Source organism: Spinacia oleracea, chromosome 6, assembly GCF_020520425.1.
Source record: "Spinacia oleracea cultivar Varoflay chromosome 6, BTI_SOV_V1, whole genome shotgun sequence".
Taxonomy (NCBI): domain Eukaryota; kingdom Viridiplantae; phylum Streptophyta; class Magnoliopsida; order Caryophyllales; family Amaranthaceae; genus Spinacia; species Spinacia oleracea.
In genome coordinates this window covers 91,159,588-91,231,676 of record NC_079492.1, presented here as the reverse complement: position 1 = coordinate 91,231,676, position 72,089 = coordinate 91,159,588, and the positions used below count along the sequence as shown (strand labels likewise).

General features: G+C 36.9%; 4 protein-coding genes across 12 annotated transcripts; 2 read left to right on the top strand and 2 right to left on the bottom strand.

Annotated features, from left to right (window-relative positions):
- Positions 1 to 13,231: 13,231 nt before the first annotated feature.
- LOC130463358 (uncharacterized) lies at positions 13,232 to 14,260 on the top strand. The gene has a single exon (XM_056832465.1). The coding sequence runs from the start codon at positions 13,232 to 13,234 to the stop codon at positions 14,258 to 14,260; it is 1,029 nt and encodes a 342-aa protein (XP_056688443.1).
- Positions 14,261 to 28,047: 13,787 nt separating this feature from the next.
- Positions 28,048 to 48,629, top strand: LOC110776525 (homeotic protein knotted-1). 2 transcript variants are annotated; one of them, XM_021981084.2, is made up of 5 exons: positions 28,048 to 28,926; positions 29,030 to 29,155; positions 29,327 to 29,462; positions 45,807 to 46,063; positions 48,078 to 48,629. In XM_021981084.2, exons 1-5 carry the CDS (start codon positions 28,453 to 28,455, stop codon positions 48,279 to 48,281), a joined length of 1,197 nt encoding a protein of 398 aa, XP_021836776.1. In that variant the 5' UTR covers positions 28,048 to 28,452; the 3' UTR covers positions 48,282 to 48,629. The 2 variants fall into 2 exon arrangements, with proteins under 2 accessions (XP_021836776.1, XP_021836777.1); XM_021981085.2 differs by having other exon boundaries at positions 28,049 to 28,926; positions 45,810 to 46,063.
- Positions 39,897 to 42,682, bottom strand: LOC130463934 (uncharacterized). The gene is made up of 2 exons (XM_056833229.1): positions 40,800 to 42,682; positions 39,897 to 40,512 (listed from the first exon to the last, which is right to left on the bottom strand). The coding sequence occupies exons 1-2, from the start codon at positions 41,929 to 41,931 to the stop codon at positions 40,478 to 40,480; spliced, it is 1,167 nt and encodes a 388-aa protein (XP_056689207.1). The 5' UTR covers positions 41,932 to 42,682; the 3' UTR covers positions 39,897 to 40,477.
- Positions 48,630 to 52,593: 3,964 nt separating the features above from the next.
- LOC130459090 (pumilio homolog 1) lies at positions 52,594 to 57,904 on the bottom strand. 8 transcript variants are annotated; one of them, XR_008923829.1, is made up of 8 exons: positions 57,520 to 57,894; positions 57,358 to 57,389; positions 56,537 to 56,685; positions 56,315 to 56,446; positions 55,472 to 55,616; positions 55,301 to 55,383; positions 53,313 to 53,420; positions 52,594 to 52,796 (listed from the first exon to the last, which is right to left on the bottom strand). XR_008923829.1 is itself a non-coding variant. In XM_056832877.1 (7 exons), exons 3-6 carry the CDS (start codon positions 56,361 to 56,363, stop codon positions 53,402 to 53,404), a joined length of 294 nt encoding a protein of 97 aa, XP_056688855.1. In that variant the 5' UTR covers positions 56,364 to 56,446; positions 57,358 to 57,389; positions 57,520 to 57,904; the 3' UTR covers positions 52,594 to 52,796; positions 53,313 to 53,401. The 8 variants fall into 8 exon arrangements, 3 of the variants coding, with proteins under 3 accessions (XP_056688855.1, XP_056688856.1, XP_056688857.1); XR_008923830.1 differs by having other exon boundaries at positions 55,472 to 55,612; positions 56,399 to 56,446; positions 57,520 to 57,892; XR_008923827.1 differs by having other exon boundaries at positions 56,399 to 56,446; positions 57,520 to 57,886.
- Between the last annotated feature and the right edge of the window lie 14,185 nt (positions 57,905 to 72,089).

Sequence of the window (72,089 nt, the reverse complement as noted above, 5' to 3'; positions counted from 1 at the left end):
CTTGCTGCCCACACGCGACTGCTCGCCTGGCACACGTCACGCCCTCCGCCCATCGCCCATTGAGTCGCACACGCCCAGCTCCCTTGCTTCGCGCACGCGCCTCTTGCTTGTTGCTCGTTGCATTCGTACCGCATGGGCGACGAGCTCCCTTGCTCGTCGTCACATGCTCGCACTATACAACACCCCTTAAGGGTAACACGTAGCTTCCTTTGCTTTGTGCGTGCATCATTTATGAGTGTTTTTCATAAACATTTAAAAATTTTAATTCAAAATTTTAGAGTTCCTTTTACATGCCAAATTGACACAAAAATCACTCGATTTGGTTGAGTAACGAATATTCTGCCGAAAAACTGCGTACATATAATTAAATAAACGCAATTTGCAATTAATTACGAAAACTAATCACCCCTTTAATTCCTTGCAAATTTGTGAAATTTAACCATGTTCATGCAATTTAGATTATGAAAATAATAAGAGGCTCGTGATACCACTGTTAGGTTATGATACATATAAATAAACATAAATCATGCGGAAAAACCATAAATTCAGGAAAAATATTATTAACACATAATCATTTAGCATAATTCAGATTCATACACTTTGTAGCGTGCCCTCCCTAGCTGCGCCCGAACCGAACAAGAACAAGTCTTTAGGACTCCAAGTGTCGTCCCTCCGTAGATAGTCCATAGCACGTCCGGATCCGCCTTAAGCTTGACCAACTAGAATCGCCCTTAAGGTAGTATGACTTTCGGCTATTATTGGGCAAGAGAGTGACTGATTTTTCTTGAAAATCTTTCCTTTGAATACATCAATTGTCTATCTAAATTGTGACCCTAGGCACCTATTTATAGAGTTATGGAAAAGGTCTTGTAATCCTAGTAGGATACGAATTAATTAACTTAGAATCCTAGTAGAACTCTAAATGAATTAATTTATCTTTTAGGATTAGGATTTAATCATATGTAGAATCCCGATAGCTTTAGGATTCACAAACACTCACGCACGCACGAGCCGCACGCCTATGCGCAAGCCTCGCGGCCCACGCACGGCGCACAGCCCCGCAGCCCATTATGCGCGCGCGCCAAGGCTTGGCTGGGCCTGGCCTTGCGTTGGGCCTGGTCGAGCTTGGCGTGTGTTTGTTGCGTGTTTTCTTGCTGGGCGATGGCCCGGCTTCGTGCTGGGCCTTCGTCTTGCAAGCCTCGTCCGATGCTAATTCGTACGACACGCTTCTGATTAAATTCTCGATTCCGGAATTCATTTCCGATACGAACAATATTTAATATTTCCGATTCCGGAATTAATTTCCGATTCGAACAAATATTTAATATTTCCGTTTTCGGAATTATTTTCCGATTTCGATAATATTTCCGATTCTGACAATATTTCCGTTTCCGGCAATATTTCCGATTCCGGCAATATTTCCATTTCCAATAATATTTTCCGATACGTACCATGTTTCCGTTTCCGGCAACATCTACGACTTGGATAATATTTATATTTCCGATACGATCCATATTTCCGTTTCCGGCAATATCATCGTTTCCGGAGTATTCACTTGCTTGCCTTTGACGATCTCAGCTCCCACTGAAACCAAGATCCGTCGATTCCGAATATCCATATTTAGAGTATTTAATGCCATTAAACACTTGATCCGTTTACGTACTATTTGTGTGACCCTACGGGTTCAGTCAAGAGTAAGCTGTGGATTAATATCATTAATTCCACTTGAACTGAAGCGGCCTCTAGCTAGGCATTCAGCTCACTTGATCTCACTGAATTATTAACTTGTTAATTAATACTGAACCGCATTTATTAGACTTAACATTAAATGCATACTTGGACCAAGGGCATTATTTCCTTCAGAAACAAGGTCAAGGGACCTAATTACTTTGTCACGGTGCACTTTTGAGGTGCACATGAGATCCCAGGTGGTGATTTCTGCTTTTGTCTTCTTTAACTGCCTCAGAAAGGGATCTTCGATACTCCCGGCTATGGTGTTGGGCCGGGCTTGATCGGTGTTTTGCCGAACCGGGATATCGCTCGTAGGTGGCGGGCTAATATCCGGTTGGTATACTCTTCCAGACCGGGTTAAGTTGTTGACCTCGGTTTCAGGAGGAGGGTAGGTGAAGGGTACTGCGTGCCAGTCTTCGGTGAAGGGTACTGCGTGCCAGTCTTCGGTGAAGTAGTTCTGTCTTCGGCTTGGAACAATTAGACGTCCTTGGTATTGTCGTCCCAAATGCCGCAGACGTCGTTATACTCGTAGTGTGCTGGTAATCGGGCCAGCGGTTCCCCTTGAGGTGTTATATAGCTTGAGGGGTCAATAGTTGTGCACTCTAGGTGATCGAATGTTATGCATCAGGCTCCCAGAGGGCTGGTGTTGTTGCTTGGTTTGTTCACGTTGGGCAGGGGAATGATGGTGTCTTCTATCATATCCTGTATCGTGTTTTTAAGGAACCAGCAATCTTTGATATCGTGGTCTCTGACCCTGTGGTATTTGCAGTAGGCAGAGTCAACCCAGTACTTATTTTTTATTGTAGGCTCTTGTGTTGGTTCTAATGGGACCAATTTTCCTTAAGCGCACAGTCAGTCGAATGCCACCTCCCAAAGTTCACCCTAGTGGGGCGAACTTTCGGCCCTTGAACTAGCGTTTGGTCCTTGGCGGACTTTTTTCGACGGCGTGGACCTCTTAGGCCTGATCGAGACTGCTCGCCTTTCTTGTAAGTGTTGTTCCGAGGCGCCTATTGCGGTTTTGCCGCAGCATTCTAGGTGCTTTTGAAGAGGTCATCTTCAATTTTGATACCCAAGTCGTAGATTCTCTTGAAGGAATCTAGACCGAGGTACCGAACATGCTATTTGTAAGCTTGGTTCAAATTGTCGATGAATTTTTGGACTAGCTCTGTTCGGTAGGCCTCTTTATTATCTGAGCAGCTTGCGCTCTGCCTCGACTAAAGTAAGTCGTGCATACTTCGTTCTTTTTCTGCGAGAGGACTTCTAGCTAGCGTATGGTTACTTGGAAGTCCATGTTCGACGAGTATTGTTTGACAAAGATGTTAGTAAAGTCCTCCCAAGTGGGGAAAGTCTTATGGTCCAGTTCATAGAACCACTATAGGGCAGTCGATTCCAAGGAAAAGGGGAAGGCCAGCAGATACATGGACCTATCCACGCCTTTCAGGTTCATCGCGCCCACAAAGCTCAAAAGGTGATTCCTGGGATTATCTGTCACATTGAACTTGGGCAAGTCGGATGAATTGAACTTGTCGGGTAATTTTCCAGCAAGAGGTTTAGGATCGACCGAGAAGAATTTGCTTCCCATGGTCTGTTGAAGGACCATTTTCTCGATTTTCCCAGCGTTATCCTGCTCATTTTGGGCCTGAGTAGCCATTAGTTTTTTATTTTCCATGCGGAGCTGTTCCATAGCAGTGCCCATTAGCTGGACCTGTGCGGCCAAATCTTCGAGTGACATGTTGCTAGTTGATGCAGAGGAGAACTGGGTTTGGAAGACTGGAGATCTTGGAAAAGGGGAACGACGGGTGGAGACATGCGTTACTATTTCGGCAATCGGGGTGACAGACTCAAGACGTGCTAATCTCTGATCTTCAGTTCGGCTCCAAGTAGAGGAACCAACCCTATGTTACAAGACAAGTATTTAGGATGACAGATTGGTTTACTATAGGATACAAACTTAATACTGACTCGGAATGGCTCAATTTCTTGGGTAAGGGTAGTTTTTTTTTACAAGAACTTAACTCAGGTGAACGTCAGATTATTTATTTTTTAGCTTGAGTGGTGTTATGCACTCATAAGTATCGTTGGTGAGCCAATGATTACTTTACCGATCGTTTTTTAAGTTAGGCCAAAGTACGCGAAAATTATCAAAGACGAAGCCAGCTGCGCTAGGATATTTCAACGCTAAGATTTGCAGCGCTGAAATTTTCTAGCGCTTGCCTGTGGAGCGCTGGAAAATTCCAGCGCTTGCAGGCATTTGTGCAGATTTTTCCTTTCAGTCAGTTTTACTCTGTGGCTTGAATTTTACCAAATTGGACCCTTAGTTAGAGCGTTCATGCGCTCAAACGTTCAGCATTCCAACGCAAGTGATAAATAATTTGCGCGTGCTGGCCTTTGGGTTAGATTGGTAAAAGCTAATGCGGATTTTTCATTTAATTTTGACTTCAGGGTACTTCAATTCCGTGGAAATACCTTCCGCGCAGTTTTGAATATGCATTCCGGAATGGGTATTTTCAGACAGACCTACGTAGTGCTTTTAGGCAAATGTGTATTTTGGTCTTTAGAATTGGTTGCACGATGTACTGGATTCCGAATTTTCGAGTTCTGCTACGAAATTCGAATGCAAGGAAAATTGTGTGTGCGCTGGGAAATTCCAGCGCGCGAAAGGGCAGCTTTGGAATTATCCGGCGGAGGCCTTGTCAGCGTAGCCAGGTTTATGACGAATTTTAGGGTAGCAACCACTGATTTCTTCTTCCTTCCCATCAATGGAGATGTCGTATGATAGAAGTAACCCTAAACGAACACCATGGCATAGAGAGAAGGAATTTTCTCTACTACTTAAAAAAGCCGAATAACCCCTTTTTTGCGTAATTTTTTATTCCATTTCTACCCCTCTCCTGTATTAAATACAATATCACATAAATAAACCCATTAGAGAACACTCCAGAGTCTAGAACCATGAGTCCAGGAGCATCTCTCACATAAACCTCCTCATTTTCTCCCTCACTTTCTTATCAAAAACGACAAAACCAACCATCATCAACCGAAGGAAAAACTCACAAAGGTAATTATACTTTCTTACCAACTCTAAATCCGTTATGTACTATGCTTATACCTTACATATTTAGAGTTTTGGATTCTTGTTTTGGCTTAATGTTCATTGTTTTCGATAAGTTGAGTAAACGGGGAATGGTATTTCGTACTTAATTTAATTCAGATTTTTACATGCATGTGTTTAAAATATTTATTTGAAATTGGTCTTAAATTGGGTTATTTTTTGGATTTAAATTGTGCTGAAGGCAAGGGTTTGAGTGACAATATCGATAGAATACTCCGAAAGTCAATGATTTGAAGATGTTGACGATGTTGTTCTTGTTAGGTTATGATACATATGACAATTCATAAATCATGCGGAAAAACCATAAAGCCAGGAAAGCATATTATTTACACATAATCATTTAGCATAGAATAGATGCATACATGTTGTAGCGTGCCTTCCCTAGCTGCGCCCGAACCGAACAAGAACAAGTCTTTAGGACTCCAAATGTCGTCCCTCCGTAGATAGTCCACAGTACGTCCGGATCCGCCTCAATTTAGACCAACTAGAATCGCCCTTAAGGTGCTTAGGAATTTCGGCTATGTGTTTGCAAGTGTATGGCTGATTTTTCTTTCAAAAACTTACCCTTTGAATACTTCAATCGTGCCCATAAATTGTGACCCTAGGCACCTATTTATAGGGGTATGGAAAAGGAATTGTAATCCTACTAGGATGTGGATTTGCTAGTTAGAATCTTATTAGGACTCTAAATAACAAAATCAATCTATTAGGATTAGGATTTAATCTTTGCACGAATTCTAATAGGATTAGGATTCCCGCACAAGCGTTGCACGAGCCGTGCACCCGCGCAAGCCTTGCGGCCCACGCCAGGCGCACAGCGCTCGGCCCACGCTGCTGTGCTCTCGCGCGCGCGCGCCCTTGGCTGGGCCTAGCCTTGCGCTGGGCCTGGTCGAGGCGTGCGTTGGTGCGTGCGGCTCGCTGGGCAATGGCCTGGCTTCGTGCTGGGCCTTCGTCTAGCGGGCCTCGTCCGATGCTAATTCGTACGATACGCTTCCGATTAAATTCCTGATTCCGAAATTCATTTCCGATACGAACAATATTTAATATTTCCGATTCCGGAATTAATTTCCGTTTCGAACAAATATTTAATATTTCCGTTTCCGGAATTATTTTCCGATTCCGATAATATTTCCGATTCTGACAATATTTCCGTTTCCGGCAATATTTTCGATTCTGGCAATATTTCCATTTCCGATAATATTTTCCGATACGTACCATGTTTCCATTTCCGGCAACATCTACGACTTGGATAATATTTATATTTCCGATACGATCCATATTTCCGTTTCCGGCAATATCATCGTTTCCGGAGTATTCATTTCTTGCTTGTGACGATCTCACCTCCCACTGAAACCAAGATCCGTAGATTCCGAATATCCATAGATAGAGTATTTAATGCCATTAAATACTTGATCTGTTTACGTACTATTTGTGTGACCCTACGGGTTCAGTCAAGAGTAAGCTGTGGATTAATATCATTAATTCCACTTGAACTGAAGCGGCCTCTAGCTAGGCATTCAGCTCACTTGATCTCACTGAATTATGAACTTGTTAATTAATACTGAACCGCATTTATTAGACTTAACATAGAATGCATACTTGGACCAAGGGCATTATTTCCTTCAGTCTCCCACTTGTCCTTAGGGACAAGTGTGCATTTCCTAATTCCTTTGTCGCTCGATGCTTGCTCTTGAACATAAGGTAAGAGTTGTCATCCTTATTATTTCCAGAGGTGTTTCTCGGATTCAGAGTTCAACTGATCAAATAAACAGATAATCATAGCCTATGATTCATCCGAGCACGGCCATGCATTTCACAGTTTCTAGCTCTCCGAGTGGCCTTGTACAACTTTTAAGCATCTCATCCCTATTTATGGGAGGACAATCCCTAATCTTGCGATCTTGAGATTAGACTTCGTTTGATAGGTGATTACCTGAGCGTTGCCTTTATAGCCTCCATTTACGGTGCGACGGTTGGTCAACGTCAAAGCAACCAGTTCTCAAATAAGTAATCTCAAATCACTCAGGTATTGAGGATTTAGTGTCTAATAATTTAATGAAATTTACATATGACAGATTTTCATCTCTTACAGTAAAGTTTCATAGGTCTGTCCGATACTAGTCTTCCCAAAGTAAGTATCTATGCAAATGATTATGACATTGCCATGTCCACATAGTTCAAGAAACAGAACTACTAGTCACCTTGCATTCTAGTCGTCTAACGTTTTCTATGCGTCCAATTTTATAGAAAACTCCAACTAGGGACCATTTTCAACCTTTGACATTCAAGTTCACTTGATAGACATTTCTTAGTCACAGGACTGGTCCTGACAGTCTATCTTGAATATATCGTCAAATTGAAGGGACTCATCATTTAATAAACCACAAATTAAATGGAAAAATGAATTCTATTCATTTATTGTGAAATGATTAACCAATAATGTTTTACAAAGATTTAAACTCTAAAACTTTAAAACATTAAACAAGGACATCAAAGCCATTCTCCAATATGCTTGATTCCCATAGCTGCAGTGTGCGAGTTGTGCTTCGCCTGCGGCAGAGGTTTAGTCAATGGATCTGATATGTTGTCATCAGTTCCAATCTTGCTTATCTCGACTTCTTTTCTTTCAACGAACTCTCGTAGAAGGTGAAATCTACGAAGTACATGCTTGACTCTCTGGTGGTGTCTAGGATCCTTTGCCTGTGCAATAGCTCCGTTATTATCACAATACAGGGCTATTGGTCCTTTAATGGAGGGGACTACACCAAGTTCGCCTATGAACTTCCTTATCCATATAGCTTCCTTTGCTGCTTCATGTGCAGCAATGTACTCCGCTTCAGTTGTAGAATCCGCAATGGTGCTTTGCTTAGCACTTTTCCAGCTTACTGCACCTCCGTTGAGGCAGAAGACAAACCTAGACTGTGATCTGAAATCATCTTTGTCGGTTTGGAAACTTGCGCCCGTATAGCCTTTAACAATTAATTCATCATCTCCACCATAGAACAGGAAGTCATCTTTGTGCCTTTTCAGGTACTTCAGAATATTCTTGGCAGCAGACCAATGTGCCTCTCCTGGGTCTGACTGGTCTCTGCTCGTAGCACTGAGTGCGTACGCAACATCCGGGCGTGTACATATCATAGCATACATTATTGAACCAATCAATGATGCATATGGAATCCCATTCATTCGTCTATGCTCATCAAGTGTTTTTGGGCACTGAGTCTTGCTTAGAGTTATTCCATGAGACATGGGTAGGTAGCCTCGCTTGGAGTCTGCCACCTTGAACCTATCAAGCACCTTATTGATATAAGTGTTTTGACTAAGTCCAATCATCTTTTTAGATCTATCTCTGTAAATCTTGATGCCCAATATGTACTGTGCTTCTCCTAGATCCTTCATCGAAAAACATTTCCCAAGCCAAATCTTGATAGAGTTCAACATAGGAATGTCATTTCCGATAAGTAATATGTCGTCGACATACAATACTGGGAAAGCAATTTTGCTCCCACTGACCTTCTTGTATACACAAGATTCGTCTGCGTTCTTGATGAAACCAAAGTCACTGACTGCTTCATCAAAACGTATATTCCAGCTCCTTGATGCCTGCTTCAATCCATAGATTGATTTCTTTAGCTTGCATACCTTTTTAGCATTCTTTGGATCCTCAAAACCTTCAGGCTGTGTCATGAACACAGTTTCTGTTAAAACGCCGTTTAAGAAAGCAGTTTTGACATCCATCTGCCATATTTCGTAATCGTAATATGCAGCAATTGCTAACATTATCCGAATAGACTTTAGCATTGCAACTGCTGAAAAGGTTTCATCGTAATCCACACCGTGGACTTGCCTGTAACCTTTTGCAACCAATCTAGCTTTGAAAACTTCAAGTTTTCCATCCTTGTCCTTTTTCAGTTTGAAAACCCATTTGCTTCCAATTACTTGGTAGCCATCTGGCAAATCGACCAAATCCCATACTTGGTTTTCAGACATGGAGTCTAATTCAGATTGCATGGCTTCTTGCCATTGCTTGGAGCTAGGGCTTGTCATAGCTTGTTTGTAAGTCACAGGTTCATCACTTTCAAGTAATAGAACGTCATAGCTCTCGTTTGTCAAAATACCTAAGTACCTTTCCGGTTGAGATCTATATCTTTGCGATCTACGCGGGGTAACATTTCTTGATTGACCATGATTCTCACCAGATACTTCTAAAGATCTCTGAGTTTCATCCTGAATGTCATCTTGAGCATTCTCTAGAGTTTGTTGTTCGACTCGAATTTCTTCGAAGTCTACTTTTCTCCCACTTGTCATTTTGGAAATGTGATCTTTCTCCAAAAAGACACCATCTCGAGCAACAAACACCTTGTTCTCAGATGTATTGTAGAAGTAATACCCCTTTGTTTCCTTTGGATAGCCCACAAGGATACATTTGTCAGATTTTGGATGAAGTTTGTCTGAAATTAATCGCTTGACGTATACTTCACATCCCCAAATCTTAAGAAAAGACACATTTGGAGGCTTTCCAAACCATAACTCATATGGAGTCTTTTCGACAGCTTTAGACGGAGCTCTATTTATAGTGAGTGCGGCTGTATTTAGTGCATGTCCCCAAAATTCTAATGGAAGTTCGGCCTGACCCATCATTCACCTGACAATGTCTAGCAAGGTTCTGTTCCTCCGTTCTGACACACCGTTCCATTGTGGTGTTCCAGGAGGAGTCAATTTTGATAGAATTCCACATTCTTTCAGATGGTCATCAAATTCATAGCTCAGATATTCACCGCCTCTATCAGACCGCAGTGCCTTAATCTTCTTGCCTAATTGATTCTCTACTTCACTCTGAAATTCCTTGAATTTGTCAAAGGATTCAGACTTATGCTTCATTAGGTAGACATAACCATATCTACTGAAGTTATCAGTGAAAGTGATAAAGTAGCTGAAACCACCTCTAGCATCTGTACTCATTGGTCCACATACATCTGTATGGATTAAACCCAATAGTTCATTTGCTCTTTCTCCAACTTTAGAGAAAGATTGCTTTGTCATTTTGCCAAGTAAACATGATTCGCATTTACCATAATCCTCTAAGTCAAATGGTTCTAGAATTCCTTCCTTTTGAAGTCTTTCTAAGCGTTTCAAGTTAATATGGCCTAATCGACAATGCCACAGATAGGTGAGATCTGAATCATCCTTTTTGGCCTTTTTGGTATTTATGTTATAAACTTGTTTGTCGTGATCTAATAAATAAAGTCCATTGACCAATCTAACAGATCCATAAAACATCTCTTTAAAATAAAACGAACAACTATTGTCTTTTATTAAAAAGAAAAATCCCTTAGCATCTAAGCAAGAAACTGAAATGATGTTTTTAGTAAGACTTGGAACATGGAAACACTCTTCCAGTTCCAAAACTAGCCCAGAGGGCAACGACAAATAATAAGTTCCTATAGCTAATGCAGCAATCCGTGCTCCATTTCCCACTCGTAGGTCGACTTCACCCTTGCTTAACTTTCTACTTCTTCTTAGTCCCTGTGGATTGGAACATAAGTGTGAGCCACAACTTGTATCTAATACCCAAGAAGTTGAATTAGCAAGTATACAGTCTATAACGAAAATACCTGAAGATGGAACGACTGTTCCGTTCTTCTGATCTTCCTTTAGCTTTGGACATTCTCTTTTGTAATGGCCCATTCCATTACAATAAAGACGGCTTGATGTGGACTTGTCCTGCTTTGATTTAGCATTGCCCTTGGACTTTCCACTTTTCTTGAACGGTCTCCCTCTAGCCTTGAGTAAATCTTTGGCTTCACAGTCCAGTATTATCTCAGCCTTTCTGACAAGGTGAACAAATTCTGCAACTGTTTCTTCTCTTGGTTCACTTAGGTATAGTTGCTTGAAGCGACCAAACCCACTGTGTAGTGAATTGAGCAAGATAGAGACTGCCATCCTTTCGCTTATTGGTGTTCCTAGTAGACTTAGGCGATCAAAATATGAACACATAAGATCCACATGGAACCTCAGTGGGACGCCTACCCTGTGTTTAGTGCGAAGGAGCTGAACATGTGTTTCTTGGACTTCCATCCTATAACACATGTTGGGAGAACTAACCTTTAGACCATACATTGATTCAATCAACTCATGGACGTTTAGGTCTCTGTCCTCCGTGCTTCCACGACAGATATCCCTCAGATTCTTGACGAGCGTAAAAGGTTCATAAGCTACAAACCTTCTAGCCCACTCATCAGGGATATTGTTCAGCATGAGACTCATAACCTTTTTGAGATCTGCATCCCAGGCGAAAAATCTTTCAGGGGTCATGTCTCTGGCATAGTAGCTTGGCATGGGATGTAATAGTACATACTCAAGTCCATTGAGTCTGACTATTTCAACTAGCTTTGCTTCCCATTCAAGAAAATTTGCTAGGTTCAGCTTGACCATAAGCTCAGAACCCATGATGATGTTTTGATTGTTGTTTGCCATAGTTAAAACTACAATTGAAAAGAATAAACAAATAAATAACCATTCACAGTTTCTCTTAATAAACTTAAATTCTAGCATACATGCATAATTCAATATTCATTAAGCATTTTATTCAAGTTATGTGTTCCGGCAGGTGTGAATAAAATGATTCCAAGATCCTAAAATCATTGAAGAATTAAGCACAGTTTGTCGACTTAATCCTAAAACATCTTAGGTAAGAAAAAAACCTTTTGCTAATAGTCTAGAAACTACTCTTGGTTGATAGGTACGTCTAAGAACTTATTATGTAAACCTATCGATTTTGCCACGACATAAAAGGACTCCTTACTTATATCGTTGAGTTTCACCAAAACTAACATGTACTCACAATTTATTTGTGTACCTTGCCCCTTTAGGACCAATAAGTAACACCTCGCTGAGCGAAAACTATTACTAGATTGATGTAAAGGATATCCAAGCAAGTGTATATTTTGGCATGGCACCTTTTAACTCAATTTTTAAGTTTGGAACTTAAGGCTCTTACTATGTTGGTTAGATTTTAAGTGAACTAAAATCCTTAATCATGCAACATAATCAAGCTTACTTTAAACTAATCTGATTCTCCAACAAAGAAACCTAACTCAATCAACTACCCAAGCGTACAGCTGAATTGTGCGTTTCTTCTAAGCCAAGTTTGCTCTCGGCGTAGGATAAGACCCTCTTCCTTATCATGCGCCGGCGCCATGGCTGGCAAATCAAAAGCTCGGAAGAACGGCAAGAAACCTTCTGGACCAGTCTCGGATTCACAAGCAAAGAAGACGAAATCAATGGATGAGATTCTTGGGGTAAGGGCATTGGAGATTGATTCGGATGATGATGGAACTCAATCAACTGATGATGCAAATACTTTGGTGGATGAGAATGTGGTATTATCACCTCGAACCTCCCTCAATCAACTGAAATCACGATCGGAATCTCACCGCACTTTCTTGTCGTGGCTATCAGTGATGAATTCAGGAAAACAGAGTCAGGTATCTCCCATTCCCACTTTCAATCCTATGTGCGATGACAAAATTGATGAAACTGATAATGTTGTGAGTATAGAACTAGATGATATTCAAGATGAAGTAGATTACTGGAATTCTGCTGTAATTTGTGCTGTCTTGGGTGCAAATCCCCCTCTCTCTGTTTTTGAGGGTTTCTGCAGGAGAATTTGGAAGGATTTAGGGGTGGATAAGGTTGTGATGATTGAACATGGTGTGTTTCTGGTTAGGTTACTCACTATGGAGAATCGAGACAAAATCTTAGCTGCTATTAAACCCTCTTTTGACAAAAAACCAGTAATCTGTAAACCTTGGCATAAAGATATTGTGGATTTCAAGGATGAAGTCAAGGTGGTACCTATTTGGGTGCATCTGAAACATCTTGACCTAAAATTTTGAGGGAACAGGAGCTTGGGTAAGATAGTTAGTTCTATTGGGGACTTCATTCAAGCTGATAAAGCAACAATCAATAGGGACAAATTGCAGTATGCTAGAGTTCAGATTGAGGTTGCTTTATCTCAGAATTTACCTGAGTGTGTTAAGTTTCATGATGAACATGGTACTCTGAGAACAATCAATGTGGGTTATGAATGGAAACCTACTGTTTGTGAACACTGTAAACTTCTGGGTCATCTTGCTAGTGACTGTAGGAAGAAAAAAGGGAAGAAAACTTGGGTGGCTAAGACAGTCCAAACAGTCCAAAACCAACCTGTTGCCAACATGGTTGTTAGCACTAGTGAGAGTGATGGGTTTGTAACAGCCAACAAAACTGCTCATATAAGGCAAGAGAGGCATAGTCCAGTGATTGTGGCTAACTCTTTTCAGATTTTCTAGGGCACTGGATGCCAAATGGGTGATGATAGTTCAGGTGATACATTGGTATTAGATGATGGAGGTGGAATCCCTCCTGATTCTAATGGATAGAATGGTATTCTGGAATGTCAGGGGGGTGAATAGGGGCACCAAACAAAAAGATGTAAAATCCTTTTTGAACTCAAATAGGTGCAGCCTTGTTTGTCTCCTTGAAACAAAGGTCAAAGCTCACAATCTGGGGGCTTTGTACCTTAATTTGTTTACTGGTTGGTCTTTCACCTCCAATAACATGTGTCACCCTGGTGGTAGGATTATTCTTGCTTGGAATCCATCTGAATTCCAGGTGAATCCCTATTTCAGTTCCAGTCAGTTAATTCAGTGTGCCATTAAACCAAAAAATGGTAGTCAGTTTGAATGTTCCTTTATATATGCTCATAATTCTCAACAAGATAGAGTTGCTCTTTGGAAAGATCTTTGCTCTATAGCTGGTTCAGTTAATGATGCTTGGATCTTGATGGGTGACTTTAACTGTGTTCTCAACACAGATGAGAGAGTGGGTAGTGCAGTTAGATTACATGAAATTCAGGATTTCCAGTCCTGTGTTAATACTTGTGGCTTGGTGGATGCTAAACTAAATGGTAATTTTTTCACCTGGAATAATAAACAACAAGGCAGTAGGAGAGTGTTCTCTAAACTGGATAGAGTTTTGATAAATCAGGCTTGGCTCACACACTATCCAAATACTGAGGTTTGTTTTAAAAATGAGGGTTACTTTGACCATTGCCCTGGCATTGTTTCTGTTTACCCTCATTTGGCAGCAGGGAAAAAGCCCTTCAAGTTCTTTCACATGTGGCAAGAAGCTCCTCAATACAAAGACATTGTGATGACTGCTTGGAATATGTCTGTTACTGGCACTCCCATGTATCAGGTGGTTCAGAAACTGAAAAATGTAAAAATTGCTTTGAAAAAGTTGAACAAGGAGGGGTTTGGTGATATTGAGGCCAAGGAAGCTAAAACAGCTCAGGCTCTGCAGGAGCTGCAAGATGAATTACACAAAAACCCTGCTGATGTTGAGATGGCTAATAAAGAAAAACAAGCACAATAGGAGTATTTGGCTGCTCATAAAGCTGTGCTGAGTTTTCTTGCTCACAAGGCCAAGTCAGTGTGGATAAAGGAGGGTGATGAGAACACTGCTGTATTTCATAGGTCTATTAGACAAAGACAAGTGCAGAATACAATTCTTTCTATTAAAGACATGCATGGTAACTGGACTTCTGCTCCTGGTCAAGTTCCTGTTGTATTTTTAGAATATTATAAATGGCTTTTGGGCACACAAGGGGATGCTAGAACCTCAGTTAAACAAGCAGTTGTGAACAAAGGGCCATTGGTGTCTGATGAGATGGCTAGTTTGCTCAATCATACCTTCACCAAGGATGAAATTAAAGCAGCAATGTGGGATATTGATGGCGTGAAGGCTCCTGGTCCTGATGGGTTTGGGAGTGCTTTCTTTAAAGGTATGTGGGGGGAAATTGGTGATGATGTAAGCAAGGCTATTCTGGATTTTCTGAACACAGGGAAATTACTGAAGGAGATTAATGCTACAAGTGTTACCCTCATCCCTAAAGGGAAATGTCCAGAGAGTGTTCAAGAGTTCAGACCTATTTCTTGTTGCAATACTTTGTACAAATGCATCTCTAAAGTGCTATACAATAGGTTGAGAAATGTTTTGCCTAACCTGATCTCTCAAAACCAAGGTGCCTTTGTGCATAGCAGATTTATTGCACAAAACATCATGGTTTGTCAAGATTTAGTGAAGGGGTATGAAAGGAGAGTCAACTCTGCAGGGTGTTTGATTAAGCTTGATCTTCATAAGGCCTATGATTCTGTTGAATGGGATTTCATTGAAGAAATGATGACTGCCCTTAAATTTCCTGTTCAGTTCACTCAATTGGTGATGCAGTGTGTGAGGTCTCCTAAATTCTCTTTGTCCATTAATGGCTCTTTGCATGGTTTCTTTGAAGGGAAAAGAGGGCTCAGGCAGGGTGATCCTCTTTCTCCCTTACTTTTTGTTCTGTGTATTGAATATCTATCCAGAATTCTGGTGTTGGTTGGTGAGAAGAAGGAGTTCAAATTTCATCCCAGATGTACTGAGATCAAACTGAATGACCTGTGTTTTGCAGATGACATCATTCTGTGTTGCAAGGGGGATTTTAACTCAGTACACATGTTGATGCAAGGCTTTCATCTGTTTTCTCTCTCCACTGGTTTAAAAGCAAGCCCTTTTAAAACTTCAGTATATGGTTCTGGTGTGAGTGATTCCACAATGCAGAGAATTCTGGACATGACTGGATTTGCTAAGGGTTCTTTTCCTTTTAGATACCTAGGCATTCCAATCTGTTCAAAGAAGATTTGTATTGCTGATTGTGAAAAAATTGTGGAAAAAATGTGTATCAAAATCAAAGCATGGAGTTCTAAAAATCTGTCTTTTGCTGGCAGGCTTACCTTGGTGCAATCTGTTTTGATGACTATTCAAACATATTGGGCTCAGATTATGATTCTTCCCAAGAGTATCTTCAAATCTGTTAATAGCATTTGTAGATGTTTTCTTTGGAAGGGTGATGCTGATTCTAGTAGCCCTGGTAAGGTAGCTTGGAAACAGCTGTGCAGACCAAAGAATGAAGGTGGGTTGGGGCTTATTAACTTAAAACTTTGGAACATAGCTGCCATGGGAAAACATGTTTGGATGATTGCTACTCAGAAGGATAATATCTGGGTTAGGTGGATTCTCTCTGTATACATCAAAGGGGAGCAGTGGTGGGATTATTCTCCCAAGAACACAGATAGCTGGTACTGGAAGTCTATCTGTTATGTTAGAGATTTGATGAAAGCTCATCTGTCTGAGGCTCAGTTATGTTCTATTCAGAAATACTCAATCAAAAAAGCATATGGTAAGTTGATTCTTCCTACTGCTGCAAAAGTTTACTGCGCTGATGCTGTTTGGTGTCGTTTAGGCCAAGCTAAACATAGATTCAAAGGCTATGATCTCTTTGTTTTGAGAAACTTTCTCCCCAAGAATTCTCTCGGTGCATGTTAGCATAACGTGCACCGACGCCATGGCAAGGAAAACTGGGGCAAAATCTCAAGCAAACAAGCATGGAAATGGAACTGGCAAACCTCGTGGTCCTTCTTCTGATTCACAAGCGCTCAAAACACTCTCGTTGGATGAAGTTTTGGGGGTAGAGGCGTTGGATTTTGGATTGGAAAACGAGGTTTTCACTCCAAAATCTTCATTGAAGCAGCTTCAAGTTCGATCGGAAGTTCGAAATTCTTTCAATGAATTCATGGAGGTCATCCATGGAACGCAGAGTCGAGCTCGATCGTCAAGTTCTCGTCCAAATATGGATGTAGGTATGATCTCTGTTCCCATATTGCAACAATTTGAGGATAAAATAGTTGTTGATAATAATGTGAATGAATCTGCTGGGTTAGCTGATGATAATATCATGCCAGTTCAGATTGAATTGGATGATATTCAGAGTGAAATAGATTTTTGGAATTCTGCAGTTGTGTGCTATGTTGTAGGAGCTAATCCCCCAATTAATGTGATGGAGGGTTATGTTAGGAGGATTTGGGGGGGATTGAAGGTGGATAAGGTGGTACTAGTGAAGAAGGGTGTATATCTGGTGCGATTTTTCTCTATGGAATCAAGGGATAAAGTGTTGCAGGGGCATTATTTCTTTGATAGCAAACCCTTGATTGTGAAACCTTGGGATCAGGATCTGGATATGGATAAAGAGGAGGTGCAATTTGTTCCCATTTGGATTCAGTTGAAGCTGAATTTCAAATACTGGAGTGAAAAGGCATTATTCAAAATTGTGAGTCAGGTTGGAAAGCCAATCAAAAGAGACTATGCTACCACATGTAGAGATAAAATTCAGTTTGCTAGAGTCATGGTGGAAGTTCCCATGGAGAAAATCTTACCTGATCACTTATTCTTCCTGGATGAACATGGTGAAAAGGTTAAGGTGGACTTGAGATATGAATGGAAGCCTACTCTATGTAATAAATGCAAGATGGCGGGGCATGCTGAAACAGAATGCAGGCAAGGTAAGAGTAGGAAGGTGTGGGTGCAGAAACAGACAGAAGTGGTTGCTCAACCACAGAAAGAGACTATAGCCATTGAGGTGGATCAGGAAGGCTTTCAAAGGGCGTTGAGACCAATTAGGGTCAGATCTGATTCAGTGGAACCAACCCAAACTGCTAACCCTTTTGATATACTGCAGAATGAAGAGATGGTGGAAACTAGTGGTACTGTGACAGGTGGGGGAAGGAACTTGAGTAGACAGGAGGGTGGACAAAGTGGAAGGGGGGACCCTTCACCACCTCATGGATAGAGTTCTTAGCTGGAATGTAAGGGGCATCAACTCATTGAAGAAACAGGATGAAGTGAGAAGGTTTATCCAGAAATTTGATGTAGGGTTGGTTGGTCTCCTTGAGCATAAGGTGAAGGGTGCTAATCTTGGCAAGCTTTACCAAAGAGTTTTTACAGGCTGGTGTTTTACAGGAAATGTTAGTTTTCACAAGGGAGGGAGAATAGTGGTAGCTTGGAAACCTGGAAGCTTTACAGTGAGTGTTGTAGCTGTTACAGCTCAGTTGATTCATTGTCATGTTACCCCCATGAGTGGCAAAAATGGCTTCTATTGCAATTTTGTCTATGCATTCAATGAATGCAAGCAGAGAATTGACCTATGGAGAGACTTGAAGATTTTAAGCACACAGGATCCTTGGATTATGTGTGGAGACTTTAATTGTGTCATGGCTAGTAATGAGAGAATAGGTGCACCTGTCAGACAAGTAGAAATCAATGATATTACTAGTTGTATGCATGTTTGTAGTATGGAAGATGTGAAGAGTGTTGGGAACATGTTCACTTGGAATAATAAACAGCAGGGTTCTGCTAGAGTGTTTTCTAAGTTGGATAGGGTGTTAGCTAATCCAGCATGGCAGAGTGAGTATGTGGATGCAGAGGTATGTTTTATGAATGAGGGTGATTTTGATCATTCCCCTGGCTTGCTTACAGTTTATCCAAGATCTGCAGGAGGGAAGAAGCCTTTTAGATATTTTACAATGTGGAAGTCAGCTCCTACTTTTGATACCATCATTAAGGATGTATGGAGGGAACATGTATCTGGAAGTAAGATGTATGTGTTAGTAACTAAATTGAAGAAGGTGAAAGTTGGTCTGAAAGAGCTCAATAAGAAGGGTTTTACTGACATTCAGGCTGCTGAAATTAAAGCTCAGCAAGCCATGCATTCTAATCCTGCAAATCAGCAACTAGCTGATCTGGAGTTAGATGCCATCAAGGAATATAAATTACATCATCAAGTGTATATGGACTTTTTGAAACAAAAAGCCAAGCTGGATTGGATCAAATCTGGTGATGAGAACACTTCTGTTTTTCATCAGAGTATCAAGGCCAGAAATGTTCAAAATCATGTTTACAGCATATATGATATGCATGGAAAATGGCAAGATACTCCAGAAGCAGTTTCTGATGCTTTTCTTGATTATTATAAGCAGCTGCTGGGTACAACTCAAGCTGGAAGGAGATCTGTAATCAAAGAAGTGGTGTTGGCTGGCCCAGTGCTTACTGATCATCACAGAGCTATTCTCAATGCACATTACACTAGAGAGGAAGTGAAGAATGCTCTATTCTCCATTCCTGGAACTAAAGCTCCTGGACCAGATGGTTTTGGTTCTTTCTTTTATAAGGATTCTTGGCATATAGTGGGAGATGAGGTAATTGATGCAGTTCTTGATGTGCTGAATAATGGTAAACTTTTAAAGGAGATTAATCATACAGTCATCACTTTAATTCCTAAAACAAAATGCCCCAAAAATGTTAGTGAGTTTAGACCTATCTCGTGCTGTAATACACTTTATAAATGTGTTACTAAGGTGATGTGTGGTAGGTTGACACAGGTGTTGCCAGACTTGATTCTTGAGAATCAAGGGGGGTTTATGCATGGAAGATATATTGCTCATAACATCACGGTAGTGCAGGATTTAGTAAGGCATTATGGAAGGAAATCTGTTCAGCCTAGTTGCCTTTTAAAAGTTGATTTGCAAAAGGCTTATGATACAGTAGATTGGTCTTTCTTGAAGGAAATGTTGGAGAGTTTGGGGTTCCCTATTGCTTTTAGGGAGTTAGTGATGACCTGTGTTACAACCCCTATGTTCTCTCTTATGATTAATGGTTCTATGCATGGATTTTTCAAGTCTAAAAGGGGTTTGAGACAGGGGGATCCTATGTCACCTTTGCTGTTTGTTATATGCATGGAGTATTTGTCCAGAATATTGCATAAGTTGATTGATTTGCCTCAATTTCAGTTTCATCCAAGGTGTAAAGATGTGAAGCTCACTTATCTTTGCTTTGCTGATGATCTTATCTTGTGTTGTAAAGGGGAATATCCCTCCATATATTCCTTGCTCCAAGCTTTTGCTTTATTTTCCAAGTCTACTGGTTTGATGGCTAACAAGAGTAAGTCTGCTATTTATTGCCATGGCATGTCTGAGAGTGATGTGAAAAGAGTGGTGGATGCATCTGGTTTTACTAGGAGTACTTTGCCATTCAAGTACCTAGGAGTGCCAATCTGTTCTAAAAGGATTTCAGCAAGTCAGTGTGATGTTTTGGTGGACAAAATGACAGCAAGGATTAAAATATGGAGCACTAGGAATTTGTCCTACACTACTAGAATGCAACTGGTAAATTCAGTTCTTTTAAGCCTACATATGTACTGGGCTCAGATTTTCATCCTTCCTAAGGGTGTTCTGCATGATATTGCTAAGATTTGTAGAGCTTTCTTATGGAGTGGGCAGGCATATAGTACTAAACCAAGCTCTGTTGCCTGGGATAGAGTTTGTTCACCTAAACAGGTTGGTGGTTTGGGGTTTAGGGATGTGGTCACTTGGAATATTGCTAGTTTGGGAAAATATGTGTGGGCTATCACCACTAAGCAGGATAACATCTGGATTAAGTGGATTCACTCAGTTTACATCAAAGATGGGGACTGGTGGGAGTACCAACCAAATGCCTCTGCAAGTTGGTACTGGAAAAGGATATGTGAAACAAGAGATCATCTGAAGCAAGTTTTCTCCTATACTGAATTTAGGAATATGGCTAAATATTCTGTCAAGCAGGTTTATAACAAGTTGGTTGGAGATAAACCTCATGTTCAATGGGATAAAGTGGTTTGGAACAAACTGAATGTGCCTAAGCATAGGTTTATATGCTTTCTTGCAATGCAGAATAGGTTACAGACTACAGCCAAGTTAGCAAAAATAGGGGTGAGCACCTCTGCTGATTGTTTAATTTGTAAGCAAGCTGCTGAAGTTCATGAGCACCTGTTTTTCAGTTGTCAGTACAGCAAATTGTGTTTTCAAGACCTAGCAGCATGGCTTAACATTAGAAATGTTAATACTGGTCTGTACAATGTCATCAACACCATCAAGAGAGGGAAGCATTCCAAGTTCAGAAACCAAGTATGCTATGCAGGGGTGACAGCTTTGGTTTATTTGATTTGGAAAAGTAGAAATCAGAGTTTTTGGGAAGGGTCAGTTCCAACAGTTGATTCTGTTATGAGTAATCTGAAACGAATTGTAAAAGATATAATTAAATCTGTCATGTGTAAGAGAGTAAGTAGAAGAGATACTACTTGGTTTCAGAGTCTGTAAGTAGGTTTTGGTTTCTATAGCCTGCTGGCTATTAGGTGTTGGTTCCTTTCTGCTGATGGCAGTTAGTTGTAGTGTGTGTTCACCTCTGTGGGAGGTGTTTAAGCTGTACTGGTTTTGGTTGGTAATAATTATAATAGCTTGCTTACCAAAAAAAAAACATAGATTCATCACCTGGCTAGCTGTTTTAGAAAGATTGAACACTAAAGACAGATTAAGACAGTTTGGGCTGTCTATGGATGATCTTTGTCTTCTGTGTGGTGCTGCTACTGAGAACCATAACCATCTGTTCTTTGGATGTCATTTTAGCTATCAGTGTTGGTCTCACATTGCTTGTTTTCTGCACATTAGTCTCACTAATTGCAGTTTGCCTCAGTTGATTAGATGGATTCACAGGAGGCACATCTCCAAGTTCAGAAAAGGGGTGTATTACACCTTTGTCTGGTGTACTGTCTATCATATATGGAAAGAAAGGAACAATTCTTTGTGGAACAATCAGATTAGCTGCATAGATAAAGTGTGTAGCATGATTAAGAGTAATGCTTGTCATAGGTTACATTCTGTGTTGCCTAAAGCTCTTAGCACTAAGGACAGCAGTTGGTTTTGCACCCTTGTTGAAGGGTAGTTTGCTTGGCTTGTTGCCTGTTTTTCTTGTTTCAGTGGAGGGTGGTTCCACTTGATTCCATTCTGTAATTGTTGTGCATAATATATACAAATACTTGCTTACCAAAAAAAGAAAAAAAACATAATCAAGCTTTGATCTCATGCATATTTAAGACATATTTAAAAGCAATAAATAACTTAAAACATGCATAAGATAAATGTGATCTAGTATGGCCCGACTTCTTCTTGAAGCTTCAACTTCAAAGTCCGTCTCGAAAATGGAAACTTCGTCTTGAATTTTACCGTGGGAGGCGCCATTTTCTTCAAATAGGATAAGCTATAATTAAACTAATTACAACTATTTGATGGTACGCAGACCATATTTAAATTGAAAAACAAATTTGGTGCATTTGACCAATTACATTCAAATTAATGGTGCGCAGACCATATTTTCTATCCTATTTGGGCCATACTAGTCACTTCATAACCTGCAAAACAGTACATATACAATATATACCATTCACCCATTCATAGCTGGTTAGTAAAACACGTTATGCATCACATAAATATTTGCAGCAATTAATCAAGGGCACCAATAATCTACCAATTATTCAGTCCTTATTAATTCTAATCAAGTTGTTTTAACCTTAAGGATTTGTAGACCTAATCAAGAGTTTATGACTAAAAGGGCTCCCACTTAAACCAATAAATTCATATGCTTTACTAATTTTAAACATAAAAATGTATTTCTAGTCTAACCGGAAACATACAAATTTAATTAAAATTTAAAGCTCATATAAATTTATAATTGAATCCACAAATTTAATTTATTTTCAGTCGTTATTTAAATTAATTCATGATTTTAATTTTAGTAAAATAATTAGAATAAATAAAATTTATTATAATTACAATATTCAAAATTAAAATCCAAGAAAATAATTTAAATTATTAATTTTAAAATTAATTAAAATTACGTAAAGTGAAAATTTCAAATTAAAATTTTAAGAACGATCTAATCGTGATGCAACATCACCACGCAACGCACAGCCATAGGCCACACGCACGCAGCCATCGCTGGCCATGTGCGCGCAGCCCATGCGCTGCGTCGCATCTGCTGCTGCATTCCATCGCAAGGCATCCGAGGCACGCTTGGCCTCTGGCTCGCTGCGCACCTGCCCTCGTCGCACGCGAGCTTGCGCTCATCGCACGAGGAAGTAGCATGCGAGCAGGCGCTCGCAGCACGCGAGAGATCGATGTTGGGCGTAGCGCTCGTGGCACGCGAGCTTGCGCGAGGAAGTGCGCGCTGTGGCGCAGCTCGCTTGCTGCCCACACGCGACTGCTCGTGCCTTGCTTTCGCCCTTGCCCATTCGCCCATCGCACACAGCCCACGACACAAGGCAGGGCTGCTGCCTTGTGCTCGTGCACCATGCCCTTGCTCGCTGCATTCGTACCGCATGGGCGACGAGCTCCCTTGCTCGTCGTCACATGCCCGCACTATACAACACCCCTTAAGGGTAGCACGTAGCGTCCATTGCTTTGTGCGTGCAAGTTTTATGAGCGAGTCGCATAAAATTTTAAAAATTTTAATTCAAAATTAATGACGAATTAATAAAACATATTAATTTCATAATTTTAGGGCGAAAAATCGAAAATTTATTAATCAATTAATTTCCGATCGATCATGGATTCAAATTTAGGTCATAAAAATTTAAAATTTAACACAAATTTACAATTTTTATGGTGGTTTTTAATCATAGGTATCTAATTAAATTATTAATTAATTATGAAAATCAAATCAATTCTAAATTATTCAAATTTCAACAAATTAATCATAATTACAAATTATATTGCATAATTAAAAAGGCTAGGCATTCAAACTTGTTAAACATATACAGTAGGTCAATCAAAAATTCAAGATTTATCAAGAATCGCAAATATTTAATTTAACATCTTAAATTTACAAAATTTTGCGTTCGAAAAACTAAAACCTCCGAAACGTCATAGTTAGGCTTCGAATTTGGGAATTCTGGGTTTTGTCAAAATTTTAGAATGCCTTTTACATGCGGAATTGACACAAAAATCACTCGATTTGGTTGAGTAACGAACATTCTGCCGAAACAACTGCGTACATATAATTAAATAAACGCAATTTGCAATTAATTAACAATTACGAAAATTAATCACCCCTTTTAATTCTTGCAAATTTGTAATATTTAACCATGTTTATGCAATTTAGATTATGAAAATAATAAGAGGCTCGTGATACCACTGTTAGGTTATGATACATATGACAATTCATAAATCATGCGGAAAAACCATAAAGCCAGGAAAGCATATTATTTACACATAATCATTTAGCATAGAATAGATGCATACATGTTGTAGCGTGCCTTCCCTAGCTGCGCCCGAACCGAACAAGAACAAGTCTTTAGGACTCCAAATGTCGTCCCTCCGTAGATAGTCCACAGTACGTCCGGATCCGCCTCAAGTTAGACCAACTAGAATCGCCCTTAAGGTGCTTAGGAATTTCGGCTATGTGTTTGCAAGTGTATGGCTGATTTTTCTTTCAAAAACTTACCCTTTGAATACTTCAATCGTGCCCATAAATTGTGACCCTAGGCACCTATTTATAGGGGTATGGAAAAGGAATTGTAATCCTACTAGGATGTGGATTTGCTAGTTAGAATCTTATTAGGACTCTAAATAACAAAATCAATCTATTAGGATTAGGATTTAATCTTTGCACGAATTCTAATAGGATTAGGATTCCCGCACAAGCGTTGCACGAGCCGTGCACCCGCGCAAGCCTTGCGGCCCACGCCAGGCGCACAGCGCTCGGCCCACGCTGCTGTGCTCTCGCGCGCGCGCGCCCTTGGCTGGGCCTGGCCTTGCGCTGGGCCTGGTCGAGACGTGCGTTGGTGCGTGCGGCTCGCTGGGCGATGGCCTGGCTTCGTGCTGGGCCTTCGTCTAGCGGGCCTCGTCCGATGCTAATTCGTACGATACGCTTCCGATTAAATTCCTGATTCCGGAATTCATTTCCGATACGAACAATATTTAATATTTCCGATTCCGGAATTAATTTCCGTTTCGAACAAATATTCAATATTTCCGTTTCCGGAATTATTTTCCGATTCCGATAATATTTCCGATTCGAAAAATATTTCCGTTTCCGGCAATATTTCCGATTCTGGCAATATTTCCATTTCCGATACGTACCATGTTTCCGTTTCCGGCAACATCTATGACTTGGATAATATTTATATTTCCGATACGATCCATATTTCCGTTTCCGGCAATATCATCGTTTCTGGAGTATTCATTTCTTGCTTGTGACGAACTCAGCTCCCACTGAAACCAAGATCCGTCGATTCCGAATATCCATAGATAGAGTATTTAATGCCATTAAATACTTGATCCGTTTACGTACTATTTGTGTGACCCTACGGGTTCAGTCAAGAGTAAGCTGTGGATTAATATCATTAATTCCACTTGAACTGAAGCGGCCTCTAGCTAGGCATTCAGCTCACTTGATCTCACTGAATTATTAACTTGTTAATTAATACTGAACCGCATTTATTAGACTTAACATAGAATGCATACTTGGACCAAGGGCATTATTTCCCTCAGTTCTCCTCTTGAAATTTTTGTTGGTGTCTGATTCGTCTGAATTGAGGGTTTCCATTTATCCGCTCATAGTGAGGTTTATTTTTCATCCTTATTTTCTTTTATTTTTCCAATGATCTCTAATATTATTATATTATAATATATTAGGGTTTAATTTTTGTTTATCATTTAATTTTTGAAATGCATGATTTTATTCGTTGCTTGTGTTTTTCCAATTTGGACTTTTCTTGAGTTGTAAGTTGTTGATCCCCCTTCCCCCCTTTAGCATCGATTGTTTAATTTATTTTTAATTAAATGTATGATTTATAGTTTTACTTCATCATGTCCAAATTGAGTTTTTCTTGAAAGTTTATTTTTCATAGTAATAGACATAAATTTCATAGTTGTAGAGTAGTTTATTGAACTACACTTTACCAATTTCAAGTTAATTAGGAAAGAAATTCAAAGGATAGTTTATTGGACGAGCAACACAAGTCTAAATGAAATTTCTTTATGATGAAATAGGAAGGAAGCAGTCTCAGTGCTCCACATTTTCTCCTGTTTGTATGTCGAAAAGTTCAATTTAGATTAATATATCCACATAAATCTCCTGCTTGTATGTCTTATCTATTTGGTTTGTGAATGTCATTTGACAAACCGAGATGATTTATAACTCAAAACTCTTAATTTCGGTATCAATTCTAGACAAGGGTTATGCAGGAATCGAATTACCTAAATTTGGCTTTTTATATGCAGCATCTATATCTTTTCTTAGAAAAGTATGTCAGATTTAGCTAAGATAATTAGACAATAGACACTGCACCTTTTCAAATTTAAATAAAAATGTACTTGGTTTTAACCCTTATAATAGGGATTAGATACCCTGTTATACTGCCCAAGTGCCAAGTCGACGCATAACAACAGAGTCTATCAAGAATTGTGTTACTAACTCTTTTTGATTCTGTCTTACGGAGTAACTCTCTAAAGGAGAGCAGGACTTGATGTGCAAGCTTTGTAGTGCTTTGTACCATTTTTTTAAACTGAAAAAACCAACGCCTTCAGTAATGTTACATATTGGTCCGATTATTAGGAAGTTGTTGCTGAGAAGCCATAAAATATTTCAATTGATCTTGATGCCTTCATTGATTCGAAATGTCATAGAATGGCCGAAAAGGTTGGATGAGAATTAGATTAATCACGTTGAAATAACTTATGATATAATTTGAGATTAGACTTCAAGTTAAAGTAGCTAAAATCTAAAAAATTGTAATGTTTTTTTGATTTCATATTGCTACATTTTATACGTACTTGTAATCATAAAATAAACCAATCATAGTTCATCTCAACCCTCAACTACCTCTAAACTAGTACAATTGTAATGTTTTTTAGTTGTATTATAACAAGAATTATTAGAGTTAATATACTTTAGCATCACGTCTTTTATTATAAATGTAGCAATATGAAATCAAAAAAACATTACAATCTATCTAATATACATATATAAAGGAGGCATATTTGCTGAAAGATTAGAGCGCCACCTAGGATTACTAATGGTTTCGGCCAATGAAAAATAAGATTTCTAATTTCTTTTTGAATTAAAAAAATCAAGTGCCACGTAGATAATTAATTAGGTGCCACGTAGATATTTTAATTAATTAATTATTAATATATACAACTCCATCGAAAATCAAAAACTCTAAGAATTAAAAAATAATCGATTGCCACGTAGATAATTAATTAGGTTCCACATAGATATTTTAATTAATTAATTAATTACTAATATATACAACTCCATCTAAAATCAAACACTCTAATAATTAAAAAAAAATCTAAAATAAAATTTATCCAAATCAAACAATAATATAAAATAAAATAAATAAAATTCAATTTAAAATCAAACATTAATCCAATAATAGAGCGCCACGTAGAAAAATCTAACGGCTTCGGCCAATGGAGGAATATTTGCTGAAATATTAGAGCGCCACCTAGGATTACTAATGGTTTCGGCCAATGAAAAATAATTTTTCTAATTTATTTTTGAATTTAAAAAATCAAGTGACACGTAGATAATTAATTAGGTGCCACGTAGATATTTTAATTAATTAATTACTAATATATACAACTCCATCGAAAATCAAACACTCTAATAATTAAAAAATAATCGATTGCCACGTAGATAATTAATTAGGTGCCACGTAGATATTTTAATTAATTAATTCATTAATTACTAATATACACAACTCCGTCTAAAATCAAACACTCTAAATTAAAAAATAAATCTAAAATAAAATTCATCCAAAATCAAACAATAATCTAAAATAAAATAAATAAAATTCAATTTAAAATCAAACATTAATCCAATATTAGAGCGCCACATAGAAAAATCTAATGGTTTCGGCCAATGAAAAATAAGATTTCAAAATTAATTTTGAATTAAAAAAGTCGAGTGCCACGTAAAGAAATGATTAACTTTCACGTAGATATTTTTTATTAATTATTTATTAATATTACGCATATATAATTTTATCCAAAAACAAACACTTTCATAATAAAAAAAAATCTAAAATGAAATTGAATGCAAAATCAAAAACTAATCAAATCTAATATATAAAAGCGGTATATACATATGATTTTTATTTAAAAATAACAATTTAATAGAATCCGTGCATTGCATGGGCTAAAATCTAGTTGTACAATACTTAAAAAAAAAAAAAAAAAAAAAAAAAAAAAAAAAAAAAAAAAAAAAACCAAAATTCTATAAGATTAAACAAATGTTTAATCTTTAATGTGTCATTATTATTCTTGTAATGACCAATGGGCCTCGTCTAAATTAATGACTAGTAAGGAGTAGTAATCAACCAATATCAACCATAATTCTTAATTTTATAATTATTAAATTATAATTATTTATTTGTTAAAAAAACAAAAAGAATCATCTTTTTTTTTATATGAATCGCCAATCTCTCTCTCCTTTGTTTCTCTCTCCAAAATCCAGAAAAGCCATTGTTATTTTGGTCTAAAATAATCAGACGCAGGCCTTTTATATCATCACTCGTCTCGTATATCATTTGATCCATCTATTATCCGTACACACTCTAAGAGACTGCTAGTGTAACTCCCACCGGGCTCTCCCTTAACCCTATCACAATATTCCCTTCTCCATTCCTACCTCTAATTCTTTAAATTGTCTATTTTCCGTCCAACATATTTTTTATAACTCACCGGCCGATCTCCATATTTTCTTAGGTTTTCCGGATGGTGGTATCTTTCCCGTCCATCATCGGAACTATATTTTAGGGTTTTGGGGTTGAAATTTAAAGAGGTTTTCTGTTTTTTTGAAGTTTGATTTGAGTGAATTAAATGGAAGATTACAGTCATGAAATGAGTGAAAATAGTGGACGGAATTTCACATATGTAACGTCATCAATTTTAGGACCAAATAATTCATCATCTACTTCACCATCTTCTTCATACGTGGGAAGAACAACAACAACACCATTTTTTCATAATCAGTCTTGTTTTGAACAACAGCCTCCGGTTGTGAAGACCGAAGCCGATACTCCTCATCATCATCGGCAACAGCATCAGCAACAACATGAGCATTTTTCAAGATTTCACTACCCTCTACTTGGCGGGCGAGTCGACTCTCCGATCCCGTGTTCTGTTCATCCTCATGACGACCAAGATCAAGACGGTGTTGGTGGTGGTGATCAACATATTCATGGGAATACCACAAGTAGTTGTGATAATCATGAAGTTGATACTATTAAAGCCAAGATCATTTCTCATCCTCAATATTCTAGCCTCTTGGAAGCTTACCTTGCTTGCCAAAAGGTACTCTCTTTATTTTAATGTGACGTAGATCCAAACTGTGGGGGGAGTTGAAGATGGAGCTTTTAGATGACGAACTCATATGAATTATGTGATGTTTGGTCAGGTGGGAGCTCCACCGGAGGTGGCAGCACGGCTTGCAGCGGCACAACAGGAGTTCGAAGCTAGGCAAAGAGCTTCCCTCTTAACTTGTAGAGACCCCTCCAAAGATCCGGAACTAGACCAATTTATGGTGATTAACTTGAACAAATCTCTAATTAATTACTCTACTTTATTGCGTATTAAAAAAAAACACACACGGGATACTGATTTTGACACTCATATTAAATTAAATCTAAGCCTCCGAGGGGATTCAATTAGTAAAAGATAAATGAATATTAAATAATGAAATTTGTACTGGCAGGAAGCATATTACGATATGCTAGTGAAATATAGGGAGGAATTAACGAGGCCAGTCCAAGAAGCTATGGATTTTATGAAGAGAATCGAAGCTCAGCTCAATGTTATCGGCAATGGTCGTGTCACTGTCTTTTCTACAGGTATCCCCTCATCTCTTTTTAGAGGGACAAATTAAAATGGTTACCATTTTCCAGGTTAGCTATGCATTACCAATAATTGACCCGTCAACCACCGGGTGGGTTAGATACTCAATTCCAGATTGGGTTTCAGATTATCTTTTTTTACCCAAAAGAGGTTAAGAGGGTAAACAACAAATATTAATTTCCTTCTAATCAACTTAATTACAGTCTAGCTTAATTTTGAGTCTACTGTTCTCTCTCCTACTCCTACTCCTACTGCCAGGGGATATCATCTAAATTAACGGTTGTAATTGTATCAAGTGGAAAATATGAGGTTATTTTCCAAATTGAATTTTTTTTACTGGTCTAGATATCATAATTGTAAGATATGAAATGGATAGAGATTAGAGAGAAATGGAAAAGATCCCAACAGCCTGTTACGGCTGCAGATTACTCGATGAGGTTACCAATAATATTCCAATATGCAGAATAGTAACTAGATTTTTACCATAATAGGATAAAATTATGGGTGTTTTGTGTTGGGTAACCCTAATAAATAATTGCCTGAATCACGAGTTGAATAGGGAAAGTATCCATTCAACCAAGTTCTAACGGTTTAATTGTTCTATGTTCTTGTTTCTTCTTTTTTCCCCTTTTTGTTTTGGTGTGGACAGTTCTAGAAATGACTTCAGTCCAACCGTATTAATTAGCTAAATGACTGTCACTGCGTATAAATACGGAGTATTAGTTTAGTCAATACGGAGTAAGTATTCCAAGGTAACACAAACTGAGTTTGTATTTTACGGAGTATAATTTTATATGTACCTGTACTATTTAGGTTTCTGAATTTTTTTACACTTGTTATCTTCAGGGACCCGATACAATATTTAACTATTAATATATCCAATTTTTTAGAGAAAAATTCATAAATTTTCTACGGAGTACGCCGTATTACAAAATAAATAATCCGTATTATTTATGAGCCTAAATAATACGGAGTACTCCATACAAATTTAGGCTCTCTTTTGTTTGAAAATTTTTGACTTATTTGAGATAAATTAATTTCAGATAAGTTCGGTTAAGTTTAGATAATATAAGTTCAGAAAAAAAAAAAAAAAAAATTCACACACAAATTAAGTGTTTTTCAGATAAACTAAGTATAGATGGTTAAATTCACATAAGTTAAGTTAAGGCTACATGTACACCTAGTGTACAAGAGTGGGCAAATAAGAGTGAAACCAATCAAGAATTGGTGTTTAATATATACACACAAACTTGTTTTTCAGATAAATTAAGTACAGATGGTTAAGTTCACATAAGTTAAGTTAAGAATGAAACCAATCAAGAATTGGTGTTTATGTGGAAAACCAACTTTTGTGTGGAGAACTTGCCAGCGGCATATGGGGGACCAAAAATATTGTTTATTTATTTATTTTAATTACAAAGTGATTACAAAATGTACTCCCTCTGTCCCATCTTTATAAACTTGTCTTTTATTTCTTACGTTTTAAAATTACAGTCTTTTTTCTATTTTAACTTGGTCATTAAATTTTCCACTTTTCCAAGTACTTTATTTATTGAAAATGTATTAAAGACAGAACAAAACAAAAACATGTACTCCCTCCGTTTCTTTTTGTTCTTTATATTTTGCTTTTTGGGTCTCAGAATGTTCTTTACATTTTCTTTTATATTATCACATAAATTATTTACTTTTCTATCAAAATTTGTGTCAACTAATTATTTTAACCAAATTAAATTCAATGGGTCATTTAATATCTCACACTTTTCTATTGCGATATTAAATTTTTCTCATTTTCCCAATATCAGAATTTTTTGATAAGAGTGAAAACATTATAAATAAACGTAATTTTCCTTGTTTAAGAAAAATATAGGGGAATCTCAGTGCACATTAATTAGTCGTTAATAAACGTGCAAAATGCTAAACGTAAATAACAAAAAGAAACGTAGGAAGTACTATATTACAATTCCCCATGTACTGTATTTAACTTTTCATTATACTAGCTATATTCTCTTTTCTAATACAAACCAATTACTAATGTACTATAATTTACTTTTTAATGTACTACATTCAAGTTTTCTTTAAACCCGTGAATATGGTCAAACGGGACTATAAAAATGGGACGGAGGAAGTACGGAGTTTATAAGAGCATCAATTGTAGTGGTAACTCTTATTTCTCCCTCTTAATTATCTCACCTCATCACTCTTAATAGGAGTTAGCTACCAAAAATACAAGAAACACGTTAACTCTTATACATTAACTCTTAGATAACTTTATCATATTATTTATTTTATTTTTGTTACTAAAATGCCAAAAGGCAAAAATCATACTCATCAATAAGAGTGGGCTAAGAGTTACCCCAATTTTCTTAAGAATTAGCTATAAAAATTTCTCTCCTTAAGGGTGGGCGAAAAGTCCCTAAGAGCATCAATTGTAGGGGTCACTCTTATTTGTCCACTCTTAATATCTCTCTTCATCCACCTCATCACTCACTCTAAGGCTCTGTTCTCTTCACCTTATTTTCACTTATCTGAGGTCTGATAAGATAAGGCAAGATAAAATAAGGGCCAATAAGATAAGATAAGATAAGATAAGTTCAAGGTCAATAAGATAAGATAAGATAAGATAAGTTCAAGACCAATAAGATAAGATAATGTAAATCCTAACACTTATAAAGTCTCATACTTTGATTACTATTCACACAATAGTGAATTACCTGAATTACCCCCAATTTCCTTCATGTTTATATTTTTGTCTTTTCCTTAAGAATAGAGTACTTACGGTTATAACCTTTGCCTTATTAATGTTGTCACGATTGAAGATGCGACCTTGTGTTAATATAATTAGAGATTTTTGTGATTCTTTATTGGTTTTCTAATGACGGGTTGTAAAATTTATGCCTTTCTTTATTAAATAGTTTCATTAATATAGAAGCATGTTGCTAATGTTGCACGTGGAATGCTACAATAACAATTGTAGTGAGTTTAATGTTGCTTGTGGAATGCTACAATATCAATGACACTTATGTTGTAAACGTATTTATGATTTCGTATTATCAATTACATGCAAATTGAACTTTAGCATCGCTAATCTAGGATTAACGTAAACTTGTAAATGACAGTCTTTTACGTAACACTTATGCAAAATAAGTTTGTATACCTTGGGGGATCGTGCGCGTTAGCGCACGGTCCAATAACTAGTATTACATAAGGTTATACTATAAGTTCTAATAAGATAAGATAAGATAAGATAAGGGCTAATAAGACAAGTTAAGATAAGATAAGATAAGATAAAATAAGATAATGGTCAATAAGATAAGATAAGTTCATGGCCAATAAAATAAGATAAGATAAGATAAGTGAAATTCTCGTGAAGATAACACTACCTTAATAAGGTCTACCTATCAAAAAGATCAAGAAGTACACTATCTCTTATCTACTCCCTCTTAAGCACCTTTTACATTTTTTTTTTCTTTTATTTAACAAAAAAGCAAGCAAAATATCCCCACAATCATCCACATCAGCCCTCTTATTTTCTAAGAGCTACCTCTTATTTAGAAGATGTCTCCATCAACCTCTAAATAAGAGGGAGCTAAGAGTTACCTTATTTTTACTAAGAGGTAACTGTTAAATTTTCTCTCTTCTTAAGAGGAGGTTAAGAGTCGTCTATAATTGATGCTCTAACTATTGCAAATGTACACAAAACCAGGAGAATCTCATTCTTACTTTCACGTATATTTTCTTTTTTTCATTGGTAAAATTGTCAAAAGGTACCTTTCTTTTATCTCACTTTGTGAACTAATACCTTATTTGTCCAATTTTTTCAAATAATACCTTGAATTAAAAAGTTGCATTAAAAATGGCACCTTAGAGCAACAATTCGGCTAAATTGTCAACTTTCCGGCCATTGACTCATGCTTCCCTCCAAAACATTGTGCGTGTGAAACAAACAAACCAAAAAACCACGCGCCTCTCGATCTCTTTTAAGAAAAACACTACCAACCAACAATCTCATATCCATCTCAAGTTTTTTGGGGGAAAATAAACTGGTTTTTTTGGTGGGAACAACACTACCAACCAACAATATCATAAAAACAACACTAACAACCAGAAATCTCATAAGAACAACACTACCAACCAATAATCTCATATCCCACTCCTTTGGAGCTTCAGCAAAAGAGATATTAGTAATCTGATTTCTCAGATGAAGGATCAGTCTATTGCTCGTGTTAAGGAGATTTTGCAAATGGAAATGTATTCTGGTTATACTTGTAATCCAGATTACCTATCTGTTTGGCATCGTCTTTTGTTGAATCATGACAAGTTTATCAATATTGTGAAAGGAAAATCAGAATGAAAGAGCTAAATTGTAGAGTTGAGTTTTTATTTTTACTGAAAATGGTGGTTGAGTGAAGGAATGAGAGCAGTGTAGTAAATGGGAAGAAGAAAGAGCATTGGAATTCTCAACCAAAATTTTGAATGTGGTTAATTGCTGAGAGAGTGTTCACACGCGTATTTTTCCCACTCAAAGTGTGCCAACAAACGGAGTCAATGGCCGGAAAGTTGACAATTTGGCCGGATTGTTACTCTAAGGTATCATTTTTAATATAATTTTTTAATTCAATGTACTATTTGACAAAACTGAACAAATAAGATACTAGTTCACAAAGTGAGGTAAAAAGAAGGTATTTTTTGACAATTTTGCCTTTTTCATTAGATTAATTTCGCTCATTTTATAAGAAATTAACAACTATATTCGGGCCTATGTATATTCGGTTGCTTGAACTTGTCTTCTCTTCCTCTCCGTTTTTTCAACAAGATGGTATTAGGAAAATTTTGGCTAAATGATTTATGGTTTACATTCTTTGTTGATACTGCGATATCTAAGTAGTCATTCGTTTTGCTTAATTTGGTTTAACTAGTAAAGTCCTCTAATTTCAACTGTTAGTAAATTATAATTTCAAATCTATACGTTCTTCTTGGTTGATACTGTTTCAATTTCATTTCCTATAACTTTTCAATTGTAATTAAGAAATCATTAGTTTGATAAGAAAATTGCTATTGTGAATTATAATTATAATCATTATCGATTAAACACTCGCCGTCTTTAACCACTGTTGGTGATTATTTATATTATTTTTTGACATAAATTGGTGAAATTTTTTCGTCAAAAGCATGTTTTGGTTAATAACAATGTATTTCAAAATACACATTGAGATAAATGTAACAAGATCACATCTGACTATATTTTATCTTAGATATAAATTATCAATAATAGTCTAAGTAAATATGTGAATAGTGTAAATAGTCTAAATGTTGAAAGTATTATGAAGTAGAGGTAAACCAAATTTATTCACAATTATCATTTTTCACTAATATATTTTATTTTATGTGTACGTAGTAGTTTAGACGTAGTTAAGTAAATACTCCAAAATACTTTGAAAATGTTCAGAAATAAAATAAACGATAATTTTCATAAAAGATGGTTTGTCAACATTTATTTTATTTTATTTTTTTAGGAAAATTGTCAACATTTATTGGTGAGACCAACATGTTAGCCAAAAGACATGAATAGTGAATAAAAAAAAGGTTAATTAACCTGATCAACGAATCATACTCGTATTATAGTGGAGCTTCTGGTAAATCAAGACGAAAACAACACGTTTTGGAAATTTGATGTCTATTTAATTTAAGTTTTAAAATGCTGCTTTAATTAAACTGCACAGTGATCTGTTAATCATCCTTTAATAAAGCTGTTTCCATATTAGGCAAGGGAAATGTCGGCATAATAAAAGAAATTAATAAACAAATCATGGATTTTGAGATTGAAAGTAATAATAATTAATAATAAAAGAAATGAACTTAGGATGCTTATGCTGTAATGGTCGAAACAATCAGTGATATAGGCTTCTGTAGGTATAGCCTGTACGCTTTGTCAGGACATCTTTTCATATTTATGACACTGCCACTCTCACTTCGACTGTCTTTTTTTCCTTCTTATTTGCATTATTTAACTAAAATATCTTCCATAAAATCGGATTGGATTTTCGGTCTTTTCTAATTAGAGATATGCAAAAAACTTTAATGTGATTTTTAAGGTGTGATTTTTAAGGTGTTATTTTTAATTTGTTCAATAGAAAAATTGGATATTATACGACTATGTTATACTGAATATATTTGGTACGTATTCAAGTATTTTACATGACTATTTTTTAAAAAAAATCATGATTTTGGTCTAAAATGACACTAATTCTTACGGAGTAAAAAATAAAAAAGCTTGTTCCACGCTATATTTATTATGGACTATGCCTAAAAAGAAAAGTTAACAACTCAATTCTAATTTATTTTGACATGTTTATTAACATTATTATAAAAAAGTATCAAATTAGTGTTTTTAGTGCCTGATGTGCTTAAATAATGTGATTTTAAGTTGCAATTCTCTTTTAATAACATAAGGTTACTTTGATTCAAAAAATGATTATTAATATCTAAGAAAAATTGGTGTTTAATTTATTATAATCAGTATATATGTAAAGGGGGTGTTAGACTAAACGGTGGGCTTTGGGTTCACGCAAGAATAATCCCTAAAATGAAGTGTTGAACGCTTCATAACCATGTCCGAGGATTTAGGATATGATGCGGATATTTAAGTTAAATAAATACTCCTTCCGTTTTTTAGGGGTCACATATATATTACTTCCGAATGTCCTTTTTAGTGGTCGCATTTCCGTTTTTAGTAAGTTTTCTACCGTCCCTTTTAATTATTTAGTATATCTAATTTTCTCTAGGGACCACCACTACATTAAACAATTATTTTCATTAGACTCACCCCCACCCCTCCAAAATATTATGGTTCCCACTCCCTTTCTTTGAGTTAAAATATTTACCCCACATTCACTTGCTTTATTATTTTTAATAGATTTAACTCTTTTTCTTTAATACGCGTGCCGATCAACATATGATCCCTAATAAAATACGGTGGGAGTAACGTTCATTATAGATATCTGAAAATTTAAATACGAAGTAGCCAGATGTGAAAGATCTGGATAGAATACCCGTTTCTTGAATCTGGTTGGTCATGTCCGATTTTTTCTCCCATCCCTACTGCTTGACCTAATTACTTACTACCTCTATTCTCGGATGATTTTTACGTTAAATATTTAAACGACAATAAGAAACTTTGAGCAACATGTGATGGTGGGAGTAACAAGTGAAAAATGAATGGCTATAACTTGTCTAACTATGTAAGTGGGTGAAAATTAATATTAAAGTATTGTGACTGGTTAATTAAGTTGAGGTGGATTCTCATAGTAAAATATTACAAATTGTATTTTGTGGTGGATTAAATGAAAGTATAAATGTAAAATTGATATGCCAAAAATGAAAAAAAGAAGAGGGGACGAACTTTAAAAACGTAAAAAACTTTCAAGAACGTATTAGTATCCATGTACAAATATTTTGTATGCCTTAGACATCCATACTTGACCTTACTCAATTACTCCCCAAAGGCGACCCTACAGTCGCTCCAACTAAGTGATATAGTGTAAAGAGACTGATTTTCGCACACAAATGCTTCTTGCTATTGACACATCTTTCTGAGAGTATGGCACAATTCTTGTGTTCTCATAATGGATATGCCAAAATTACTATTTTGGGAGCTAAAATCGTTTTCCCATATAAAATCCACCAAGAATACTTAATTAAGTGTCATCCCTAATATCTGATCGCTATAAATCATACACATATTTCTTCCTTGCGTTTTTCCTAAATGTATAAATTGACTTTTATGGATATTTTATTTAAAATAAATTACTTCTACATTTGGTAATTTTCGACCATAAAAATTAATAGTTTCTCACACTCTCTTATAAACCCACATAATTAAAATAAAATCATCTGTCAAATATTGTGTAATCTCGTATCATTCTCATTAATCACACACGTATATATATATAGTACAACTCAGTTACCTAAACCCTAGGTACACATTAGGTAACATACCATAGTTAGGACTGTACAGAATATTCACAGAATAATATCTAATATCTTAACATATCTTAACATCCCCCCTCAAGGTGGAGCATGTAGATCTCGAATGCCCATCTTGTTCAAAAAAAACTCAAATTGCGCCTTCCCCAACGCTTTGGTGAAGATATCTGCTAACTGAACCTTCGTCGATACGTACGACGGACTGATGATCCCTTCCTTGATTGCATCTCGAATGAAATGACAATCTGACTCGATGTGTTTTGTCCTTTCATGGAACACCGGATTCTGTGCTATATGCAACGCAGACTGACTGTCGCAGTACATCCTCATGCCTTGGTCGTGTGTCACCCCCAAGTCGCGTAGTAGTTGTTTCAACCACTTCAACTCACACGTCAGAGCTGTCATCGACCGATATTCTGCCTCAGCAGACGACCGAGAAACAGTATGTTGTTTCTTGGTCTTCCAAGAAACTGGCGACATACCAAGTGACACAAACCATCCAGTCACCGACCGACGCGTCATTGGACACCCCGCCCAATCCGAATCGCACCACCCCTCCAACTGCAACGCACTATCCGACCGGAGTAGTATACCTTGACCCGGACACTTCTTCAAGTATCTCACTACTCGCAAAGCTGCTTCCCAATGTGCCTCCTTTGATGCCTGCATAAATTGAGATAGGACATGTACGGAGTAAGCGACGTCTGGTCACGTGACAACCAAATAAACCAGACGTCCGATCAGACGCCTATACTGCTCACCATCCGGCAAGTCTGGCCCGTCTGCCAATGCCAACTTATGATTTTATTCCATAGGAAAGTCCACAGGCTTTGCTCCCAACAATCCAGCCTCTGAGATGATGTCGAGGGCATATTTTCTCTGACACACATAGAACCCTTGACTACTTCGTGCCACCTCTAACCCAAGAAAGTACTTCAGAGCCCCGAGGTCTTTCATTTTAAAGCACTCCCTCAAGTATGCCTTAAAACTCTCAAGTGCAAACTTGTTATTGCCTGCGATAATCATGTCGTCTACATAAATGAGCACACTCAGCTGCAACGTACCTTTAGACAGAGTAAAGAGCGAATAATCCGACAACGACTGTCGAAAGCCATAGTGCGTCAGTGCCGTCGACAACTTCTGGAACCAACATCTAGGTGCTTGTTTCAACCCATACAACGACTTTCTCATTCGACACACCTTGTCAGAGTTATTCTTCTGGAATCCAGGAGGAATCTTCATATAGATCTCTTCCTCTAAGTCACCGTGCAAGAAAGCATTGTGTACGTCCATCTGATGCACGTCCCACTGGTTGACAGCTGCGACAGCTAGGAAAGTTCGAACTGTCGCCATCTTCGCGACGGGAGCAAATGTCTCATTATAGTCCAACCCTTCCTCCTGATGATTCCCTAGACATACCAATCGGGCCTTCAGTCTCAACAAATTCCCATCTTCATTACGCTTCTCAGTATACACCCATTTACTCCCCAGTGCTTTCTTCCCTTCTGGCAACTTTTCCAACGTCCATGTCCCCTGTTCCTCCAACGCGTCGATTTCAGCAGCCATTGCTTGACGCCATCCCTCATGCTGCATCGCTTGTTTAAAACTCTTAGGAACTTTCCCTTCTTGCAATGCAGCTATATACTGCCTGTGCTTTGACGAAAAACGCTCATAATTAACAAAATATGTGATAGGATAAGGAGTACCTGAGGGTGGTGACGCCGTAGGTATTTTGTCGGAAGTACTATATTTTTCCCGTATTGTATGTATCACAGAGTCTTTCAGCTTTGTCGACGGAAACTTCGCACGCTTCCCCCTTCCTAACTCTGTATCCTCCACACACTGCCTTGTCTCACTCTCATCACTACCCGTCGTCTCATCTACACCTGAGACGACGTCTGATTCCACTCGACTAGGTGTATCATGTTGTTTCTCCCTCACAGGAGACGACACCTCCTCTGTGGCACCTGCAGGTGACGACACTTCCTCATTGTCACCTGTAGGCGACACCTCCAGAGTACATCCAGTCCCACTCTCATCCAAACCCCACTGGTCAAGCACCCCATCACCATCATGCATTGCAGGCAACATAGTCGACGTGTCTGCGAATGGAAACGTCCGTTCATGAAATTTTACATCCCTTGAGACAAAGAACTCGTGTGTCTCCAGGTCGCACAGTTGCCATCCCTTCCTGCCAAACGGGTAACCCAGAAACACACATTTGCGACCACGAGACGCAAACTTATCCCCTTTACTCCGGAGATTATATGCATAACACAGACACCCAAATACCCGGATAGACACATACGATGGTGGTTTTCCAAATAACATCTCATAAGGGGTTTTATTGTCAAGGACCGGTGTAGGTGTACGATTGATCAAGTGACAAGCAGCCAGAATACATTCCCCCCAAAATTTTATAGGAAGATTCCCTTGAAACCGTAACGCTCTCCCAACATTTAAAATATGTTGGTGCTTCCTCTCGACTCTCCCATTCTGTTGAGGTGTCCCAACACATGACGACTCAAACAGAATCCCATTTTTAAAGAAATAACCTTGCAAACAATTAAACTCAGTACCATCGTCACTGCGAACAACTCTCAGGGATCGATTAAACTGACATTGAATCATGGCAACAAAATTAAGAAACGACGATTCAACTTCCATTTTATTGCACAATAAATAAATCCACCCACCCCTAGAATAATCATCCACAATGGTAAGAAAATACTTCGCCCCACTCGACGAGGGTGTTTTGTAAGGCCCCCATAAGTCAAGATGAACAAGGTCGAATGGGCGACTTGCACGACTATCACTATTTGGAAAACTCTCCCTACATTGTTTCGCTCGTGGGCATACATCACAAATGTTTTTATTCTTCCTAATCTTATGACTCACAGGAGGAAGTAACTGCAACACTTTTTCCGACGGATGCCCCATACGTTGATGCCACAAGTCGACCACACACTCCACTGCTAGCACACGAACCCTTGGAGCCCCACGGAAAAAATATAGTCCTTCCTGTCGATCACCCACGCCAATCACCATCCTCGTCGAGCGGTCCTGAAGAACACACATTTTGTTAGTAAATTGAGCAGCACAATGTAATTCATCACTTAATTGAGTTACAGAAATTAAATTGCAGTTCAATTTAGGCACAAATAGAACGTTATCGAGCACGAAACCATCCTCCAAGACCACCGAACCATATTGATTTGAATTGGCAGGTTGACCATCTGGTAACACAACCTGTTGATTGCTTGATGTTTTGATATTTCTCAGAATTGAAATATCACCCGTCACATGACGTGAGGCCCCACTGTCAACAATCCATCGTAAATCAAGATTACCTTGCAACTTGTTTGGTGGTCGTGATAAGATGTCAACAATTTGCTGGACTTGCTCCTTCGTCACACCAACAAGCTCATGATTGGTTGTCGTCACTACTCCCTGCGATCCGCCTCCACTCGTCACAGTGGCTGTCGCCCCTCCTGTGGTATTACTCACGGCATTGGCACGAGCGACACCACTGGTCGACGACGCAGCCCTACGAGCTCCTCTGCCTCCTCTAATCGACGTCCTGCCTCCTCGACCAGGCCCTCTTCCACCTCGTTTCTTCTCATCCCACCATTCGGGAAAACCAATCAGCTGATAACAAGTTTCTTCCTCATGACCCTCACGATTGCAATGACCACAAAATCTGTCACTCGCATCTCCCGACCTCGACCGACCCTTAGTCTCGACCTTGAACGCCATGACACTCTCCGTACCTCTCGTTGCCTTGGCGCGCATGGTCTCGGTATTCATAACCGTCTGGTATGCCTCGTCGAGGCCTAGCAACGGCGATCTTGCTAACAGTTGTGCACGAATGGCTTCATAGTGATCGTCTAGGCCAATTAAGAAATAGTGCAGACGATCTTCATCATGAATGTCCCCCACCTGCTTCGCTATGTTGCACGTGCAACCCGCATATATACACCTTGGAACTCGTGCATACTGTACGTACTCCTTCCATACCTTCGACAAGCGGCCATAGTACTCCATGACGCCCTCAGACGTGCCCTGCTTGCAGCCACTCAGAGCCATCTTAATATGGCAGACCCTAGTGCCTGTCACGACGCAGTACCGCGTCCTCAAATGACTCCGCAACTCGTGAGCAATATCAAAGTCTTCCAGATTCGAACTCAAACTCTCGTCTATGGTGTTTGTGATCCAAGACACCACCATCGAATTGACCGCAATCCAATGTTTCATCTTCGTCGCGTCCGTAACGGGTTCCTTCACAGAACCATCAAGAAATCCAAATTTGAATTTTGAAATTATCGAGCGACGAACGGCTTTGGCCCATTCATCGTAGTTCGATGCTCCTCTCAGTTTCACAGGGGTGATAACAATACCGGGGCCGTCGCCTGACCCGAGATAGTAGTCTAGGTCGACGGCGGCGGCGATGACCTTTGGTGGTGCCTCCTCATCGGAACTCATGGTGATACTTAAGGAATTGTTAACTCCTAATCTCAATACTCAACAAGCGAAGAAATTCGCTGTTCTCAATACTCGGCTACACTCTCTCAAATTCTTGCGGAAAAAAAATCTAGGATTTTTAACCTAGGCTCATGATACCATGTCAAATATTGTGTAATCTCGTATCATTCTCATTAATCACACACGTATATATATAGTACAACTCAGTTACCTAAACCCTAGGTACACATGCATTAGGTAACATACCATAGTTAGGACTCTACAGAATATTCACAGAATAATACTTCGTATCTAATATCTTAACATATCTTAACATCATCATCTCTCACATGTTATCACTATCATTATCTCTATTATTGTTTTTCTTTAATAAACAAACTATCTACTCGACCACTTGAAACATATAATAATACTTTTGCATGGATCACTTAAAATTATATGCACATTTAAGTGATGCATTTAGAAATACCGACAGAGTATAGTCTAATTTATACCCCCCACAACTCGTAAGAGCACCAACAATATAGGACAGTCTTCTCATTTTCTTTTTCAATTTTAGAGGATCTTCCCATAGCGGGAGATATACTCGTACCCCTCCATCCTTGAATATGAAGTACATACTCTGATATTGGAGTAACCTCTTCTGCCTCTCTTCCCTTCTCCTTTTGATTTGACACATGGTCAATGGTTCCCTCTTTCTCTCCAATATCCTTTTCACACATGGTGCATAATTAAATATTGAATTAAAAGATGGGTGATGATAAATGTCGCAAGTTGCGACAACATTTAGTTGTCACAATCTTACGTGTCAGAGTTTAATTGGTAAATATAGGCACCACGTAATTAGCTATGCGTCATCAAAATATTTGTACTATCAATGTAATATTTTTACTATGAAAATATGTAAATAAGTTATTCGATATGTAAAACGAAACAAATTAAAATATTAAGACTTTCCTACCTTTTTTTGAAACATGTATAATAGATTATTACGGAGTATTACGGAGTAACATATTTAACTTTTGTATGAAATTAAACTAATAGTTACTCCACACTTGTTTTAATTTGTTTCAAATGAGCCAAAATTGCATTGTAAATGACACATATGAAAAGATTGATTTTGATCTATGACTTATTGTATATACTTTTTACCTAAGGGTGAGTTCGTGAGGAGTCTGAGAGGAGTCTGAAACGGAGTATGAGGTCAAACTATTTGGATAATGTGATAAAAGATACAACAAGTCCGGAAGTGAGTTTGAAAATTCAAGACAAATCAAGACTCACTTAAAACTCCACATTTTTCTCCAACCAAATCAAATCATGTTATATGATCATCACACTTTATCTTACTTAATTATGTTATTTAATGATCTTAGTTGAGTCTTAGATGAATCTGTGGATGACGTAGTGGAGTATCACGTGTGGATAAAATTTGATTTTATGTCTTATCTTATTTTATCTGTATATATTAGACCTAAAAGGATATTATCAGGAATTATTTGCCCGATATTTATATTAGAACGAAATAATTAAAAATAAGGTAAGAGAATATAGAACCATGTATTTTCGGAACTTAATGTACTTGAACTTTTTTATCTCTAAACTTATTTTGTTTAAAATTATTTTAACCTATTACTAATATATTTGTATTGTAAACTTATCTAAACTTACTAAATTTGAATTACGTGAAAATAAGGTGGGGCGAATAGAGCCTTTGTATCACTCTCAAAGTCTGAAAACTTTGGGTGTGTTATCTTGACCTTTAAAAATAAAGTTTGAAGTCCAATAAATTCAGATAAGAAGTAAGTTTTAATATAAATTAGATCCAACAAATTCAGATAAGGTGATTATGTTCTCAACTTTACTCTATTACAATCACATTAATTATATCAGAATCAATTACGTATTTACGTGTAATAAATTCATGAACTTTTGGATAAAAAGAATGCACTATTTAATATCTCATCTCCTCGCGTTGTTTTGATTTAATAGTTACTCCGTACTCCCTCCATATCTTTTTGTTTTTTTACGTTTTTTTTTTTGGTGTTTCAAAATGTTCTTTACAGTTCCTTTTATATTATCACATAAATGATTTAATATTTTATCAAAATTTGTACGTGTCAATTATTATATTAACCAATTAAATCCATTGAGTCATTTAATCCCTCACACTTTTCCATAAAGACATTAACTTTTTCTCATTTTCCCAATATCAGATTTTTGATAATAGTGAAAACATTGTAAATAAACGTAATTTTCCTCGTTTACATGAAAAACTTAGAAGAATTTCAATGCACATTAATTAGTCGTTAAAACGCGTGTAAAATACCAAACGTAAAAAACAAAAAGAGACGGAGGGAGTACAATTTACCTCTTCACACTTGTCAATATAAATGTATGAATATTAATAAATCTAATTTTGTATTCATAAAAATTATAAAAAGATATATTCCAAAAGTAAATATTGAGAATAATAAAATAATTAAGACACCATACAACTATTCCCACCGTTTCTTTTTGTTCTTTACGTTTAACCTTTTACACGTTTATTAACGATTAATTAATGTGCATTGAGATTTCTCTATTTTTTTCATTTAAACAAGAAAAAATACGTTTATTTATAATGTTTTTACTTTTATCAAAATTCTGATATTGGGAAAATTAGAAAAATTTAATGTCTCAATAGAAAAGTGTGAGAGATTAAATGACTAAATGAATATAATTGGTTAAAATAATCATTTGACACAAATTTTGATAGAATATTAAAGCATTTATGTGATAATATAAAAGAAAATATAAAGAACATTTTGAAACATCCAAAAAGAAAAACGTAAAGAACAAAAAGAAACGGAGAGAGTATGTATTTTCTTAAGCATAAATCACATATGATACTGAAATCAAAATTTGTGAATAGTATAAAAAATAAAATGGTAATGATGAAATTCGATTGACTATTATCTTAAAATATGTAATCCGATCCTTAGTTTAAGAAGTTTAATGATGATATGAGTATTTACAAGTATCCTCCACCTCCTGACTAAAAGTTTGTAGCATGTGCCTGGACTAAATGGGTCTAGTGTTCTAGGAAATTGGAGCTGCAGAGTTCTTCGCATGCTAGCTAAGCTTAGTCCACCAGACAAGACATTTGACAAGCCCTTAACTCCAAAGTTTTTATAAATATTTTTATTTTTGCTTTCTTTTCATGTTTTCAATTCTGGATGTATTGGTCAATTTTTGAAGCCAAGTTACTGAGTGGTGTCATTTCCTGTCCTGTGTATTGTGCAAATGCATGTTTTATCTGACATATGGGCCTTTTAACTCAGTGTTTCACATCACCTTTGCTCTTAATTTATACGGAGTAGGACTACCATCATACTGAGTATTTGGATTTAGTAGGAGTAACACCAGCCCAACCATTACATTTGGATTCAGATAATACAGTCAATCTGTGAATATTTAGTAGTCGTACTAGTTTAATTTTGCCGTGCTAATCTATGTCATCTATCCAGATTCAACCGCAAACCTTCAAAATAATAAATAGCAAATACTTGAAACCTAAAACTAAATGAGCTAAACTTAAATAAATAAAAAAAAGTTATATTTTAGGACCATTTCTTAAATTGATGATACAATTATGATGATCAACTTAGGCAACGGTATGAGCTGATAGTTGAAGAACAACTTAAATCATAAGACATGAATTTTGTGTGAAAGAAGCATGAAAACTTGCACGCATACCTCATGCCGAATATGTATTTTGCCATCAAATGTGTTTAGTCGTAAGCTAGCTTGTACATTTGTGTTAAATATATAGAGTCTAGCTTAATAATAAAAGATTGGGTATGCTAATTAAAACGCTTATATACATGAATTAGCAGACGATAAATCTGAGGGGGTTGGTTCATCAGAGGAAGATCAAGAAAATAGTGGTGGTGAAACAGAACTTTCTGAGATAGATCCTCGAGCTGAAGACCGAGAATTGAAGAATCACCTTCTGAAGAAATACAGCGGTTACCTGAGTAGTTTAAAGCAGGAACTCTCTAAGAAGAAGAAGAAAGGTAAGCTTCCCAAAGAGGCTCGTCAAAAACTGCTCAGCTGGTGGGAGTTACACTACAAATGGCCTTATCCTTCTGTAAGTTTGTTTAATGCCTTGACTTAATTTTAACGTCATACTCTTAATAATTAAGTTCATCAAAATGCTTAAGCAATACATGCATGTTTGGGAAGATTATAATATTACGAAATTAAACAATTAGAACAACTTATTTCGATATTGTGATTGACGAATAGAACAATTGTCGCACTGCTCTAAAGATAATTCCTCACTACCCGATGCAGTAGAACGCTTGCGGTTGTTCTCCAGGATTAACACTATACGACACCAAAAATTGTATGCACTCACAAGCCTCGATTGCAAACCAGATATTGCCCAAACACTAAAGAGAGTTTGAGAGAATATGAATTGAGTTTTCTGTTTTTGAGATAATGTATTTCTGGGAAATAACGGAAGGAAGATAATATAATCAGAGGTTAGGAAATAAAACGACTAAGTAACTAAAACCGAAATCAATTTCCACTAGGGTTGATTTATTTTGACTGTTGCGTAATCAAGGGAAGATTCTCGTAACAAGAAATTAAGTAAACAACCGACGACCAAAAACAATATATGGGCCCACAACCCACCACACACCTACGCATTGCATTTTCCAAGATATCAAGTCGGACCCGACCCCAGCCCCAGCCCCATACCCCTCTTCCCATTTCCTTTACCCAGTAATATACTCAACCCTCAATGTATAAATAAAGGAAGAAACTCGTTTCACTTTTGCACTCTTTATTTATTGTTTCCAACTAGAACTTCCAACATACGAGGTATACTTATTCCAAAGTTAGTGACGTTGACTTACAATAACTTAAATTCAAGTGAATCACTTAGCGGTTTGTCAGTGCATGGTGATTAACATACCTAGTTTTCAATTATTTTTGGTGCGAATGAGCAGAGAAATACAAATTTCATTTAGAGGCGGGATTCGAACCCGGAACTGTAACTAGACATATCTTTAGGCATACCATATACAATTCCTTAGTTTTAATCACTAGGTCAAAACTTCAAAATTTCTGAATATATTAACTGCATTCTTTTTGAGCTGCAACTAGCAGGACGTAGTGGCTTATAATCATTATTTTGGTTATAGCATAATGGACCCATAAAATGTCAGCCAGGCGTTTCACTCATTATTTTGATGATCCCCCCATGTGTTCTTGTCATACATACTAGGTCTCAAGGCCATGGGTCACTCAAGGGAAGTTTGCTAGTGCAGTAAACTGATCCAATCAAGGTCGTTTGTTCCCCTTCCTTTCTCTCCAATTCCTCTTACCCAAACAAAGTGTTAAGCATTAAGAAGATTTGAGCCCAAATAAGAACAAAATTAACCAAGAGTTGCGCCTATAGAAGATAAAGCCTTGAGCTTCATCGTTTAGCTCTTAATTTCAGCAAATTCTATCGACCAAAACATAACCAAGATGATGTTTTCTTGTTCATCTGTCGGAACTCGGAACTCGGAACTCGGAACTTTACCAAAACAGATTGCAGATTTTTCACTATTTGGATGCAAGCAAGATGACAAACCAAAAGCGACATGTGATTTTAATAACTGTAACACAAAACCCGATAAACTCAAGGTAACCATGACTAAAACACAAACCAGTTTCTTCTACAGTCTTGACAGTAACATATACTCGATACAAAAGATAAAACTAATGGGCTAGAATTGGGTAACCATGTCTCCAACATTCACATCACTAAAAAATTATACATTATTAGAAACTGATTTTCATACAAATATATGCGCGCTATAAGCATCTCATATTTTGTGACTGAATTACTAAAGTTTTCTCTAAATAATATTTGAGATTGTATTTTAATGAGTTAGCCAAAATTCTATCTCAAACTTATAATAATTGGTCGTTGCCAAAATTCTACATCTCTATAAAGTGACTATTTTGTAGTGCATAATCTAGGAAAATTTGCAAGGCGTTTGAAATTTCCTCTATTAATTTTCATTCTGTTAATTTTCCAATATTAATTAAGAGCAGGCTTGTGGTATAATTTGGTATATTGACAAGGGTAAATATAACAAAAACAGGAATCGGAGAAAGTGGCGTTGGCAGAAGCAACTGGATTGGACCAAAAACAGATCAACAACTGGTTTATAAACCAGAGAAAACGACACTGGAAACCATCCGAAGACATGCAGTTCATGGTGATGGATGGCATTCACCCCCACAATCCAGCCCTCTACATGGATGGCCACTACATGGGCGATGGTCCTTACCGGTTCGGAACATAACAAGCATGCCTCTTTGGCCTCTCATCTTATATTTTTACACGTAGCTCCTATGTCCAATATAAGCTTTTATTCATGCTACAAAATTACGGATAGCGATCATGGCATGATCGACCACGTACAATATGCTTGTCCTAGCTAAATTTCGCATGATTTTGTTTTGTTTGTGTAGTAAATTGGTGCATTGTGTGTATCCAACTGTATAAGAATTAAGAAACTAGTCCATGGCAATTGTAACAACTTAGACATATATTTTGCTAATTCTTTTTCAAATGGGACTTTGTAATAATGCAACTTGAACTAAATTAAATGTCTCAACCATTTATAAGCTAGATAAGTGTGTTTTTTAAATTTCTGTTAATTTTTAGGATTTTTCTCTTTGGTAGCCATCAAGTTTTGCAAATTCTCAGTGGTAACAAAATATTTGCCAAGTTCTCTCAAATAGCATTAGCTTTTAAAAGTTTCTCTATGGTAGCATTGTTCTTGTAATTAAAACCAAATAAAATTTTAAAAAAAAAAAATTTAACCTAGCTAACCTAATTTTGTACCCAAAAAACGTAAATCCTAAAATTGTAGCTATTTGACCCGCATTGACCTTAAATTAATCATAAATGAATTGAATTTTTCGGCGAAAACGCATCATTAAGGAAGCTCTAGTCCTTGGATAAATAAAAAAAGTGAAAATAATCCATCATAAAATGATAAAGTCATTGTACAATCCGTCATAAAATGAGACCGGCAAGGTCAAAAACATTTCATGTGCTCTAAGTCCATAGACTACTTTACAACAATAAAGTGAACTATGATCGTATTTATTATGATGACAACATGATTAATTAACATATTACATTTTAAAATAAGTTTCTCTCTGTTCTATCTCCTCCATTATCCAACCAAATTGAAAACTCAACCGAAGAACAAGATCAATTGAAGCGGTCGAATAAGAAGCACAAGCGCAAGATTACTAATTTAACCTTTGATAGGAACGATACAATAATGGAAGATATGACAAGAAGAGGAAGAAAACTGATGGAGTTAAGAGTGAAGGAGTTAATGAATCCCTTTTATTTTTTATTTTATTTTTATAATTAGGTTAATTAGCTGTTAATTATAATAATATTTTTATATTAGAGCAAAATTTAAAAAGTAATGCTATTTGTGAGAGCTTGACAATTATTTTGTTATCATTGAGAATTTGCAAAACTTGATGGCTACCAATGAGAAAATCCCTAATTTTTATTGTAGTTTGTAAAGGGATTCAGCCTCTAAAGGTTCTTAGACATAACTGAATTAGGGGTACCTGGGTTTCAATCTTTTAACCAAACCCATGGCATGAAATCAAACTAAAAAGTAGAGCTGATCAATATTAGCTCGTCCCGGCCCAAAATATAGCGGGTTTTGGGCAGAATAGTCAGGCCCGATTTTTCGGGCCCGTCCTGCCCAACCTGGATTTTTTAAAAAAAATTATGGGGGCTTTGGACAACATAAAACTACAATTTTAGTTATAAATTTGGCCCGACCCTAAAATTATTCGTAAAGCCCGCCATGTTTTTGACCCGAAATAGCGGGGTTGGACACACAAATTTGGCGCGAAGCTTGGCCCGACATAGTGGATAGATTTTTATGGTCGCGACCTGAACCGAACCCGACCCGACCCGAACCGTATTTTGATTAGGTCTACTAAAAAGGAACGTATTGTTGGAAGAAAAGTGTTTTTTTTATTTGGATTAGGTGAAGCTATATCCTATAGGTGTAAGACCCTAGTTTTTTGAGCTGAACTGTATTGAACCGAACTTAAATGAACTTAACTTAACTTACTGAATTGAAATAAATAATACTTGTAAATAATAACCAATAAATAATTAATAATAAATACTAAATACTCCCTCCGTTTTTTAATGTTAGTTCCTTTTAAAATTTAAGACAATTCAACAAAAGTACAATTGTCACATAAGTTTCAATAGAATATAAACGATGTTGGTAGGAGACAAAAACAATTTTGGGGGTTGGGGGGGGGGGGGGGTTAATGAGGATACAAATTCAACTGAGAGTAAACAAGTGGATTTTTAGATATTTATAAAGGTGTAAAGGGGATAAATGTTGGACAAATAAGGATAGGTTCCAAAAGGGACCAATGAAAAAGAACAACTCAATTAGGAAAAAAGACTAACATTCAAGAGCGGATGAAGTAACTGATAACTTAATAATTAATTATTAATTATTAAATAATAATAATTAATAAATTATAACTTATACTCCCTCCATTCCTAAATGATCTTCCTATTTGGTGTTTGGGGTGGAAAATAAGAAAATGGAATCTTGTAATGATTGGGTGTAAGAGTAATGATTGGGTGTAAGAGAAAATAATAAACAAATGAAGAAAAGTAATAAAGAAATGAAGGAGATAAGATATTTTTATTAAAGTAATAAAAAATCATAAAAGTGGGGTTGGGTGGGTGAATGGGGAAATGTGAATGAATTAAATAAGGGATGGTGGGGAAATTTATGGTAAAAAATCATGTCCAAAAATAGAAACAAGAAGATCAAATAGGAACGACATTTATAGAAACTGGAAGATAAAAAAGGAATGGTGGGAGTAGTAATTAATAATAAAAATAGTAAATAATAAGTTATATATAAATAATACACCCTCCGTCCCAGATTACTTGTTACACTTATTTTTTTCGTCCGTCTCATATTAGTTGTTACACTTCTAAATTAGGAATGACACAACAACTATTATATTGTCTCTCTCTTCCCACTAATTTTTTTTGTCCCAACACCCTCTCTCATTCAATTAAAAAAAAAAATACCCCACTAACCCCTATCATATCTACTTTTTTCAATAAAATAACAATTGATAACCAAACAACCACTTATCACCTTAAACTTTGTGCAAAAGAAGTGTAACGAGTAATTAGGGACGGAGGGAGTAACAAATAACAAATTATAAAAAATAGTAATATAATAATAACATAGTACTCCTTAATAATAATAATATAATAATAATAATAGAAAGTTGAATTGAACTGAACATAACGGAAGTGAATGCTCCTGAGCTAAACTGAATTGAGTGAAAAATAAGCTCTGAAACTAAATTAAGCCAAAAAGAACAGGGCCTAAGAGTTGGTTTTTATTTAATTTGGTTAAATGTGGGAAGTATGGTTGTGGATACAACCCACTTAAGTTATAGCTGATCAACATGAGTCGGGCCAAAGAAAATAGCGGGGTTTGGACAGAATAGTTCGAGTTAGTATACAGGCCGCCCCGATTTTTTAAAAGATTTTTGCGGCTTTTTGGACAACGTAAAACTACAATTTGAGTTATAAATTTGGCCCGATCCGAAAAGCCCGTTATTTTTTGCCCAAAATAACGGGTTTTGGGCACACAAATTGGCCCTGAGCTTGGCCCCGCCCGACATATTTGGTAGATTTTCATGGTCGCGTCCCGGCCCAACTTGCCTTTTGATCAGGTCTAGCATAATTAATGTTAATAATTGCGCTTGTGTTTCAAGTTGAAACCCAATTCTCTAATAAATTTGCATTTAATGATAAGTCTAATAAATGCGGTTCAGTATAATTAATCAAACAAGTTAATTATTCAGTGAGATCAAGTGATTTGAATGCCTAGCTAGAGGTCGCTTCGGTTCGAGTAAAAATAATAATATTAATGCCACAACTTACTCTTGACTGAACCCGTAGGATCACACGTACAAGTAGTACACGACTGGATCAAATATTTAGGTGAATATAATATTCAATAAATACCCTAATTATGATTATTCGAAAATGATAGATGTTGGTTCCAGTGGGAGCTAAAATCATCAAAAGGCAAAAAAAGAATATTTTCCGAAAATGAAGATATTGCGGAAACGGAAATATGGTTTATGAAGGAAATATAAATATTACCGAAAACAGAAATATGGTTCGTTTCGGAAAATATTAACGGAAATAGAAATGTTGTCGGAATCAGAAATATTGTCACACTAGTAGAAAAAACATCATTTGCAGCGCGCGTAAACAGGCCTTTTTACAGCGTTTTTGGGCGCAGAAAATAATGGACTTTTATTCGCAGCGAACAAAAGCGCTGCAAAAAGACATTATTTGCAGCGCACCTTGTTTCACCCGCGCTGTGAAAAGTGTATTATTCGCAGCCTTTTACACTACGTAAGCGCTGCAAATAGTGTTTTTCGAAGGAAAATTTCTGACACTATTTGCAGCATTCGCTTAACGGTAGCGCGCTGCAAATAGTATATTTATTTAGCAAAAAAAAATTACTGCATTAATTATGCGTTGGTACTAGGTACTAGGCTCCATAATTTTTTTAGCACAAACATTGAACAAAACATAGTTTAACTACAACATTAATGATGCATTGGTAAAAACTGGGAGCCGGAGTTTAACTAGAGGTGACATAAACATCACGACATCAAATCCCTAATCTGATTCTACAGCAACATTCCCCTTCTTCTGGATTTTCTTCATGTAAAATTCCAACTCGTTTCGCTCCAAAATATATCTGCAATTGACAAATTTAAATTTACATGTTAGTTGATTGCAAATTTAAACTCGTGTCTGCTACCACTTCTCATATTCATGTCTGCTATCATCTACTTTTGCACTCAAATGCCAAGAACTCACCAAGTGTACCACAATGCCGTAACTTGATTACTTTATGGCTTACACCTTAAGCTTAAGGACTAAAGTATTACTTATAAATTTATAATTGATTCAGATTGTCCCACATTTATAAGCCTCAAAACCATATATGAAATATTTACTAATACTTCAAACTACTAATACTTCAAACCAATTGACGTGAAAGGGATCTAGCACAGCTTGTAGAAGCACATTAGGTTTCCAAACAACCATGGTATTGCAAATATAATAACAAAAGTATGTATGAAACCAATACTTTAGTCACGTCAATACATCTCCAAACAAGCAAGTCTCTGCAGAAAATTTATTTCAAAACTGAAAAACAAAGAAACCCATCACAAAATCAAAACTTAAATGACAAGTGAGTCAACAATACCTTTTGGATAACACGGCAACCATACATTTGCAAGCTAAGGGTCAGCACATGACCATCAAGCTTGACGGCAAGTTCTCTTCTTTGAATACTCATTCCATGCTCAAAGAACTGCAAGTAGCAGCAGATATTTTACATTAAACAATGTTTAGGTTATTTGATTTTTATATTTTAATAAAACTTATAATTGGACTTTTAAAGTTATTTTCATTATAAATCTTAATACCATAAAAGTGTATAAGTATGGAAGTATCTAAACTATGTGAAATTATTGAAAATTGCAAACCAACACATAAACTATGTGAAATTATATAGAACATATTACACCTAACAGATACATATAATTGTCAAACATTCAGAAGTTTTTGCTTAGAATCTGTTGAAATAGGTGACAGCGTGTAGTTTCAGAATCGAAATAGCATAGTAACTGGTTAAAGTATGTCTGCCAAGTCTTTGCATAGCAATGTTAGAGGATTTCTTTTTCCTTGAATTTACTAGGACGATCTACAGGGGGTGTGGGAATGGGGGGGGGGGGGGGGGGGGGGGGAGTGGAAGGAGGTGCCAGGCTGCCAGCGCCATTTCTGTATAAAACAACTGAACACCTTTCGGAATAACCTAAATACCTGACCTATTGTGAGACCAAGATACGAATTGTACCAATTTATATGTCCACTATGTTAATTTGTTAAGTAGGTTAGCTACAAGAAAGAGGAATGAGAGAACTGCTAAGCCAGGGGATGCTTCAGCTCTACACTAGTAAGCTAATAGTACCATGCTTAATATCTTAAAGCTAAGCATAGAGTTAGTTGTCAGGACTGGTAAAAGACTTCGAACTTGACAGGACATATATGATTCGCTTTGTGTAAAAAACAAAATGGATAGCTCACAGACACATAATCATATGTTTATACGCCATATTGGTTCCACCATACCTGCAAAACAGTGGTTTGGGTTTTTCTCAGACTCCACATTTGAAATTTTCGATTTCCAGCCACTTATTTTGGGATGAAATGCCTCAGCAGTATCTTTTGAGTACAAGTTGCACATGTTCAAGTCATCAGCTTCGCCGTGATATCATTCTTTTATTGTAGTTTTTCTTACATTTACCACGTTAAGCCAAACTGATTGATTATTTTGTCATTGCATATATGTAAGGACTAAAGCAAAGCAATATGGTCAATTTAGGTGCTCAAAAGTGGTCATTCGCGAGAAAAGTATTAGAACCAGGTAGTTTCCTGAATGTTAAGAACAAAATAAACCTCAAGGCATCAACCAGTACTAATGAAAAGGCATTACTTGTTTTTATCAAATTTTATCTCCAACTAAGTTCTCTTCCGAACATTTACTTTTGTCTTGGTGGTTTAAAGAGAGAAAGCTCACTAAAAAAAGCCTTGTACCCATAGTAAGCCCTACATAATTTGAGCATTAATTCCTGAATAGTTAGAAAGAGAACTTGGTTAAGCTTCAAAATGTCTCAATTTTAGTAGTCCTACAACACTCCTACTCTCCTAGAGTATATATTTTTGTATTCATACTTCTCTACAGATTATCCCCTAAATTTGTCAATGAAAACAGAATAATCACAAGCATCTATTTAGTTTAACTAAGCACACGTGCGAGGAGTACTACAACAGATAGCAAACTTTCCAATTTAAGCACATACAGAGTAACTTTCAGAAGAAGCTTGTCTTGAGAATAGGATTATGTGCATTACTCGGAGTCACATTTCTGAGAGAACAGTTAAACACTTGCTAGACGTCGAGTCCTTGATTAGAGAATAATGTCTACTGTTTAGTATATAGTTGTATAGTTTAAACAGTCCCAAAAAACAGATTGCAGTATATTAATAGCAGATTGTACCCAGTCTTCTTTGGGGAAAGAGAAGCACACACTATTTCAAATGCAAGCAGACTCTAAATAGTAGATCTTCGTCTTTAATGATCGATTAGTTAAAAACTATATCTAAAGCATTAACTTGTCATCTACTGTACCTGTCAAGAAGCTGCCAGCGATCACTAATTTTGGCATCCACATCATCAATTTCTTTTTCCAGTTTCTGAAGCATTACATCGACCTACCAGCATGAACATGACAAATATAATGAGTAAGTGTCACCTATATACTAAAGCTGGTCCATAAATCTGTAGATTAACCAGACTCACGGTCTACGAGCGCTGATGAGACCTCGTCCCCAACATCCACTTCAGCAGTTTGATCACTTTCTTCTCGAGCAGCCTTATAGGCCTTCAGAGAATCTGCTTCACCATCTGTACCCTCCTTCTCAACCATGGTATTATATATATCTATCTAAAAGGAAAAAACAAGAATTTTTCAAAATTTCAGTTTGCTAGGAGAAGTTTCAAGTACAATCGAACAACTGATAAGCCACACCAAACCTATTAATAGAAGCATTTAATAATTCGTTTTTTGTTACTAGCAATTCTCATGTTCCTCTTTTCTTTTGATGGAAGATTGTCAGAATGGAGGAGCATGTCACCATCAGCGTGAATGTGTGCAGTTGAAAAAGAGAATCTCAAGTATCAATAAGAAAGTAGCAAACCAAAAGACTCTTTAGGATAACTGGAAAAAATCAGGCAACTAAATTCAACTGTCAAGTCAAATCACCATATTCATCGAGAAGCCAAAGTTCCAAATTAAAGTTAAGAAATGAATCCCAAACTAGCCCCATATTATATATCTCTAATAATAGTAATAGGCAATCAAGTCAGTACCATCAATTAGATTACAATACGAGTAGCATAACTCTATGAACTTTCGATTGGATTTAGATACCAGAAACAAGCCAAACAAACATGAAGAAATCCAAAGAAAAATGATATCACAGCTCTGCCATGGAAATCATTAAATGATGAGAGATCAAGAGGACTTATGCTATCGTTGAAACCACCCTCCCCCGCTAAAAGAAAATAATGGAGGAAACAACAAATTTCACATGCTAAAGCTCATAACAAATGAGGAAGAAAAACCAAAATTAGATTTTTCACCTTTATGATAAGAATCACAGGAAAGAGATCTTTTTGTTAAAGTTATCATTTATCCAAAACATCTGCCTACTCTACAGGGCATACCTCTTTATTGACATGCCTCAAGAACTCCTCACGTTCCCTGCTACCTAACTGCAAAGTTAATGCAAAAATGATCAGTACCAATTCAGATCATTCCATCCAACAGGACTGAAGAAAAAAATGTTTATAGAATCTTCATACAGATGCAGAAGCCAAAACAGCCAACACACGACTAAGTTCACAGAGCTGCTTTTGTTTTTCAGCAGCTCTTGTTCACAGACCATCTATCGGCTCCACTTGTCATCCAGAAATTATATAATCAAAGAATTATGCTATGAAAACAATAATACCTGAAACAATTGGGCCATCAGATTAGAATCAATCACGGAGAACTTGCTGCTGAAAAGCAGCAGGGTTTACAGAAGACCCACAGAACACAACACAATAAACAGATTCCAAAATAAGATGCTAAAATAAAACAGTTGGTTTTTAAGATAGGCCAACATCATCAAAATCAAAACTGGGGATTAAGCAATCAAAATTACCTGATTAGCTTTTAGAAATAAAATCTCATAAATATATTCTAAAAAAGAACAAAAACCTTCCTTAGCCCGAAACTCTGTTAACATCTATTTCCCTCTCCTCTTTCCACCCCCAGCAATTATCTACACCACCATCATAAATAAGACCACGAAACCCCTTCCCCTCCACCTCCAACAGATTCACAGTTACCAAAGAAAAAGGGTATAATTAAGAATTTGATACTCTAATAAGCATAAACGGCAACAAAGTCATACCCCTAATTCATTAAATTGAAAAAACTAACAAAAAACACAAACCTAAAATGACCTAAACCAATCTCTCAACCAAAAAACCCAGAAATTTACATCAAATTAACAAGTCAAATGAAGAACAACAAATCAACCCTAAAAATAATCACATCAGATAAACATTAATCAAACTAATTCGAAGAAAACTAAGGGTTTAAGAAAACGAGGCGAAGGTAAAAGAATAAGTAGTACCCTTCAGTGTCACGCTAGTTTCCAATTATTACCTGAACACATTCAACAACCAAAATTAATCAAAAAGTTGAAGAAATTAGGGATTTAGAAAAAACCCCAAACCAATGCAGACAAAACCCTAGAAAAAGACGGCGATGAAAAATTCGAAAAGGGAGATATTACCTTGCCTACTATGCAAGAAACTGGAAGAATCATGGTTCAACTCGTGTGGCTTTGCTTCTCCTACTCTGAATTCTTGGTGAGAGCGTAAATCGGCACCAAATTCGAATCGGCACCAAATTCGAATCGGCACCAAATTCGCTCAATATCATATGATAACGCCGACATTCCTTCGAACAACGGTGAAAATGGCGGAATTCCAACCTTAGCCATGTTAGATCTGAAGAAGAAAGAGAGAGAGAGAGAGAGAGGATGCTAGGGTTTGAGGGAATGTGAAATTGTGAATGGGCGAGCGGAGAAAGTCAGATAGCCAGAGTGATGAAAAGAAAAGTCACAGCGCGCCCACTTCGAGACTAAGCTGCAAGTATAACTTTTTCGCAACCACCACAGACCCCCCAGGCTGCAGTGGAAATATTATCGAAATCGGAAATATTATCGAAATCAGAAATATTTTCGGAAACGTAACTATTATTCGAATCGAAAATAAATTCTGGAATCGGAAGCACAACGAGCGACAGGTCAACAAGCGAGCCAGCCCATCGCTTGACGAGCCAGCCCACGAAGCACAACGCCAGCTAGGGATGGCAGTGGGTAATGGACCCGACCCGGATCCGTGGATCCAGATCCGTTTTCAACGGATCTGGATCCTCAATTTTTTGACCCGACGGATCCTGGTAGGATATGGATCATTGGTTTTAAAAACGGATCTGGGTCGGGTCCTAAGTCATTACCCGGATCCAGATCCGTTTACCCGTTTTTATAAAAAAAATATATAAAATATAAAAGTAAAGACTTAAGACTTGTAGTATTATTGAAGTTTTTGAACTTTTAGTATTATTTATGTTGGATTTGTTAAATTTTATTTTAGTAAATGCTTGTATGGAAAAATAGCTTTGTTATTGAAGTTTTATTAAACTATGTTTTAAGGTTAAAATGAAAATTAGTTTCGTTTGATGAAAAAATAAGTTAGGATCCGTTTTGGATCCGTTTTGGACCCGGATCCGTAGGATCCGTCGGATCTGGATCTGGATCCTCAATTTAATTACCCAGCGGATCCGGGTAGGATCTTGATCCTTGCCTAAAAAACGGGTCTGGATCTGGATCCTAGAGGATCCGGTCCAGATCCTACCCGTTGCCATCCCTAACGCCAGCGTCGAGTACAAGGCCCAGCGCTAGCGCTGAGCACAAGGCCCAACACCAGCACCAGGCCCAACGTCTAGCGCATGGGTTGCGAGCTACGGGTGTGCAGCAACAAGCCAGTGAGCAGCCAACCGAGCACAAGGAAGCAGCAGTGCCTAGCGTGGGAAGAAAGCTATGCATGGGGAAGCAGCAGCAGCTGCGAGCTTGGCGTGCGCGACAAGAAAGCTTGGGCGCCAAGGTTACTTGTGCGACAAGTAACTTGGGCCACAAGCTGTCTGTTTTCCTAATCCTACATACTTAAGAGTTTTATGACTATCCTAATACCTAAACAGTTTGGGATTATCCTAAAGTCTTAAGAGTTTGTGATTAACCTAAATCCTAGTTCTAAGGGTTTTGGTTTTCCTAATTCTAGTAGGGTATGACTATCTATTCTCCTATAAATATATGACTCATGGTCATAAATTTAATACACAACTTGAATTCATAATATTAAGTATTCTTGCCTATCACACATAGTGAGTTCTCGAGTGCATAATACCTTAGACGATATCCTAGTTGGTTGAAGATAAGGCGGATCCGAACGTGCTGTGGACTATTTACGGAGGGGTGACATTTGGAGCTCTGTACTTGTTCTTGTTCGGTTCGGGAGCAGCTAGGGAAGACACGCATCACATAGTATGTATACTAAATTATGTTAATTGATTATGTTACAAATAATTTGGATTCTGACATTTATGGTTTATTCCGCATGTCAATTAGATTGTTCATTACCTAACAGTGGTATCAAGAACCTTTAATTAATTGCTTAATCAATTATATTAACATGGATTAAATATTATAAATTTGCAAAGAATTAAAGGGATGAAAAATTTCGTTTAATTGATTGCAACTTCAGGCAATTATTTAATTATGTTAGCAGGATTTTCGGCAGTTTTGTCAATTTTGATAAGAATCTTATGTTTTATAGTGAATTCCGCATGTAAATGGTGTTTTGAAATTTTGATTTTTTTTTTTCCGCCGAACCCAGAATTCCCAAATTCGAAGCCAAACTATGACTTTTCGGAGGTTTTTGTTTTTCGTACGCAAAATTTGTAATTTAATTATGAAGTTAAACTAATATTTGCGAATCTTGTTTGTAAATCCTGAATTAATAATTGTCCTACTGCATAAGTTAAGCAATTTTGAATTCGTTAATTATACAGCCTAATTTGTAATTATAATTAATTTGTTGAATTACGAATAAATTAAAGATCTCTTTTCGTTTTTCATAATTAATTGATAATTTAATTAGGTCCTATGATTAAAAACCACCTAAAAATTAGTTAAAGTTTGGATCTTTAAAGTTTTTAAGAACCTTAATTTTAATCCCTAAATTCATGTAATCGGAAATTGTTTCAATTAATAAATTTTCGATCTTTCGCCTAATTTTATGAAATTAATATGATTTATTAATTTTTCATAATATTAAAAATATAAATATTCTTTATTTTTATAAAACGTTCACGAACTTTCACATACGAATAAGGCCGCAAGGGCCAATAACGTACGAGTGCACTTCATTGGGCACTGCTTCTACGCGTGGGCGCACATCGTATGGGCGATGGATGCTCGTGTGGTGTACTGCGTTGTGTGGCATGCAAGGGTGCATCGGCACGCGCATCACACGGGTGATGTGTGTGCGGCCTGTGCGAGTAAGACATAGGCGAGGGCAGCGAGCAAGGCAAGGCAAGGCGAGCGGCACGCTAAGCAAGGGAGCTTGCGTGCACACCGCACCAAGCCCACCCTCCCAACAAGCAAAGGAATCAATGAGTGAGTGGGCGCTGGCCGTGATTCAGGCGCGCCACTACTCGATGTTGTCAGCCCAACAATGCAAGGAAGCTGTGCGATGGCTTCGGCTATGGGAACGTTGTTGTAGTGAGCCTCGGCAAGGCATGGGCCTTGCGCCCATGTGCCTTGCCTTGGCCTATATGCATGTTTGGTTATGAAAAATACAATAATGTAATTCATGCGGAAAAACCATAAGGCCAGAATTCAAATTGATTGCCACATAGTCAATTTACTAGTAGAAAAAACCCCTGTTGCAGCCCCCTTATTACAGCGTACATGTATTAATACGCTTCAACAACCAGTAGGTCAACGCGGGTCAAACCCTTTAAAGGGTTGTTGCAGCGTACAAATTAATTGCCCTTTGCAAAAGAGTTTTTTGCTGCGTACAAAGTAAAAGCCCCTTGCGATAGCCCTTTTATTTTGCAGCATACAGGTAAAAGCCCTCTGCAATAACACGTTGTTGATTGGTTAGTTTTGATGCATGTGTTATCTCAATTACAGGAGAATGAAATTTTGGACTGGTAAGTTTTGAGACAATGGTGAGGATTCATGATTTGGGTTTTGCTGATTGTAACAGGGTTGTGCTCTTTCAAGATCACAAGGATCTTAGTATATTACCTCCATTTAAGTAATCTTTCAAATTTGTTGAACATTGGTTATGCGAATTATTTTGTTGGTAGTTGTATGATTGATTATGAAATGCTCTTTCTTTGTGGAGTATGGATGCAATTTGGCGACTTGAAATGTCTTGGAGTTGGTGAATTTGTATTAAGAGAGTACATGATTATGCATAATAATAATACAGTACTGAAATCAACATCAACTTGGTTTGTTCTCTTTCTTTCTGTTTTTCTTATTATGATATGGACAACTTAAGTTTTTTGTTTCAGTTTATGATAACTCTCAAAAACGTTTTTCATTTTAGTCTAGTTTGTAAAATCAATTGTGACTTTCCCATATTAATCACACTTTTTTATGTTTTTGTGTTTGCTGGTTTGCGTGCAGGTTATTATAGTTAAGAAATGAAGAAGCTGCATCAATATGAACGACAAGATTTTATTGTTATCTTAGTCTCTTTGATTATAAATGATTATTTTATTTATTTCATTTTAAGAGTTTTTACCTACAAAATGAAGCCTTAATGTAATCTATTGTTTTTTAGTACTTCGTACTCTTCAGTCTTCAGTGTAGTCTCTTCAAGTATATGATCATGATGTAACCGATTGCTAGTAATTGAATTTCAAATTTTATAGAGTTTTTAGCTAAAGGATATAAATTGCTTTAAAACAAATATGACACAAATCTGGTGTGAATATATCAATATTTGATTCTTTACAATACAAGTCGATTATAAGAAAAATAAATATTGTAAGATTTGAGTCGGGTAGATTAGTTGCTAACCTGGGTAAAATTTATGACTCCAATGTGCGACTAAGAATTATCAAGTTGCTAATTTGCCACACATTTTGCCAAAAGCAAATTACGTATAACTAATATGTCGGTCACGAGATTGTGACCAATTGATCACGTTACTAATTGGCTACTGAATTGTTGATCTCTAATTAAGAAACGGAAAAAATATTAGTTACCAATCAATGACTCGAAAGTTTTGTCACAAAATAGTGACAGTCACAAATTAGCCGTTATAATGTCACTGAAATTATCGATCACTACTTAGGGACTACTAATTTTTCAGTCGCAAGTTCATTACAGTTATAAATTTGCGACTGGGTGTTTAGTGACGGATCAGATCAGTCGCTAATCCGTCGCTAAAGGTGTTTTGCGACCGATTTTTGGTGTTTAAGGATTGAAATTTCCGTCGCTAAACGACTATTTTCTTGTAGTGTAAATTAAACAAGTTAATTATTCAGTGAGATCAAGTGATCTGAATGCCTAGCTAGAGGTCGCTTCAGTTCGAGTAGAATTAATAATATTAATGCCACAACTTACTCTTGACTGAATCCGTAGGATCACACGTACAAGTATTACATGACTGGATCAAATATTTAGGTGAATATAATATTCAATAAATACCCTAATTATGATTATTCGAAAATGATGGATGTTGGTTCCAGTGGGAGCTAAAATCATCAAAAGGCAAAAAAGAATATTTTCCGGAAATGAAGATATTGCGGAAACGGAAATATGGTTTATGAAGGAAATATAAATATTAGCGAAGTCGAAGATATTACCGAAAACAAAAATATGGTTCGTTTCGGAAAATATTAACGGAAATAGAAATATTGTCGAAATCAGAAATATTGTCAGAACCAGAAATATTATCGGAATCAGAAATATTGTCGAAATCTGAAATATTATTGAAATCAGAAATATTTTCGGAAACGTAACTATTATTCGAATCGAAAATAAATTCTGAAATCGGAAGCACAACGAGCGACAGGCCAACAAGCGAGCCAGCCCATCGCTTGACGAGCCATCCCACGAAGCACAATGCCAGCGTCGAGTACAAGGCCCAACGCCAGCGCTGAGCACAAGGCCCAACACCAGCACCAGGACCAACGCCTAGCGCATGGGCTGCGAGCTACGGGTGTGCAGCAACAAGCCAACGAGCAGCCAACCGAGCACAAGGAAGAAGCAGTGCTTAGCGTGGGAAGAAAGCTATGCATGGGGAAGCAGCAGCAGCTGCGAGCTTGGCGTGCGCGACAAGAAAGCTTGGGCTCCAAGGTTACTTGTGCGACAAGTAACTTGGGCCACAAGCTGTCTGTTTTACTAATCCTACATACTTAAGAGTTTTATGACTATCCTAATACCTAAACAGTTTGGGATTATCCTAAAGTCTTAAGAGTTTGTGATTAACCTAAATCCTAGTTCTAAGGGTTTTGGTTTTCCTAATTCTAGTAGGGTACGACTATCTATTCTCCTATAAATATATGACTCATGGTCATAAATTTAATACACAACTTGAATTCATAATATTCAGTATTCTTGCCTATCACACATAGTGAGTTCTCGAGTGCATAATACCTTAGACGATATCCTAGTTGGTTGAAGATAAGCGGATCCGAACGTGCTGTGGACTATTTACGGAGGGGTGACATTTGGAGCTCTGTACTTGTTCTTGTTCGGTTCAGGAGCAGCTAGGGAAGACACGCATCACATAGTATGTATACTAAATTATGTTAATCGATTACGTTACAAATAATTTGGATTCTGGCATTTATGGTTTATTCCGCATGTCAATTAGATTGTTCATTACCTAATAGTGGTATCAAGAACCTTTAATTAATTGCTTAATCAATTATATTAACATTGATTAAATATTATAAATTTGCAAAGAATTAAAGGGGTGAAAAAATTTCGTTTAATTAATTGCAACTTCAGGCAATTATTGAATTATGTTCGCGGGATTTTCGGCAGTTTTGTCAATTTTGATAGGAATCTTATGTTTTATAGTGAATTCCGCATGTAAATGGTGTTTTAAAATTTTGAATTTTTTTTTCCGCCGAACCCAGAATTCCCAAATTCGAAGCCAAACTATAACTTTTCGGAGGTTTTAGTTTTTCGTATGCAAAATTAGTAATTTAATTATGACGTTAAACTAATATTTGCGAATCTTGTTTGTAAATATTGAATTAATAATTGTCCTACTGCATAAGTTTAGCAATTTTAAATTCGTTAATTATACAACCTAATTTGTAATTATAATTAATTTGTTGAATTACGAAAAATTAAAGATTTCTTTTCGTTTTTCATAATTAATTGATAATTTAATTAGGTACTATGATTAAAAACCACCTAAAAATTAGTTAAAGTTTGGATCTTTAAAGTTTTTAAGAACCTTAATTTTAATCCCTAAATTCATGTAATCGGAAATTGTTTCAATTAATAAATTTTCGATCTTTCGCCAAATTTTATGAAATTAATATGATTTATTAATTTTTCATAATATTAAAAATATAAATATTCTTTATTTTTATAAAACGTTCACGAACTTTCACATACGAACAAGGCCGCAAGGGCCAATAACGTACGAGTGCACTTCATTGGGCACTTCTTCTACGCGTGGGCGCACATCGTACGAGCGATCGATGCTCGTGTTGTGCACTGCGTTGTGTGGCATGCAAGGGTGCATCGGTACGCGCATCACACGGGTGATGTGTGTGCGGCCTGTGCGAGTAAGACATAGGCGAGGGCAGCGAGCAAGGCAAGGCAAGGCAAGGCGAGCGGCACGCTAAGAAAGGGAGCTTGCGTGCAAACCGCACCAAGCCCACCCTCCCAACAAGCAAAGGAATCAATGAGTGAGTGGGCGCTGGCCGTGAGTCAGGTGCGCCACTACTCGATGTTGTGATCCCAAAAATGCAAGGAAGCGGTGCGATGGCTTCGGCTATGGGAACGTTGTTGTAGTGAGCCTCGGCAAGGCATGGGCCTTGCGCCCATGTGCCTGGCCTTAGCCAATATGCATGTTTGGTTATGAAAAATACAATAATATAATTCATGCGGAAAAACCATAAGGCCAGAATCCAAATTGATTGCCACATAGTCAATTTACTAGTAGCTAGAAAAAAACCCCTGTTGCAGCCCCCTTATTACATTGTACATGTATTAATACGCTTCAACAACCAGTAGGTCAACGCGGGTCAAACCCTTTAAAGGGTTGTTGCAGCGTACAAAATAATTGCCCTTTGCAAAAGTGTTTTTTGCAACGTACAAAGTAAATGCCCCCTGCGATAGCCCTTTTAATTTGCAGCGTACATGTAAAAGCCCCCTGCAATAACATGTTGTAATTTTTTCCCGCTGTAAAGTTGATTCAGACCAAATATTCTATCTCAAACCTCAAATACCAAATTCGAAAATCATATCCGCGCTCAGTACTCCGTTCTTCTTCCCTCATCTTTCCCTGCATCTCGCCCATCGTCGGTGTTTCTCGCCAGTCACCGTCGCCTCTGGGTCTCGCCCGTCGCCGGTGGTACTCCAGCAAGGGTCTGTTTCCTCGCCTCCACACCGGTGGTCCCTTCCTTGAAAAACCACCTTCCCTGCTCGAAAAACCACCGGTGAAGTCCATCCTTGCTCGAAAAATGAAGCTACTTTCCCCGGTCGGTGGTTCCAAGTGATATTGTTGCTCGCGAACCCTCTTCTCCGTCAATCCTCGCAGCGGCAAGTAACTTTCTTCCCTTTTCCTCTTGATTTTCGTTTTCAGAATTAGGGTTTGTTCATTTTTATTAATTTTTTTTGTGGCAAGTTGTTCAATTCGTTATTAAGACTGTAATTTTGTTTAGAAAATTTCAGGTGAGTGCTGCTCTATTAAGACTGTAATTTTGTTTAGAAAATTTAGCTAGTGGTCTTTTGTAGGGATGCTAATGAGCCGAGTCGAGCTCGAGTTTAGCTAAGCTCGACTCGAACTCGAAAACTTAAAAATGAAGCTCGACTCGACCCGAAAACTCGCGAGCTTAAAATTTCCAAACTCGACTTGAACTCGAAAACTAAACCCAAGCTCGAACTCGACACGAAATTGGCTCGAAAACTCAAACTCGAGCTCAAAAACTAAACTCAAGCTCAAAATCGGCTCGAAAACTCAAGCTCGAGCTCAAAACCTGATTCGAAAATCCAAAATTGAACTTAAACTGGACTCGGATCACGTTCAAATCTTATAAAAAATAAGTTTATACCCCAAACCATTGTATCCATTAGCCCAAATGAAAGCCCAATGGAAGTGATTTGTACACTTTCACACTCAAAGAGTAATACTTATAACCCTTTCCTTCTTTCCTCCCTCACTTATTTATCATTGTGGGACAAAGATAATATAACCTTTCTTTCTTTCCTCCCTCACTTATTTACCTATGTGGGACAAAATGAATATAATTATTTCCTTCTTTCCTCCCTCATCTATATACCAATATTGGAGTAACTATAGAAATTTTTTTGGCTGCCAAATAGTGTAATTTAGATGGACGATTTCGAATTTTTTTTTTGTCCTTAATTATTTAGTCATCCATTTTAGGAAGAAAAAAAACAAGTATATTTTTTAAGGAACAAAAAAACATAAAATGATAAAATAAAAAGTTTCTATTTTAATAAAATATTATATTATATATATATATATATATATATATATATATATATATATATATATATATATATATATATATATATATATATATATAATTCGAGCTTCTCGAGCTTTTCGAGTCGAGTATCAAGTTGCTCGACTCGACTCGTTAAATTTTTGAGTCGATCTCGAGCTCGAGTCGAGCTGATCCGAGTCGAGTTTTGACCGAGCTTTGACCGAGTCGGGTTCGAGTAGCTCGCGAGTTCGCTGAGCTCATAAGCACCCCTAGTCTTTTCTTTCATCTTACTTAGCCGTATTGTCAAGATTTTAGCTTGCATTTATGAGTCAAATCAAGATTTGGAAGCTCATCATTGATTCTGCTTGGTCTATTTTTGGTATCAATGCTGATTTTGTTTTGCTGGAAACTAATTTCACATTTTTGGGAACTCTTGAGGATTGGATGTCTAGCATGTTTTAGATCAAGCTCTTGCAGATAACAATTGGAATTGGGAAAAAACTGAACTGAAAATTACAGTGAGATTCAGCAGGCTCTTGAATTGTTTCAGTTTTGAGTTGAAAATGGATCTAACTCAGAGTTCAGCCTCCAAAAGACGATGGCCATATTTGATTCTTCATTTTTGATCTCTTTTTTTCTTTTCCAGTTGAATTCTTGATCTTTTTATTGTACCATTGTTGATATTGGTGCTTGATATTACTTCGTAGATAGCCGTAGTTATACCCTCTCTGTCAAAGTTGTGTTTAGTTTAAGTGCTATTCTTAGAAATTGGTAGTTGCAAATTGAGATTCGTATTAACATGAATCTGACGCAAAGTGTATGAAGATAATTGGAGTGATGGGCCCGAAGACTTGACAGGTCATTCTCGGTTTGGAGTCAGCTTGTCACCTCTTGCTGCTTGCAGTGTAGTGCAACTTTGATTGCCATGCTTGCTAGTGTAATCGGCTTTAAAGTACGAGTAGACTGCTTTTGAAGTTTGCTAAAGATTAACTGTAGAAATTTGTTATTAAATCATTGTATAGGATACATAAATAGCCTGATGTTAATATGCAAACTTTTCACTTCCCTTTCCTATCTCATTGGTCTTCATCAAGTACTTACTATGCAGGTTTATCACTTTATGTAAACTAATGAAGTGGGCAAGAAATCAAATCACACATCAGGTAGTGCTGTAATTTAGTTGTTTGAATCTATTGTGACTATGAAGTGATCCGGCCGGGATAGTTCTTTGATTGTGAATCTATTGGGAAATCATAGAGTGCAATGTCAATGCATTGCTAGTTGTCTTTACAGATGAGGCCGGGATAGTTCTTTGATTTCCAGTGCTAATAATTGTGTCAACAAGTATTATTTGAGTATGTTTAATTGTTTATCTATGTTCAATCTCTTGCAACTGCATTACAACTTGAATTGGAGATTCGATTTTTCTTAAGTTCTGCTGTGGAAAATGGGGATTTGATGGCTATATATTATGTGGACTTGTGGGGGAGTTCAGATAGTCGATGTTTACGAAATATTTTCTGAGTCTTATGGGGAAGTTAGCTAACTGCTTTTGTGTCTTTTTGATACTTGTTTATACTAATGACAATAAAAAATTGAAATCATATTCAATGCCTTTTTCCCCTCTTATGTGGCAGATGAGTTGGTATGAACCTAGCGTTGTTAAGCCCAAATATACCAATACAAAAATTGAAACTAATACAAAAGATTGATTTAATTTAGTGTGGTTTAAGGAGGATACCAAAAAGATAAATAAAGATTTACTGAAACTTGAAGTTGCATGGGACAGTGCAAGCTTGTGAGCACCTTCTACATGATGGTTTCCTGGTTTGATATGTGCAATAATGTAGCCTTCTCTTTCTCTCAATCTCCTAAGGTTATTCTATTGGGATCCCATAGTTGCTTCTTTTATTTGGATAAGCTTCTGTAAGCTGCTGAATTCAATTCTTGAGACCTTACTTCTTAGCCTAGTGACATACTATTTATCTTTATGCACAGATGAAATACACTTTTAACAAATATGCTATATTTTGCTTTGAGATATTGGACTGCAAAAATAAGCTAGTTCTCTTCACCGTTTATGCATGTTTGAAAAAATAATGATGATTGTTTTCATTCTTGATTCTTATGGTTTTTGTGGTTCCTTAGTTCTTATGGTTTGTTGGTGATTAATTTATAAGTTGCTTTGATTCTTGTATATTGTTCTGACTTGCTAAAATCTCTATCAGGTATGAGTTTAAAACAAATCATGGAGAATGGATCACTTCAGTGAAACCAAAGTTTGGGGATAATGTATCCGGACGTGTTCGTACAGCAATCAAGTCAGTACCTCAGGATGTAAAAGTTCTGTATAAAGTGAGGACCGAATTGCGTTCTGCATTACAGAATCTTCTAAAGGTATATTTAGCTTTTTAATAACTTGTGTTGAACTTGATCCAAATGACTTATTTTCCATGTCTATACGAGGATGAAAAATCTTGTTCCCTATTTGTTCTTTATAATAGAACTTCCACTGTTTCACGACAGGCAACTTTAGCCGATCAGATGTAACTTTGTGCACAACTTATTTTCAATCCGGGGAGAATTATCTTTTAGATTTCCTGTAATGAGGTAGCACTACTGCAGCATGCATTACAACTGAGAAGTTAGAGAAGGTGCATATTTGGTAATTCCACGGTGCTGTAACATTTTTTACTACTAGGATTTGAAAGGAAAGCAATCATGCTTGCTTATTAGGTGTATTTTAGAGGAAGTAGCAGTAGAGGAAGATTGATAGCTCCTCGGATGAAGAGATGCTACTAGAATCCTATTCCCGTTTCCTGTAGTTTTCCGTTTTTATCACTTAATCTTTTGGTTCCTACTCCAATCAAGTTGGTGGTTATAATCTTTCCTGTCCACAGATTACCTCAACTGGGAATATGAATTCAGAGTCTCAAAATCCACCTGAAAGAACGCAAACACTGCCATCTGGGGTTGGTCAAGGCTCATCAGAGGTCGAGGTTGACAAAAACCAACGCTATTAGTCTACATTACAATTTGCTGCCAGTCTTCTCCTTCAAATACAACAACAGCAGCAGGCAAGTCCTCATATGGGAAACCAACAATGAGATTTTGGTAGGTAAGAACATCTCATTCAACCACTTTTTTGTTTGTTTTGGCATTTCTTGATTACTGCTGAAAGTTGAAAATCAAACTGAGGATGATCAACCTGCAAAAAGAAACATCACATATGCTAATTCTTCAGGATTTTTAGGTATATGAATCCGCTAATCCGATGGTTAAATATGCGTCACAAGACTCACAACATCTGCTGAAGCTGCAGATGATATCCTGGGAGAACCCCCTGAAACAGACCATCTGACAAAGCAAAAAGCAATCAACACTAAGGAAAGAGGAGGGATTCTGAAGGTGGTTTTGGGCTACGTTCTGGGACTGGATGCAGCAATAACTGTTCCCTTACTAATATTGTAAGTACATGATTTATGCTTGAGGATTCCCGTTGTCCTTCAAGCTCCTTTATGCTTTACTTCAGGGGAATTCAATTAATCAAGTTTATATTTTGAAATCAGCCATACTTTGACTTCAGGGGAATTCAATCAATCAAGTTTATATTTTGAAATCAGCCATACTTTGATACGTTAAAACAAAAATTGGGAATAGTAGATATGTTTAGCCTTATTGTGAAGACTGTTACCTCTAGTTTCTTAAACAAACTTACGTTCTGTTTGTTACTAGGAAGTAACTTCCCCTAGGAATTTAATTCCCAATTGAATCAAACCACCCCTAGGAGAACTTGCAAACTAGGGGGAGACTGTTTTTCTTATAGATCTTATTTCTATATTGAAATCTGCGAGTCTACTGATTTATACTGATACTCACATCATGAGCAAATTGAAAGATGGTTATTCTTAGCACAACTTTTTATATGCATGATTGAATCATTTGTGAAGAATCTCATTTATAAACAACTCATATGTAGGCTAAAATGACATATTCGTTGCCAACTTTGAACTAAAGAACCTAAGGACTCATTTCAAACTTATTAAATGATTAGTGTGCTTAGTTTTAAGTTTCCAATACTAATTTAAATCTATTTACGCACATTTAAGACTCATTGGATCGTTATAGGTCCTATTTAGGCTAAAATGACATTTTCGCTTCCAACTTTGAACTAAAGAACCTAGAGACTCATTTTAAACCTTTTACATGATTAATATGCTTAGTTTTTAGTTTTCAAGACTCATTCCAATCTATGTATTCACATTTAAGGCTCATTGGGTCGTTATAGGTCATATTTAGGCTAAAATGATATTTTCGTTCCCAACTTTGAACTAAAGAACCTAAGGACTCGTTTTATACTTATTACATGTTTAATATGTATAGTTTTAACTTTATAAGACTCATTTCAATCTATTTATGCACATTTAAGGCTCATTGGGTCGTTATATGTCATATTTAAGCTAAAATGACATTTTCGTTCCTAACATTGAACTAAATAACATAAGGACTCATTTTAAATTTATTACATGATTAATATGCTTAGTTTTAATTTTTCAAGATTATTTCAATCTATTTATGCACATTTAAGGCTTATTGGGTTGTTATAGGCCATATTTAGGCTAAAATGACATTTTCGCTCCCAACTTTGAATTAAATAACCTAAGGACTCATTTTAAACCTTTTACATGATTAATATGCGTAGTTTTAACTTTATAAAACTCATTCCATTCTACTTATTCACATTTAAAGAACATTGGGTCGTTATAGGTCATATTAAGGCTAAAATGAAGCATTTCCGCTCCCAACTTTGAACTAAAGAACCTAAGGACTCATTTTATTCTTATTACATGATTAATATGCATAGTTTTAACTTTCCTTACTCTTGAGTCGTATTCTAGACTATTAGTACATTGTCATTAGTTGCTTGAATGTTAAAATGTGACATTTAATTTGCATTTAATCTAATGCTCCCATCAAATTTTTATTTTTGTAAAGGTCTATACTCCGAGGAATGCACCTTATGCTAGTGAGGAAATTGAAGTGGTTCGTGAGAAATGGGCTAAGTTTATTACCAGGAAGTAATTATTATTTGCCTGAGCGCGCTTGATCGAGTTGGTTTAGATGTTATAGAACAATCTTTTATATTAAAATGTATGTGTACGTTGAAATTGGATCGTACATATATTTAAATGTATGTGGTACGTGCACTTTGGTTTTGGGATATATACAAAACAACAATTATTGTTTTTATATTTGTTATACAGGTTGCGATATTCTATTATTGTTGTGACAGATTTCTATATTTGGTGCAAGGCACTCTAGGTATCCCTAAACAAAACTAAAATTTTCCCGCCAAAAGTTCTTTATTACAGCGTACATATATATGTGTACGCTGCAACAAGGGTGTAAAATTTGTCAAAATTTCAGACTTGTTACAACGTACAAATAGATGAACCTTGCAACAGGTGGGGTCTTTTGCAGCGTACATAAATTTGTACGCTGTAACAAGTCAAGATTTTGGCCAAGTCAAGATAATGTATATGTACGCTACAAAAAAGTACTTTTCACAGCTAACATTTT

Excerpts from the sequence above, each read along its gene's own strand:
- LOC130463358 (XM_056832465.1), top strand. The coding sequence starts at position 13,232 with ATGGAGGTGGAATCCCTCCTGATTCTAATGGATAGAATGGTATTCTGG.
- LOC110776525 (XM_021981084.2), top strand. The coding sequence starts at position 28,453 with ATGGAAGATTACAGTCATGAAATGAGTGAAAATAGTGGACGGAATTTC. Across the intron at positions 29,463-45,806 it reads TGTCACTGTCTTTTCTACAG|CAGACGATAAATCTGAGGGG; the intron begins GTATCCCCTCAT and ends TACATGAATTAG. Across the intron at positions 46,064-48,077 it reads ACAAATGGCCTTATCCTTCT|GAATCGGAGAAAGTGGCGTT; the intron begins GTAAGTTTGTTT and ends TAACAAAAACAG.
- LOC130463934 (XM_056833229.1), bottom strand. The coding sequence starts at position 41,931 with ATGAGTTCCGATGAGGAGGCACCACCAAAGGTCATCGCCGCCGCCGTC. Across the intron at positions 40,513-40,799 it reads ACCACCAAACAAGTTGCAAG|GACCGCTCGACGAGGATGGT; the intron begins GTAATCTTGATT and ends TGTGTTCTTCAG.
- LOC130459090 (XM_056832877.1), bottom strand. The coding sequence starts at position 56,363 with ATGATAACTTTAACAAAAAGATCTCTTTCCTGTGATTCTTATCATAAA. Across the intron at positions 55,613-56,314 it reads CTGTGATTCTTATCATAAAG|ATATATATAATACCATGGTT; the intron begins GTGAAAAATCTA and ends CCTTTTAGATAG. Across the intron at positions 55,384-55,469 it reads CATCAGCGCTCGTAGACCGT|GTCGATGTAATGCTTCAGAA; the intron begins GAGTCTGGTTAA and ends TCATGCTGGTAG.